Below are 71,557 nucleotides of genomic sequence, written 5' to 3' on the forward strand. Positions count from 1 at the left end.
TTCTTAGGCTCTTAACTATAACATAAAACGAGAACCTGTCCGGCTTAACCTGCACGCTTTAAGGAGGCACAGCATTAGCACTTCTTAAACCTTGGTCTGACAAAGAAATTCTTCATTTATGTCATCTGGAAAACAGGACCTGGAGAAGAGATCCTAAAATGGTAAGGAGAGTCACAATTTGAAAAGAGAAATCTGTTAGGAAAGAAAAAAAACACAAACCCTTCTTCACAGGACCTGACTCATTTGAAATGAGAGGAAAAACTGATAGAATGGTTTAAAAGGAAATGTTTGAGTCGGGCTTGCATGCTGTACCCATAGCTACCTGCCCACGAACTGTGGCTCCCTGGAGACAGACGCACTCATTATAGAAAAGCAACTGAAGATGAATTATGTAAATCTACCAACTGAGGATCCTGCCGGGACAGTCTGAAATCTTGATTACCAAAATAAGACGAGGATTTTCGTACCCGGAAGAGCAGTCAAAAGATGAAGTACAATTTGCTATATAGTCGTAGAATGAGATATGGGTCAGTCAAAGTAACACTGACATCACTGTAAATTTTTTTGGAAGGTAAGGACCATTTTGTGAAGTTGACAGAAAATATCAAATGGCTTCTAGGCTTAAATTTAACATTTTTATTTGTAAAGAAAAATAAATATACACCAAATTCACATTCTTCATAGATCATCGTTGGTAAGTAAAATTAAAAAAAAAATCTGAGTGTTTTCTGCTTTATTTCAGTTTTCTTATTTTTTAGATGTCAACCTAGTTTAGAAATTTTATTAGGAAATAGGAAATAAGAAAAGATGAAAAAGACTTCTTAAAAAGCCAGGCTTAATGTGTGTGTTTGTAAAGATAGGCTGCTGAAGTCAGATCCCTTATTAAGGATGCATAACACAGTTCTTTACACATTGGAAAACTTGATAAACCCGATCTTGGTGAGGATGACGGCAGAAGCCAATGAAACTGGAATTTAGGATGTTTCTTGGAGAAGCATCATTCAACACGTAATTAGACATGCTGTACTTTAAAATGAAGCCTTTCCCCCCTTCTCAGACACGTTGGAAATGTAGCTACGCAGTACCCACTACCCATCCATCTCTCATGCAGAGACACAAACCACAACAGGAAGATCAGCTAGACACTGCTTGCTGTGTTTTGGGAAGGGTAAGGACCAGCCTTAGATGCAGCACCCTCGCAGGCGGTGCTACTTTTTCACGCCCTACCATCTGGGTTAGAAATGTCGGTGAAGCTGGCGGTGGTGGTGCACGCCTGTAATCCCAGCACTCTGGGAGGCAAAGGCAGGCGGATTTCTGAGTTCGAGGCCAGCCTGATCTACAGAGTGAGTTCCAGGACAGCCAGGGCTACACAGAGAAACCCTGTCTTGGGGAAAAAAAAAAAAAAAACAAGAAATAACTTCACTCTTCATCCTCAAGCACGTGTGCCAGCAGTCTAGCCCAGTGCAGGGAATGCGAAAGTTTTCCTCCAACTCTGCTCTCTCAGGATTTGTGACGTACTGATGCAAACAGATAAAGGACAGAGACAGTGTCCACACTTAGTCAGTGACACAGCACCAAGATCTATCTGCACGGTGCCTTATAAACATGAAGTAATTCAGAGCAACAACACTGCTTTGAGGTACTTAGTAAGTTGCAAAAATGAAAATCTACCCACAAGACAGCCAGGGCACTCAAACAGTGCGTGGTTAAAGCAGTGTGGCCTAAGGCTGCAGGACGCCCTTCTCTTTTCTTGCGCAGAGGTCTTTGGAGAAAGGTCATAACGTCGATTCCATGTCCAGGTAGGTGTATGTGTGGGTGGGTGTTGTTGCCTGCATGGAGATAGCTCAGAGGACCGGGATGGTTCTAGGTACTACATTGGCAAAGGGGGAGTTCTACTAACTCATATTAGAGGCTTCAAGGAGACAACCCTTTTAGAGGTGTCCCAGAGGATGCAAAATCAATACAGGGTTTAATTAATCGACTACAGACTGACTTCAAGCAGAGAAAACCTAGTAGGAAAGTGTCATGCTGGGAAACCAGACAGGGCACAGGTGAGACTTAGGAGAAGGTAAGGAGTCCAGGGATAATTATCAATCAGTCAATTGATTGATTGTTCTCCTAGGAGGCCAGGACATAGAGGAGGACACAGTGACCTTCCTGGTTCTGACTACACAGACTTCTTTGGCCCTTTCTTTAAAAGTGTTCTTAGCAGGGAGCAGTCAGTGAACTGAGTCCTGTAGCTTTTAGAGGAAGCAACAGAAGTCACTCAGAAGATGCAGCAATTAGCCGGTCGCTAGCTACCCAGTAAGCATCTGTTTAAGATACAATGTTCATATTTTCATACTTCAAATCCATCAACTTTTAGGGTTTCTTGATAGCAAAGAAATAACGTACTGGCCATGCTTGTCTGATGCTGGTTTTCACGAGGAATCAAAGCCCTGCTGTTAAAAGAAGATAGAATAGGGTGATGGGGATAGTTTCCTTCCATGCAAGCGCAAGAACCCGGTTCAATCCCCAGGGCATCGTCACCTATATTTGTAAACCCAGCACTGGGGCGACAGAGGCAGGCAGATCCCTGGGGCTAGCCAGCCAGCTTAGCCTAATAGGCTCCGGACAAACAGTGATCCCATCTCGAAGCACAAGGTGGATACCTCCATGAGAAAGACATCTGAGTTTTCCCTCCATCCTCAGCGTGCATCACACACATGAGCAGGTACACACAAACAAACACACCCACATCGAAATAAAATTAAACAAACTAAAAGGATTAAAAGGATTTAGATACACCGCTGTAAATGTAATTTACATTTTACAAGTTACTGCTGGAGTTGTAGCTCACTCCATATAGGGCTTGCCTAGCATGCACAGTGCTGTGTGTGCGTGTGTGTGTGTGTGTGTGTGTGTGTGTGTGTGAGAGAGAGAGAGAGAGAGAGACGCAGCTCAGTTGATAGCTCATGTCTTTATTAACAAGTATTGCCCTCAAATATCTCTGATCTTCAAAAGGTCGGAAAACACACTCACAAATATATCATTTTATGTTTGGAAATATATTTTAAGTACATTAGAAAACCTGGAATCGAAAATAAGAAAGAAGGAAAGAAGATATAAGAGTAGGCCTCAGGCTGGAGAGATGGCTCAGTGGTTAAGAGCACTGACTGCTCTTCCAAAGGGTCTTGAGTTCAATTCCTAGCAACCACACAGTGGCTCACAACCATCTGTAATGGGATCCAGTGCCCCCTTCTGGTGTGTCTGAAGACACGACAGTGTACTCACATACATTAAATAAATAAATACTAAAGAAAAAAAAAAAAGGCTAGGCCTCCTCTCTTTCTATCCTCTCCAGTATCTTCACATGTACCCCTGGGGTGCATGCAGACTACTTTGGAGATTGCTCTCTTAGAATGACTCTTGAAAGCTGGGTGTGGTGGCGCACACCTGTAATCCCAGCACTTGGGAGGCAGAGGCAGGTGGATTTCTGAGTTCGAGGCCAGCCTGGTCTACAGAGTGAATTCCAGGACAGCCATGACTACACAGAGAAACCCTGTCTCAAAAAACGAAAAAAAAAAAAAAAAAAAAAAAAAAAGAATGACTCTTGAAGAGGCCCAGACTCTATTTGCTGCACACTGTTGTGCGATTTGGTGATTGTAACTGAGTAACCACGGTCAGCGCCTGGGGAGCCTGCCCAGTAGGTTACGATGCTTGCTGACAAGCGCCAGCTCCAGGAGGAGGACCTGAGTGCCACCTCAGGGACCCACAGATCGACAGGAGAGAACTGAGGGAGGGGCTGAGGAAACAGGGACCAGAACCTGAGGAGAAAGGCATGCGTGAGGTTCAGGTAGGTCCATAGGGGGTCCCAGGGTGACAGGACTTTCTTCCTCCCCTCTTTCCTTCCATCTCTCCCTCCCTTCCTCATCCTCTGTACCTCTCTCGCCAGCTCCCTTTCCCTCTGCGGACAGGGTCCCGTTATATAAACCAGACAGACTGGCGCAGCCTCCCAAGCAGCTGGGATCACTAGCATGGACTTCCAAACCCAGCAGAACACAGACTTGTTGGGAGACGCTAGGATTTGAGAGTGGATGTGATGGTTGGCACTGACTGTCAACTTGGCAGGACTTAGAATCCATGGAGGACAAACTTCTGGGCATGTATGAGGAGGTTTCCAGGGGAGTTTAGCTGAGGAGGAAAGGAATCGCCCTGTGGGCTGGGGTCCTAGACTAAACTGGGGCCTCTTAGGCAGTTCTGTGGGTAAACATGCAAGCCCAATGGTCTGAGTTTAGTCCGTAGAACCCAGAAGACCAGAACTTATTCCTACAAAGTTGTTACACACACACACACACACAAACACACACACCACAGACACACACACAGATACACACACAGAAACAAAAGCACAAAAAAGTTCAACACAAGCACATAAACAACAACAGAAACCCAAATTAAAAACTGCTTTGGTCATCCTTGGAGACTTTGGAAACCCATACACAAAAGGAAATAGTCAAACTTTCTTCTTTTCCTGAAACAGGAACAACAATTAAATTTGATGGCAACCAATAGATGATAAGGAAGCATACCACGAAAAAGTGAATTCTAGCTAACCAATGAAGAGGGAACAGATGATGTTGCCATCGTTGGAAAATATCTGTCGGTTGGATCCTCAGCTCAGCTGTGGCTATTGAATCTGTAGTTGAAAACCAATGGGGGTTATTATTATTATTATTATTATTATTATTATTATTATTATTTTAGACAGGGTTTCTCTGTATATCCCTGGCTATCCCGGAACTTGTTATGCAGACCAGGCTGTCTTCAGACTCACAGAGATCTGCCTGCTTTGCCTCCAGGGATAAGGCATGCTCCGCCACTCCCTGGCTCCGATGGAATTTATAATGGACTCAGTCTGCCCATGCCTGAGCTCTCTGATCACTCTCAATAACACAAAACAGTGAGGCAGGAGCCACTGTGTGTCTTTTGCAACCATGAGAAAGTAAACACATTCAAGTTGAATGTTCTTGCTCTTCAAGTCACAGGTAATCTGAGCTTTTTTGTGGATTTGTTTGTGTGTGTGTGTGTGTGTGTGTGTGTGGTGTAACAACTTGGAAGGAATAAGTTAGGAATAAGTTCTGCTCTTCTATCACATGGGTTCTAGGGACTAAACAATGTTTCTTTTTCTTTTTTTCTTTTTCTTTTTTTCTTTTGTTTTTTTTGGATTTGGCTTTTTCGAGACAGGGTTTCTCTGTGTAGCCCTGGCTGTCCTGGAACTCACTCTGTAGACCAGGCTGGCCTCAAACTCAGAAATCTGCCTGCCTCTGCCTCCCAGAGTGCTGGAATTACAGGTGTGCGCCACTGCTGTCGGGCTCTAAACAATGTTTCTAATCTTTTTTGAAAACAGCATCTTAGAGATCCCAGGCTGGCACGGAAAGCATGTACCTGAGGATGACCTTGCGCGTCTGACCCTACTGCTTCCATGTTCCAGTTGCTGGGGTTATTAGCGTGGACCACCAAGTCTAGCATCTCCCATCCCAAGGATGGAGCCCAGAGCTCATGGGTGTTAGGCGAGCACTTGGCCAGCTGAGCTTGATGCAGTGGTTCCTGATACCACAAGGATGTGGCCTGTAGAGCCATCCGGACTCAGAATACAGGGCCTTCTACAGGACGGCAGCAACTCCTCCAGTAAAGGAAATGTAAGGAAAAGAAGGTGGGTCGGTAGATAATGACCCTTAAGGGACATGTGAGTAGTCAATGTGTGTGCTTGATTCAAACACACACACCACACAGACAAGTAGGGAAGTCTTCAAGAGACAGCTGGGACACTGAACTCTGAGAAGAAACGTGAAGATATTCCTGAGCCCTTATCAACCGTTCTGAGTATTATTGGCATTGTGCATGTGTTTCTGGAGATTTCTTGCACTCTAGATTTCACAGCGTACAGAGAAGCTAGTGTGGCCTGGCACTCTGGTTCTCCCAAGTGTTATCCATGAGGTGGCCTCTTTTCACAACAAAACCAGAAAGCCGTCTTGAGTACCCAGGCCCTTCTGACCTGTCAGAGAGTTTGTTCTGTTCGCCTGCAGAGACAGAGGCTCAGCCTTAGGCCTGCAGGAGCCAAGAAGATTCAGAATGGTTGGCTATTACGGTTGGTGCTAATTTCTGGGTATGTCATCTTCACGCGAAAGCATTCAGTTTTAATGGAAGAACAGAAAGGAAAAGGGAAGAGAGGGACAAAGAGACACAGGTACAGATGGGCTAGAGATAACACAGCCCCAGGCTATGTCTTCATGCCGGATTCGCAACCCCTAGTTAGACATAAAGTTATACTTGAGTTAAATCTATATATATATTTTTTTGCCAGTACAGCTGTTGAACACATTCGTCTTTGACAGTCGCTAGAACGTTCCAGTGCCTAGTCAAGGTGGCATGAAAAAAAAATTAGCACGCTTATCAACGTGACTGAGTAAGAACCGGTAGGAAATGCTCTACCAGGAAAAAAGCCGTCCCTTGGGGAGTCTGGCTGTGTTGATTTAGTGATAAGAATCTGTACACTAAGGTTGTCAGCCAGCACAGGAAATTTCTCCTGGTGGAGAGCAGGCTTCTCAGTCGGGACGGATGGCCTCTGGCCACATTGATTGGCTCCAAAGGGCGTCTCTTAGACGCAGGCAAAGGGCAGCATATCTAGACTTCTGGGTCACAGAGGGCCTTCCTGACTTCCGAACGGGAGCGCAGGGCAAGGACGAAAAGTAGAAGAAAGAGGCTGGAACCTGATGTCTTCATGCCTCTGAGTGGTTGGTTCTTGTTTCATTTAAGACAATTCTGGCCTGCAAGATGGCTCAGCAGGTAAGGGTGCTCGCTGTCAAGACTGAGAACCCAAATTAACTCTTAGCTCTACAAGGTGGAAGGAGAGAACTGTGATTCTAGCAAGACATCTCTACTTGTTACACATCAGGGGTTTAAAAACAAAAACTATAACAAAAAAACCCCCACAAAACAACAACAACAAAAGGAAAAGCAGGCCGGGTGGTGGTGACGCATGCCTGTAATCCCAGCACTCTGGAAGGCAAGTGGATTTCTGAGTTCAAGGCCAGCCTGGTTGGTCTACAGAATGAGTTCCAGGACAGCCAGGGCTATACAGAGAAACCCTGTCTCGGAAAAAACCAAATCCAAAAAAAACAAAAAACAAAACAAAAACAAAAACAAAAAGCCGGGCATGGTGGCACACACCTGCAATCCCAGCACTCTGGGAGGCAGAGGCAGTCAGATTTCTGAGTTCGAGGCCAGCCTGGTCTACAGAGTGAGTTCCAGGACAGCCGGGGCTATACAGAGAAACCCTGTCATGAAAACAAAACAAAAGAAAACAAAACAAAATCCAAAAAACCAAACAAAACAAAACAAATGTTTCCTTGGTACTCTGGGGGTCAAATCCAGGGCTTTGTACAAGTCAAGCAAATGTTCCATCGTCCTCAGCTGGGCACTAGCACATTTTCCAGGCCTATTCCCTGTTATTCCAATGGGTTAGTCAAGGGGTGGCCCAGAGTCTACCAGTCTGGCATAGTGACAGGGGGAGTTACATTCCGATCCAATCAGAGCCTCTTTGACGTTTAAACTTAGGGGCTCAGACAGAATTCAGGTCCGAAGATACCACATATAAATGAAGAACAGAAGGTTATGCTGGGCCACTCCAAGCCCGCAGACTTTCTGGTTCCAGTTACAAGTCTCTTTATGATCCCCCACCCTGAAGTGACTTTGACCAGATTATCTCATTACATTACATGAGGATCATGAGCGGAAATAGTCATACACTTTTTGTTTGTTTGCTTCTGAGACCCTTATGCGACAAGATTTCCTTTGGCAGTCTCGAGAGACGCCCCTGCCTTGAAAGTCATCTTAGCGTTCACAAGGTGGACATTGTCCTACATTTACATGTGAGAGGGTCCAACAAATAATACATTAACCAGCATTTCCAGCCTTCCGGTCTTCTACGTTGGACTTTCCTCTCTCCGGCTTCCTCCCTACCCCTCCCCCTCTTTATCCTTTCCCTCTTTACTCTTTGTGGATAAAATGAGCAATGGAGATTTTATTTGTAGGAAAGCCAACCTTCTCTGGGTAAAGTGGACAGTAACTGTTGCTGGGAGATGCCCGGGGAAGGGAAGCGAACAGCTGCCGAACTTTGTTGAAACACGTTTAGTCTTAACCCTTTGAGCAAGGTGTAGGACAGAGACAAAGTAACTGAAAAACCAATGGAAACATTCACGCAGGCTCTCCCAAGGGACTAACTGCGGAGTTACAGACAGATGTCCCTCGGAAAGCCGGCTCAGCAGACAGAGAATACAAAGAAGCAGATTCTCTTCCTGCAGGTTACTCTGTGTCTTAAATGAGAACCTCCCGGGAAATTCTGAGAGAAGACTCCAGGCAGGAACCTGTTTTGCCTGGAGGGGCAGCTGGCCTTTCTTCAGGACGTTCTTGATGAATCAAATAGCTTTCCCCACAAACGTGTGTCATAGAATTTCAAAAGCGAGGGCTGGGGAGATGGTTCAGTGGGTAATGTTCTTGTCGCAAAAGTCAGATTCCCCAGAGCACATGTGAAAAAGCTGGGCACCAAGGTGAGTGCTTGCAATCCCAGTACTAGGGAGACAGAGGCAGGAGGATTCCCGGATTTGCTAGCCAATCAATCAAGCTGACCAGCGAGGAACTCTGCTTCAAAAGTGAGGAGGACAGATCTGGTGTACACACCTCCAACCCCAGCACTAGGCAGTGCAAGAGGTGCAGCTCTGGGGACAGTTTGCCCCTACAAAAGTGTGGCAGCTCTGAGGAGAAATCCCCAATGGAAGTGTTACAGCTCTGAGGAGAGAGGTTTCCTGGCAGTCGAGCCAAGGGATACCACAGAGTCACAGCACACAACAAACCTCTCACACTAGAGATTTATTAAGAAAGACACAGAGAGGGGCTGCCTCTGTCTTGGGAGCTGAGGCAGACAAGGGCTGCCTCATATGTGAATGAGTTTCTTGGAGAGGAGTTTCTCTAGGGTGGAGATTTCCAGGGTGATTGGTAAGATTTTGAGCTGAGTCCAGGGATTGGCTGGTGGGTTTGGGGGCTCAGGGAATGTTGTGTTTTTGTGCTCAGGGATTGGTGGGTTTTGGTAGGTTTTTGAGCCTGGAAGTGGGTTTGGACCTTTTACCCTACAAGGAGGCAGAGAGAAGGGGACCTCCATGCATTGGAGGCTAGCCTGGTCTACATAGAGAGCTCTATCAGCAAGTTCTGGTGGTAGTAAGGCTGTCTGGAAAGCCAGCCAGCAAGCAAACAAACAAACCTTGGAGAGGTGATTGAGGAAGATATTTTGATATTGATTTCAGTCCCCTACTGGCTCCAGTCAGTCACACACACACACACACACACACACACACACACACACACACACCAAATCCCAGCTGATCCATGGCAGCTGCATACTTCTGGTATCCGGACACTGAGTGCAGCCATCTTTCTAGCATTTTCTGGAAGCAAGATGGCAGGCAAACTTGGAGAGGTGACGGCAGAGGAACTGGTCTCTCAGTGGACACCGAGCAGGTGTGGCACTGCTGGTGAGGTCACAGAGGCCTGTCGCTGGCCCTTTCTTTACTGTTTACTTTGGCTGGGTTTGATGTACGGATGGCCCTGGGTGAGGGTGTTGATCCAGTGCAGACGACTGTTTACAGCTGAGTAAATGTTAACACCTATTAGCAAGTTCTCCACATTCTCAGAACGATGGCAATGCTGTGTCTATTCTATTTTTGAACATGTTAGAGATTTAAATATTGAACACCGAATGCCTGTCCCTTGTCCCTCCAAGAGAGGGTGACGAAAGCAAAATGAGGAAGACATCATATAGAGCTTGATTTGACAGACTGATTTATTTTAAAAGTCAACAAAGTGGCTGGGGGATCTTCAGGGTATTAATTTCACACTTTTTATTACGTTTTAATCAGCCCATGTGGTTTCTTTAAAATCAGTATCACCTATGTAAAGAAGCCCTGTTCATTAGAAACCGGGCTTCTGATTTGAGTGCAGAGCTAACATTCAATTCCTACAAAGGCCATGTTGAGTGGGGGTAAAAATCCAGTGCAGCTAACTTCATGAGCAGAAGACCTCATTTCCCATGCATATTTCCCATACTGTCCATCAAGAACCGAGCACCCACCACTGCTAATAAAGGACGGAAAGACTGACAGACAAAATGACAGAGCTGTTAGTATCTTCCTCCATCAATTTTACACATATACTAGACACATATATTTTCAAGTAACTACTTTATTTGTACATTAATAAACATACAAGTTATTTATTTTAAAAGTATGCCTCACGCTAGGAAGATGGCTTAGTGGGTTAAGTGCTTGTTGAACAAGCATGAGGCTGAGTTCAACCCCCAGCATTATATACCCATGTTGGGACTTGTAATCTCACCACGGGAGAGCTGGAGACGGTGGGTCCCTTTGGGCTCCCTGGGCAGCCAGCCCAGGCTAGTCGGGTAATCAGGGCCCAGTGAGCGAGCTCATGGGCAGCTCCTGAAGAACCATGCTGAGGATGACCTCTGGCCTCCATGTGCATACGCTCCCACATGTGCCCACAAGAAAACATACACCCACATAGAAAGGAGAAGGGAGGAGGGAGAGAGAAAAATCGATTCCAGTAATTAGGTCACAAAGAGCAAGTCTAGTTGGCTGACTGAACCCTTTGGCCAGGCTCTCTGGGTCAGACTACGTCCTGGTTGCTGGCCAGCCCAGGGTTCAGGTCCCTTTTCCCCCGATCTTTTCAATGCCCATTCTTTACTTGGCGAGGAACCGTAGCCAGGCTGGCTTCCTCTAGAGGAGGAGCTGTGGGCATTCAGGGTGGTGTGCTCAGGGAAACAACACCCGCTAACTTTGTCAGGAGGAATTCTAAAATAGCAATTCTGAACATAGGCTATGGAAGTGTGTGCTGCCTACCCCGTCAGATTTTTAACCATTATAGTTTTCTTAATGTGTGTGTGTGTGTGTGTGAGAGAGAGAGAGAGAGAGAGAGAGAGAGAGAGAGAGAGAGAGAGAGAGAGATACACACATGTGTGCAGACACAGACGTCAGAGGAGGACAGCAGTGTTCTGCTGCATTACTGTCCAATCTTCTGAGACAGGGTCTTTCACTGGACCTGGAGGTGGCCAATGAGCCCAGGGACCCTCCTGTCCCCAGGCCCTAGCACTGGCTCTTCAAGGAGTCGAGTGGCTCCATGTAACTCTTTAGATGGTGTCAGACCCGAATTCAGCGCCGTGTGTGTGTAGAAAGCCACTCTGACCCACTGTGTTGTCTGTCCAGCCACTATACTTTTCTTGATTTTCTATTCAACATTTCACTTACCAAATATCATGAATAAGATATTCTGTTTTTTTTCCAAGTAAGAAAACATGTAGAAAATGAAGTTTTACCTTTCCCTTCCTCCTCCTCTCCCTATACCCTCCTATAGGGCATATACCCTCCCTATACTCTCCTATAGGGTATATACCCTCCTTATAACCTCCTATAGGGTATATACCCTCCTTATAACCTCCTATAGGGTATATACCCTCCTTATAACCTCCTATAGGGTATATACCCTCCCTATACCCTCCTACAGGGTATATACCCTCCCTATAACCTCCTTTCTATACTGGGAATCAAACCATGTCACGTATGCTAGGCAAAGACTCTAACTGCACCACAGCCCAAACGTTTCACTTTGGTAATCAAGTTGCATACGTAGTAGTTCAACCTTACAGTGTAGGTTGTCTTTGTTTGTTTGTTTGATGTTTTGAGACAGGGTCACTCTGTGTAGCCCTGACTGTCCTTGGATCTCACTCTGTAGACCAGGCTGGCTTTGAACCCAAATATCCACATGTATCTGTCTCCTGAGTGCTGGGATTAAAGGCGTGTACCACCCCTCTGGCCTGTTCTTTGTTTTACTATGGACTTGTTTAGAAGGAATACTATTTGGGGAAATATTCATATCTCTAGAATGCTTCTATTCCAAGGAAAGGTTGATGCAGCTTGAGGAAGGTGAGAAGACAGGGCAGCGGGGAGAATGACTACTCCGGGCCCTCTTCTTCTGTAACTGTCCAGTTCTGTGAACAAGTGCAGCAGATGCTAGTGAGGCAACTTCAGACAGAAGCACGGATGGACATAGAGACCATCCTTACCCTCAGGTAAGTCTGTCTCTGTGCCACAGCCTCCTCCATTAGACTTCAGGTGGAGAATGTCTCTGTTTTTTCCTCATTGCATATTTTATATTTTTATTATATTCCTTATTATATGTTCCTTCCCTTGGTGCTGAGTCTCTCAAGCTTGCTTAGAGGACAGGAAAAATATCTGAAGCAAACAGAATATGCAGATTCCTGCATCCTGACCTGGAGGCTCTAAAGATTCTGGTGCCCAAAGATTCTGATGGGGGTTCTTGGGAAAAAAATTTTCATTTTGAGAAATGTTGTTTTGGAAACTATATAGTTTTTTTTTCCCTACCCAGACAAAATTCTACTTTAAAACATCGGGTTTTAGCTGGGTGTGGTGCTGCACACCTGTGCTCTCAGCTATGCAGGAAGCTGAAGTCTTTAGGAGTTGAGTTCAGGAGTTTATGGGCAGCCCAGGCTACAAAGTGAGACTCTGTCTCAAAATATTTAAAAAGGGACTTCGGAGTTTGCTCAGTCAGTAAAGTACTTGCCTTGCAAGCAAAAACGGACTTGAGTCCTCCCTCCAGACTCCAGGTTGAAAAAAGCAGGATGTGCTGGCCTGGGCTGAAAATCCTAGCTCTGGAGAAGCCAGCGCAGGCCTTGAGGCTCACTGACTCAAAGCCACGGAGAAATCTGTTTCCGAAATTCAAGGTGGGTGGCTCCTGAGGTTGTCTCTAGCGCCTACATATGCACACACATGTAGACACACACATTTAAACATTGTCTGCAATGCATTGCCTCTCTCTTTCTCCTTCCTTCCACCTTCCTTTCTTCTTTCCTTCACTTTCTCCCTCTTTCTCTCTTCTTTCTCCTCCACCTCTCCTACCTATGTTATCCCAGCTGACCACAAATTTGTGGACTCAGCAAACCCCCACATCCCCCCAACACCGTCTTCCCCACCTTCTGAGTAGCTAGAATAAGGGGCATGCCCACTGTGCCACCTCTTTTAATTAGCCCACAGAGCTGATAGTTGTCTGTTTCCAGCCCCTCCCTTTTAAGTTCTTTTAGGATCTTCCAGAACACATCTAGAATCTCCAGTTTCCTTCTCTGCCACATTAGGAAGCACTGATTTGAGGGTATGTCCCTGAGAGACAGGTCGAGGAGTTGGTGTGGAGATATTTGGCCATCTGCCAAGGGTTGACAAAACCAGCATTCTATGAGTTAATTGGGACCTGGCTTGTTGCCTGTTAGGTTCTGACACCCGAATCTGTCAACAAACAAGACTGGATCTGGCCTGTGACCGGGTTCACATTAACCAAGCACCCTGAACACACAAGCCTCACACCACCGTTAGTTAGAGAAAAAGTTACACGTCATTGATGTGGAATCTCCCAGCACACCCGTGGTTTGGGAAGCCCCATTACAACGGAGGGCTGCTGTGTGGTCAAGAGGTTAGAAAAGGGAAGTTAAACACATACATTTCTTTCTGAGCAGATTGGGCCTGGTTCGTAAATTTCCAAAAGTGAGATCTGCTGACGGACCTAAGCCTTCTTCTGAGCAGTTCAATCATCTTGTGAATGTGTTAAGCCTACTGAGTAAAATTTCACTCAGAGAAGAAAATCATCTTTTTTCTTTAAAGTGATTTTACAGGGCCCAGGAGAGAGTGCCTGAGGACCAGAGTTCAAACCTTAGAACTCATAGAAAAAGGATGGGCGTGGTAACCTCAGTACTGAGAGGGAGAGAGAGGCAACTACTAGTCCCCTGGCCAGGCAGGCTAGCCTTCACAGCACGTTTCAGATACGTGTCACACACCACGATGTGGCACCTGAGGAACTACGCCAAGGTTGATCTCTTACCTGAGCGCTCGCTCTGGCGCACACATAGAAAAGTGACTTTCCCACCCCCTCCTTTCCTTTTCTCCTTCCCTCCCTTATTTCTCTCTTCTGCTTTGTCTCCCTTTTTTGCTGGTTTTACTGGTAGTTCTTAGAGATACATCTCTTTTAACGTATACCCTGTTACTAACAGCACAACACCACAGGCCGGATATGTCATAAAGAAAAGGGTTTTCAGTTGAACACAATGGTGCACACTTAACTCCAGCCCTCTGGAGCAGGAGGTAGGGAACTGCCGCAGATCTGAGACCAAGCTGGTCCCCATGGCAAATTCTAGACCAGAGGGAGGAGAAACAGAGGGGAGTGGACTTAGCTATTTTGGCTTTTAGTTCCAGTCAAGGGCATCTAGTTGGTCTTCATGATGGTCTTCATGATGGCTGTCATGGTTTGTATATGCTCAGCCCAGGGAGTGGCACTATTAGAAGGTGTGGCTCTGTTGGAGTGGGTGTGCCACTGTGGGTGGGGGCTTTAAGACCCTCATCCTAGCTGCCTGGAAGTCAGTATTCTGCTAGCAGCCTTCAGATGAAGATGAAGAACTCTCAGCAACTCCTGCACCATGCCTGCCTGGATGCTGCCATGCTCCTGCCTTGATGATAATGGACTGAACCTCTGAACCTGTAAGCCAGCCCCAATTAAATGTTGTCCTTTATAAGACTTGCCTTGGTCATGGTGTCTGTTCACAGCAGTGGAAGCCCTAACTAAGACAATGGCAGAGTTCTTTTTTTGTTGTTGTTTTTTTTGGATTTGGTTTTTTTTTTCGAGACAGGGTTTCTCTGTGTAGCCCTGGCTGTCCTGGAACTCACTCTGTAGACCAGGCTGGCCTCAAACTCAGACATCTGCCTGCCTCTGCCTCCCAGAGTGCTGGGATTACAGGCGTGAGCCACCACCGCCCGGCAATGGCAGAGTTCTTAGGCAACTCAGAAAACTACATGGGACGAGACAAGAGGACAAACATTTGTATCCCCTGGCTTCTCCCTCTCTTCTTTCGAAGCCATCAGTATTCACACACACGGAGGCCCCCCTCCCTAGTGACTTACAAAAGCCTGATCACCCCCACCCTCCAAAGGCCCCATAAACACTCTTAATACCTCACGATGGGTGAAAACACAACCAGGGCTTTTGGAGGACATTACAATACTCATTTTTCTAAGCTACTACGTGGAATAAGAGTTAGGAATAAGTTAGGAATAAGAGTTAGGCTGGAGAGATGGCTCAGCGGTTAAGAGCACTGACTGCTCTTCCAGAGGTACTGAGTTCAATTCCCAGCAACCACATGGTGGCTCACAACCATCTGTAAAGGGATCCAACGCCTTCTTCTGGTATGTCTGAAGACAGCTATACATATACTCATACATAAAATAAATAAATCTTTTTAAAAAATGTAAGCTCAAATAAAGAAAAAAACAAACACCACGCATGCCTTTAATCCCAGCACTCTGGGAGGCAGAGGCAGGTGGATTTCTGAGTTTGAGGCCAGCCTGGTCTACAAAGTGAGTTCCAGGACGGCCAGGGCTACACAGAGAAACCCTGTCTCAGAAAAAAGAAAGTGTGAAGAAAACAAACAAACAAACAAAATAGTTAGGAACATAGTGGTACTGGGTCAGTTAAGTGCACAGTTACCCCATAGCATTTCTGAAATACTCACTTTTCAAAGAAAACCCAAAGGAGACCAAACAAAGCACAACATCCTATTTCTTCTGCCTTTGGCCTAGTATATAAAATATTTCAGGATATTCATTTTTTTTAAAGGTTCTATTTTTTTAAATTTGTGTGCATATCTGTGTTTGTGTGTACACATGCATGCTGGTGACTGTGGAGGCCAGGAGAAGCCATCAGGGCCGGAGCTGCAGGCAGTTGTGGGCTACTCAGTATGGGTACTGAGCCGCAAACTTAGTCCTCTGCAAGCGTGCCAAGTGCTTTTAGCTGCGAGCTCTCTGGCTAGCCCTCACGCTTCTTCTTCTTCGTAAATGTAGGCATCTCCAAATCAACACCATCCAGTAGAGCTTCCTGAAATAACGGCATGTCCTTTGTGCTGGTCAGCAGAGCAAGCCACTTGCCCGTGTGTGGGTGTGTGGCACTAAATACTTGAAGTACGTGATGAAGAGACTTGATTTTTACTTTAATTCACTTCACTGTAAGCGGCTCTATCTGCTAATGGGGTTCTTCTGTGACCCCACGCAATCGGCACTGTTGGGAAGTAGCGCCACAGCAGGCTTGCTTGTCGAACACACTGGAGACCCTGCGCTTGGTCCAAAGTGCCCCTAGGGGAAGGAGCAAACAGAATTCCTTTGCAGTGTCATTACCCCTGTCTTCCAGGTCCTTCCCTGATCCTGGCCCCTTAGGACACCGCAGACTGCAGATAGCAGAAAGTCACTTGGATTCAGTGTGAGGTAGAGGAGCGCCCAAAGGCTGTGAACTCAGCTTGACTCCTGGATACATGGTATATGCACGCTTTATGAACACTGATTTTACCCGTTTCTCCCCAGAATCTGCCTCACTAGGTCACACAACTTGAGCACAACTCTGTGCCACTTTCCTGATCTGTAAAATGGGATCATAATAGCTATTACGTCATAGGATTGTCATGGCAATGAGATTTTTTACTAAATGTAGAGTGCTTAGGATAGAGCTAGCAAAAGTCAACAAACACTATATAGATGTCAATAATTATTATTTTTTTCAATGTACGGTTTCTTAAACTTTAAGTTGTAATGAAACTCAAAGATGCAGAATAAAAAACAACTGCAGCTACAAAGCATTTAATAAGATAAGCACTACAAGTGGCTCACACTTGTAATTCCAGTTCTGGGGTGTCAGAGACAGGAGGATTATTGCAAGGCCACCCTAATCTACATAGCAAGTCTCCTTCCAACCGAGGCACCACAGGGAGATACTGCCTTTCATTTTAATTTTTTTTAAATGAAAATCATTTTATTGCAAACAAACAAAAAAAAAGATGTGAATAAAATATCATGTTAGATTAACCTAGCTCTTCAAACAGGCACTCAACCCAGGATCTATACATCCCAGTGAACATCTATACAAGCAGAAAATAAATGCAAAAAAGGAACTCAAACAAGAAGTGCATTGTACAGAATAAGGGTACATCTCCCCATGGGCGATGCAACCCGAGTCCGACCCAGGAGTTTCAGCGTCTGCCTTTTTTGCCTGATCACCTAGTTGAATGCTCACCGAGAGGGCAGGGGTGAGAAGAAGCAGAGCGGGCCCTGATGTCAGTGAAGAGCATATGGTTCGAACTCCTGTTTTGCCACGGAGGAGTGATGAGGCTCAGTAGAAGACCTGACCTCTCCCTCACCTCTCCTCACTGAGTGGGCTCCATTACCTAGGGAGCAGCTCTCAACCTGCAGGTGGCATCTTATGATGAGGCACTGCCTAGGGCCCAGAAGGAGCCTCTCCCTTTTTCCGATAACACAAATCAAGGATTCCTGTTTGATTTATGGGGCTGGAGAGACACGAAGGTTGGTGAAGTGCTTTCCTTACAAACACAAAGACCTGAGTGTATCTACAGAACCCAACAAACAACAACCAGCGGTGTGGGGATGGGTGAGCCCCAGGCCAATGAAGAAACTCTGTTTCAATGAACAAGGTGACTTGCATCTGATGCTTCTACACAGACACACAGGCACACAGGCACACAGGCACACACACACACACACACACACACACACACACACATACACACATATACACACGCCTGCACAGGGCCACACACACCTTGCTGAGTTTCTTAATCGCTTTTGCAATTCCTATAATTGACAGATGTCTAATGTGACTGTGACCCTGGTTTTAGACTTATTTTTCCCCTCAATTTAAAAACTGGGGAGTTGGAGGCTGGAGAAATGGCTCAGTACTCAAGAGGGAGCACTGGCGGCTCTTTCTAGAGGACTGGGGTTTGATTCCTAGCACAAAGCTGCTTGCAACCATTTGTAAATCCAGTTCCAGGGATTGACCTAGTACCCTCTTCTGGCTTCCCCAGGCAGATACACATGCAGGCAAAACACTTATATGCATAAAATAATATTTAAAAAAAATGGACAGTAACATCTAATAAGACTTTTCACTCTTTGGCTACCCCTTCTTTGCTTTCTCCTCTTCCTATTCCAAAAGTTTAGTTAAAACCTGGAAAAACAAAATAAAAAGCACACTGTGGCACTATCCAGGGGAGGAGGTTAACTTCTCAATTGCTCCTTGTTTTTAAGGCGTGAAAGTAAGAACTGGGATCTTGTTAATCCAGTACTAACTTGGCAGGTAGGAGGGAGAGGCCAGGTGGGGAAGGAAGCCGGGCAGGGAGGGAGGGATTTCCTGGTGCTGAGGACTGCAGCCCTGCACCAAAGCGCAAGAGAACAGCAGGCAAGGAAAAGGATGGGAAGGGGAGGGCTGCAGGGAGCAGAGCAGATCCCCCTCCTCCCCCCTCTTTCTCTCCTCCCCTCCCCCCCTCCTCCTACCATCTTCCTCTTCCCCTCCCCCTCCCTCCTCCCCTCCCCCTCCTTCCTCATCTTCTCACCTCCCCTCCCCCACCTTCTCTAGGGAAGCTATCGACAAAAAGCTACTGGAAAACCAGACAGACAAGGCCTTGGCGGAGGACCTCCCAGGTATGCCCGGCTGCTAACAAGTCTTTCACGTGGGTTCTGCTGCCCTTGGGGAGTAAGGAAAGAGGAAGAGGATTCCAGGCCACCGCTGACTTCTGTAGTAGAACCAATATAAACTTGTCCCCGACTAGCTTACAAATAAACGAGACTCAGACTATGGTTATTTTATTTGGCTTTGACGATTACTGGTGGGTAACCCCTAATCTGCTCTTCTGACTGCTGGCCTGGCTGACTACCTCCCCACCGGTGTATCCCAGTTACTTGCTGTTTCTCCTGGCCACACGCTCACGGTCAATCTCCTGCCTCTCTCCTTTTCCAGGTGGTCTCTCCTCACTCCTCTCCACCCATAACCAGGTAACTCAAAACCCACCTACCTCTAATCCCTCCAGTAATTTTATTTAACCAATAGCTTTCACTCAAGGCACAAGGTTTGCACAACAGAAGTTCGTAAATGTGAGAATTCACTCACAGGGCTAGACCTGCTGCTACAGAGTTTAGCATTACAGTACATAGCAACACAGCAAACCTCAACAGGCTTCTCTCTGGAAAAGAGCAGAAGTTATATTTTTATATATACCTTCATGACTGTTTATTCTTGTTAACATTTACTTCTCTTCCCCCACCATTATAAACATAAAATAAGTTATAGCACACGTGTCCCTACCCTTTCTCTCCTCCTTATTCCTTGTAACTAATATTACCAGGTTTTAAAAGTGGTGGGAGACTGAGGGTGGAGGGAGTCATCAATAGTTAGGATAGACTGACAGATGGAAACCACAAACCTCTAGTTATCTGTCTCAGGGTACTCAAGAGCCCTCGGGATCTGGAGGAAGTGGTGCTCTGTAAATGACCTAAAAGGACCTTTTCTTCCTCTCTAGCTCACTTCCATTTGGGGGAGTACTTTTCTCTTATTTAATACTGTTTCTATCAGCCGGGGCGGTGGTGGTGCACGCCTGTAATCCCAGCACTTGGGAGGCAGAGGCAGGTGGATTTCTGAGTTTGAGGCCAGCCTGGATCTACAGAGTGAGTTCCAGGACAGCCAGGGCTATACAGAGAAACGCTGTCTCTAAAAAAACCAAATCCAAAAACAAACAAACAAACAAACAAACAAACAAAACCACCACCAACAAAAAAGAAGACAAAGGAAAGCGTTTGCCCCCAAACTATCGAACAAGTCAGGGTGAAAGCAGGGAGAAGGGCTGTCCTTGAGCTGCCCCGAGACTCTCCCAGCTCTGTGTTCCTCAGGACTTGAGTTCTGTGCTCAGGGTCAGACAAAACTTCCTTTGAGTCACTGGCTAGAGTTCTTGACTCCTGAAGTCAAAGAGTGAAATTCAGAGATTAAGTAGAGTGTGTTTTAAAAGTACTTTTTTTTTTTTTAAATCATAGAGAAAAACCTAAAGAAGAAAAAGGTGAGAAGCGGGGCAGAGCTCTGTTAGCAAGAGCAGCTCCAGCGAGGATGCGGGAAAGGTTAGCGAGATGAGCGCTGGAGGGGACGCAGGAAGATGTTCTGCTAAGGGCCTTTTTCTTCTTTTCTTTGAATTTAAGGTTCATGGCAGAGACCAAGACCAAGACAGAGAATTCCTATTCAGATTGGCTAATCCTCTGAGCATAATATATGCTGAGCCCCTGACTTAGCCTGGGAGATGACCACATATTTTTCATTCTATACCTTCAATTAGGGGTGTGGTCACAATTCGAAGGCCTCTTCTGCCCATCTCTGCCTTTGTTGGCAGTCGTTGTTAGTTCTAATTACTAGTCAGACACTGCAGGTGTTGTCAGTGCTGGACCCTGATGGGGTGCTAGCTGCTTAGTAGACTGTCCTCTTTCTCCTCTTCCTTACATGACTGGATTGCCTTTATCACGACCATTTCCCACTACAGTCTATGGACAGTTGACACCATAGTTACCAAGCCGTGGCCGGAGTTCTCAAGGGTTCCCTCACCTCTACTCCTTGTCTAACCGATGGCTTTTCCTAGACTAGGCAGATGCTTCTTGTTGGAAGTGGCGGGAGCCAGGCAGCCTGCTAACTCTTACTCGGAGCCCGGTCCCTTCCTGTTATCTGTCCTTCTCCAGCTGTAAGCCTCCAGTTTACTCCTCAGTCTTCCCAATCTCACCCTTGTAACCCCAACAGAATTTGCTTTCACTTTTGTTGATTCTAACGAAGGGATTTTAAGGTACCTAGTCCCAGTCCTTGCTAGTAACAGGAGAGGACCAAACACCAGCCCCGCCCGCTCCACCGTCTGGAATTCTTAAAATGCTGCCATGCTCTCACAGGTCTTGCTAAGTTCCCGCTGGCAGCGAGGAAGCTGTGGCCTCGTTGGAGTTGGAGTAGTTGCAGCCTTGTTTGAGGATGGGTGTCACTGGGAATGGGCTCTGATGGTCCAGAAGCCCACGTGGAGGACAGCATCAGTCTCTCTGCTGCCTCGGGATGTAAACTTCCAACTCTTTCTTCACCGCCTTGCCTGCCACCACGCTTCCTGCTGTGATGATACTGGACTAAGCCCCTGAAACTGTAAGCCAGCCAGATTAAATGCTCTAAGAGCTGTCTTGGCCGTGCCGTCTCTTCACTGCACTAGAACAGCAATGAAGACATTTTCCTTGGGAATTTTTCCACCTTATATTAGTTTTACTTTAGAACAGTTTTGCCTGCATGCATGTATGCCTGTCACATTTATGTTAGGTGCTTCAGGAGGCCAGATGCCCTGGAGTTACAGACCATTGTGAGCCACCATGTGGGTGCTAGGAATTAAACTTTCAACCCGTGCAAGGACAAGATGGTCCCCACGAGCCATCTCTTTGGCCTTCTACCTCACTTTTTGAGACAGGATCTCCTGTGGAGCCTGGAGTTATGGATCCTGTTAGGCTGGACGGCCAGTGAGCTTCGGGGATTTGCCTTTTTGGGCCCTCCTCGGAGCTGGGGTTAGTGGGCACCACTATGTCTGGGTTTTACTTAGGTCTTGGGGAAACTAAATGCAAGACCTCATGTCTGTATCATAGATGCTTTCTTTACAAGTGAACTCTCTCTGCAGCCCTCATGGTTTTTTCCTAAGACCTATATTTTCTGCGTCTGTTTTGATCTGTTTCTGGAATGAAGGACTATTGTCATTTGCTTTCAGTTCCTTTAATTTTTTTTTCTCTTGAGATGGCATCCTTTGTAGTCCAAGAGGGTGACTTTGAACTTCTGATCCTTTTGCTTCTACTTCCTAAATGCAGGAGTTACCTGTTTATGCAGTTCTAGGGTTTAACCCAAGGCTTGATGTGGGCCAGACAAGCAGTTTACCAACGAGGCTACATCCAAAGCCTTACTTTTACATTATACATTTTATTGATGATTCCGGAAACCCTGAAATAATCTTTTAAAGGTGCGGTTCAGAGAAAGCCTGCCCATTTGCAGCAGAGTTGTGCAGACTGACTTTGCTTAGTTGCATCCAACCTCTACCTTTAGGCTAAGAGCTGGGGAATTCAGGGGCAAAGTGAAATTTATTTTGTAATTGAAGAATAACGGTGAAAACATCCCCAAAGCTTGGTTTTGATTGACTCTAGCCACACAGCTGTGACTAGTGTCTCAACCGTTATACATAAAATCACAGACACAAAAGACCCTTTTTTCCAAAACAGGTTCCTGGAGAGGACAAAAGAACAGGAGGATAATGTATTTGATTTTTCTAAAAAAGACTATCTATTGTCCAATTCATTTTGTTTCTCAAGCCTTTGGCCATGCTAGCAAGTAATTACCTTTATGGCTGGTAAGATGACTACAAAATACTTACCATTAATTGCAGTTTCAGACTGGCTTAAGACACACTCCTCAGTTATCTTGGTTTCTAAATTTGTTTCTTCTGGTTAGACCCAGAGCCAGGTGCAAGGTGACCAGGTGCTTAGTCTCAGGACTGTCCTGGCTTTCCGCCTCGGCTTTCCAGTCAGGCTTCTGAATATTCTGGCGGTTAGACCGTCTATTCCCCCAGACTCGCAGATGCTGCTCTCCCTCCCCCCCCCACAGGCTCTGCACAGAACATCATTATCTTTGCTGAGCTTCTGTCTCTATGGCAATAACAGATGGGAAGTGCTGTGGAATTATTCATGTTCACACAGGCAGTCAAGAAGCGGCGAGTGGGAGGTGGGAGAGGGGCATGACCCGGGAGCACGGAGATGGGGGCCGACAGGAGCTGGGGCGGGGGCGGTGATGAGAGGTGACATTTGTTAGACCTATTGTGGGGGTAAGAAGGGACGAAAAATCTTCAAGCACAAAAGTACTCCCAACTGGGCAACTGCAAATGTGGACCCAAACATGAGTAACCCCGACGCGGTAAAATAAACTGGGCGAGAAGAGAAAAAAAAGGGTGGGGGTGGGGGTGGGGAGCGCCACCGTCGCCAAGCTTGAGTTCCCTAAGTCTGCGCAGTGCTACTCGCTGCGCTATTTCAGTTCCTGATCCTGCGGTGGGGTGGAGAAAAGGGGATTTCTTGTTGTTTCGAAATATGACGGGCTCGCTTCACCGAGTTGAATATTCGAGTTATCCTGGGTACGTTGGCTAGGAAGTCCCCTGATCCACCCCCGCCGGCGGTTCGAGGTGGCAGCCGAAAGTGGTTCTCTTCCTCCACCCCTTACCGTTTCTGGAAAATTAAAAAAGAAAGAAAGACAAACCCGAAAACCCCAGCCAAAGTGCTTAGTGAATTAGAATGGGTCACTTATGGGGGCTGAGAGCGGCCGGGGCAGCAAGGTCTGGCCTCCGGGACGATGGCGGCCGGGTGAGGCCACCCCGGCGCGGCCAGGCGGGGCTGATCGCCCGCAGCTGGCAGGGCAGCCGCGGCGGCGGGAGGCCCCACGGGGGCGAGAGGCCCTGCGACGTCTGCCGGCGGGCCGGGAGGGGGGGAGGGTGGCAACATGGGGGGGGGGGGAGAAGCGCTGGGGGAGCACGGGGGCAGGTGGTTGCGCTGCGGGGGGGGTGGCAGCGCGGAGGCGTCTGCAGGGCGAGCTCAGCCCGGGGGTCGCGGCGGGGAGCCACCCGCGGGCCACCTCCGGGGCGGGGCCGTGCGGCCAGCTGCGGCCGTGGGGTTGGGGGGCTGTTGGCCGAGCCTGACCTCGGGCGCGGCCAGCTGCCGGGGTCGCGCACAGTGCAGCCCGCCGCGCCCGGTCCCCTCCCCCGCTTCTCACCCCCGCCTTGCCGCGCGGCGGCTCAGCAGCCAGGGCGCCCCCAGGTCTGGCCCGTCCCCACACGGCGGCGGGCGTGGCGAGGGCGGCCCCAGACAGCCGGCTGGGCGACTCGAGGAAGGAAGGAGGGCGGCGGGGGTGGGGCCGAGGGAACATCCTGTCTGCGCCGGGCACCGCAGACAGCGCCGCGCGCCAGCCGCCCAGACGGCGCGCCGGGCCAGCAGCGCGGGGCACGCGCGGGGCGGGGGAGGGCGGGGAGCGGGAGACGGGCGCGCGCGCGTGCGCGGCCGAGGTCCCAGGCGCGCGCCCCGGCCGGCCGGGGCTGGAGACGCGCGCGCAGCCTGAGAGCGCGCGGCCCGCGAGGAGCCACAATAGGCCAGACGGCGCGCGCGCCCGAGGGGCTGGCTGGCGCGGGGGCCGCGCGGCGCCGCTGGCTGCGTTCCCTCCCCTCCCCCGCCCGCCCGCCGCCCTCGCTGTCCCCCGGGCGGCCGGAGACGGCGGCGGCGTCTGCGGGAAGCCGTGTCTCCGCAGTGACGTGGGCGGGCCGCGGGCCGGGTGACGTCAGAGGCTGTGTGTAGCGATGTGTGTGGGGTTCGGAGCGGCGCCGGCACAGCGAAGGCGGCGGGCGAGCGACGGCGACGGCGACGGCGGGCACAGGTGCGGCCGCAGGTCGCGAGGGGACGTGAGGGGCGCGCGGCCTCTGGGGGCTCTGAGGCGGCGGCGGCGGGGGTGATGGGGAGGGCACAGAGCCCGTGGGGCTGCCCGGGCGCGAAGGGCCTGAGTGGGGCGTCCGGGATGCGTGGGGGTCCCGGGCGGGGTCGTGGGCACAGGGCGCGCGGCGGGGGTCCCGCGGGTGTACCGGCCTCGCGGATTCTGGGACGGGTCGGATGGGAGGGGATGGCGGTGCACTTGACCCGAGCCGCCGGGACGCGGGAGACCTGGACACCGGTCATCGCCGCCATCCCCCGGCCGTCTGCGCTCGGCGGGGATGCCCCGGGCTGGCCCCAGCTCTAAGCGTCGGGCGACGCGGGCTTCCGGGCTTGGCGCCCAACCTGCCCGCGCCCCTCTGGGTGCCACGGCTCAGGGTGGGTCAAGTGGGGGGAGGCGCAGCCCTGGGGCGCCGAGGTAACCCCAGAGAACTTCCCGCGGACCGGGTGCGTGGGGTGTTTCCACCGGCGGCCCCCGCAGTGGGGCGACGTGGGGAGGGCACTTAGGGTGATCCCAGTCACAGAGGTGGGGGTTGGGAGGACTCCTACTTCCTCTGCCCCCTCTCACCTCAGCAGACGCCGGGAGTCCCCTGCCTCCCTGTCCTTTGGGTTGATGATGAGTGGGTGTCTGCGTGTGCGCAGGGCTGTGGGGCGCCCCCGGTCTAGGTCATGCCTCCTGCCCCTTCCCTTGGCTCGCCTTGGCTGAGGTGTCCCTGTAGTGGTGAAAGTCACAGTACGGTGGCTAGGTGGCTTTCGTCCGTAATTCTCTGGGTTTGTGTTAACATAAATTGCTGGGAGTTTAGAAGCAAAGCTTTTTATTTATCGGCTTTTTCTGGGTTTTCTCCAGGGAGGGAAGTGGATGAATACTCTTTTTCGCCACACTGCCTCCATTTGCATTCTTTGTGAGGTCTGTCTGCCTTGTGCTTTTTGTCCCGGATTAGTCTTGCTCAAGGATGGAGATTTTCAGGCATGGAGTCTTACAGCTTTTGGCTTCCATTAGGCAAATTCACTAACCTTTTAGAGGGAAAGTTTCTTTTTCATTTCAAAAAGCATATATTGACTAGGTGAATTATTCTACTTGAGACTTAGTTACATATGGTAGGCATATTAGCATGTAATCTTGGGGATGGGGTGCAGAAACTACTGGTTTTTGGCTTTTTTTGTTTTTTTTTCCCCCTAAGGAGAAAGGATTACTTTTTAAAATTTAGATGGCATGCATAGTTGAGAAAGCCTCTGACACTGAGTTTTGGTTATTTCTATTCTTAATTTATGTGCTCTTCCTCCTTTAGAGAGATATTACTTAATGCGCCTGTTACCCATCGTCTGGACTGCTTCCTATTTAGATGAAGTTTCTTTTAGATAACTGGTGTGAGGTTGGAAGGAACCACCCTAGTGTTACCTTTGGTAAAGAGAACTGAGTTTTAGATTAAAAAACTGGTTTTAAACTGACCCTTTGGCCTTTGGGGCTAATTCAAATGTAACTCTTCCCTACCCTTTTCTCTTTCAGATCAATTAAAAGAAGAATGAACTGTAATCCCTGAAGATAAAACTGGGCTGCTTTTTTTATTTAGCATATGTATATTTTTAATGATAAAAGTTCTGGTTGAGTCAGGCTCCTGGTGAGGAGAGATAGACAAGTTTTCAGTCAGCAAGCACAGAGCAGCAGACCACCATTTTCAGTGAAGATACCTGCCTCTACTTTTTTGTGTTCTGGCAGAAATTAAACCCATTGAATCATTGTAACTTGTTTGGGTGGAGTTTCAGGATACAGTCGCAGCATACACTTCCCATGAGCTTCGCTTAACAAACAAAACCAAACAAACTCAACCAGTACACCAAACTTTGGACTTCTTGAATTGAGGAATTAGCTTTATTTTAATACAAATACCTGAAGTACTCAAGAAAAACAAGAATTTTCTTAGAAGTGTGCTTATGATTGTATTCTTTGTTACTAGAAGCAAACTGAGAAGTTTTGTAGCATTTTTCAGTTATATCCTAAGGTACAGCTAAACCAAAACAGAGTTGTACAATCTATTGAGTAAGAAAATTCATCTTTGGAAACATTTCTAAGTGAGTCCTAAGTATTTGTATCCATTACCCTTTTTCTCTTCAAATTAGGAATTGAGAACAACATGCCAATTGCAGACTTAATCATTTAAAACACCAGTGTGGCCATGGAAAACCTCCAGTCTAGTTTCTCCTTAGTTCAGGGTTCAAATAAAAAGTTGAGCAGGATGGAGGATGATGGCAGTCCTCCTGTGAAAAAAATGATGACAGACATCCATGGGAAGACCCTGACCAAGGTGAAGAAGGAGCATTTGGATGACTACGGAGATGCGTCCGTGGAGCCTGACGGCGAGCGCACTAAGCAAAACTGTACTTCTCTACCTGAAACTTTAAACTTAAACCCCAGTCTGAAACACACACTGGCACAATTCCATTTGAGCAGCCAGAGCTCTTTGGGTGGACCAGCAGCGTTTTCCGCTCGATATTCCCAGGAAAGCATGTCCCCCACTGTATTCCTGCCTCTTCCGTCTCCTCAGGTTCTTCCCGGTCCTCTTCTCATCCCTTCTGATAGCTCCACAGAGCTCACTCAGACTGTTTTGGAAGGGGAGTCCATTTCTTGTTTCCAAGTTGGAGGAGAAAAGAGACTCTGTTTGCCCCAAGTCTTAAATTCTGTTCTCCGAGAATTTTCACTCCAGCAAATAAACACAGTATGTGATGAGCTGTACATCTATTGTTCAAGGTGTACTTCAGACCAACTTCATATCTTAAAGGTCTTAGGAATACTTCCGTTCAATGCCCCATCCTGTGGGCTGATCACCTTGACTGATGCACAAAGACTCTGTAACGCTTTACTGAGGCCACGAACTTTTCCTCACAATGGTAGCATACTTCCTGCTAAAAGCTCTTTGGCCCAGTTAAAGGAAACTGGCAGTGCCTTTGAAGTGGAGCATGAATGCTTGGGCAAATGTCAGGGTCTCTTTGCACCTCAGTTTTACGTTCAGCCCGATGCCCCCTGTATCCAGTGTCTGGAGTGCTGTGGAATGTTTGCTCCCCAGACGTTCGTCATGCACTCACACAGGTCCCCTGACAAGAGAACTTGCCACTGGGGCTTTGAGTCAGCCAAGTGGCACTGTTACCTTCATGTGAACCAAAAATACCTGGGGACACCCGAAGAAAAGAAACTGAAGATAATTTTAGAAGAAATGAAGGAGAAGTTTAGCATGAGAAACGGGAAGAGAATCCAATCAAAGGCAAGTTTCTTTTTGTTACTTAGTGAGTTTGAGTAGCATTGGTATCCTCATTCTGTGTCCGCAGCTTTGTGTTACGAAGCCAATACTTCGGCTTGTTCGTGTAACAAGAACCCATCACTGTCATGTTTGCTTTTAGCCATAATGTTTTCTGTATAGTTTTTCATCCGAGAGAAGTAGGATCATCCCCATTTTACAGGTAAGAGAATGAGCCCCCAGTCAAAAATGACACTTCTAAAACCGCAGGCATTGTGAATTCTTTTGGCCAATCTCTTTCACACATCCTGCTTCTTGACTAAATCTGTTGCCTGGGACTCCTTATAGTTCACACTTTGGTGTTGCAATATCTCCATTTGCAAATCGGGTCTGGTGGCGGGCTCAGAATTGCTTTTTGAAGCTATACCAATGGTTTTTGATGGTTTTGTGCTTGGATTGAGGATTGGTCAGGGTTCATATCAAATTAAGACATTTATTTGAGTCATTTGGTATCAGTACCCAAGATTTTGTTTCTAATACAAAAGAAAGGGATGCATTTGAAAAATTGTGATAATAGAGGCAGAATAAAGGTTATTTCAGTTTAATGAAATACTGCTATGATAAGCTATCTGCACAGAGATCTTAAAGCAGTACTCCTTCCACAGTGTCATCTGGTAGGCTAAGATAATGTCGTTATTCTAATGAAGATTTTGAATGCCAGGATGAAGACAAAGGTTTGAAGTATTAAACCTTGATGTGGTTATTTTATATGCTTTTCTACTTGATTTAAAATTAATATGTGGTGGTGCGCGCCTTTAATCCCAGCACTTGGGAGGCAGAGGCAGGCAGATTTCTGAGTTCGAGGCCAGCCTGGTCTACAGAGTGAGTTCCAGGACAGCCAGGGCTACACAGAGAAACCCTGTCTCCAAAAAGCCAAAAAAAAAAAAAAAAAAAAAAAAAACCACCATAAAATTATTATGTAATATACATAGCACTGTTTAAAATGTACTGGCCATTACTCTAGAGCTGTTCTTCATGTACATTTTGTGTAATTTTTAGAGCAGAAGATGGGCCACATTAAGAACTTAAAGTTTTCCATTACTAGTTTTCTTGCTTTTGAACTACCTCTTTCTGTTTAATGGAAGAGACTTCATTAAGTCATTCGGTTGTTTACAGCAGTTTTAGGTAGGCTTAAGTTATGATTTAATATTGGGTGTTCTGTGCTTAAGCTCTTGAGGGACTTTCAGTGTCTTCTAAGGCAGTAGTTTTCGGCTGAAGGGCAACATGGAGAGAACTAGACTTTTCCTTAGGATAGCCTGCTGTTTGCCGCTTTCCTAGGAGTTATCTCCACCATTCTGCGCCAGTGGTGACTAAGATAAGTTCTTCAGGTGCAAAGTGAACTGGTTTTAAAGCAGGATTGACTTGATGCCGTTACTTCAAAGTGGAAAACTCGCCTCTAGCTCTCCTTGTGCAGTGCTGGAGTCTTACTCAGAGATGATCTGTGTACTTCTGTCTCCCTCAGCTGATTAGAGTCACTGTCCTCACCTGTCTTCAGTACTCCAGACAACATTCTTAGAATCTCCTGTGCTGGGCTTGGGCGAAAACCCTTCTGAGAAATATGGCCCAGTTTGGTTTGAAAAGAAAAATGTACAGAGAGGGAATGGACGCTGTCCCTCTCTTGGGATGCAGTAATACAGATACACTTTTTATTTGATTTTTGGGAAGGAATGAGAGACCCCACCCCTTCTTTCTTTTGTTTTTCTCAGAGTTTGTTGGAGGTTTTGTGTTGTATTGTTTCCAATTTTATGTGAATTGAAGGAAGTTAGGGGAATTCAAGAAACTTTCCAGTCAAACCTTTAGAAGAAAATTGGGGTTTATTTAACACATACTTAAGCAGCCTTTTTAAAAAAGATTTATTTATTATATATAAGTACATTGTAACTGTCTTCAGACACACCGTGAGAGGGCATCAGATCTCATTACAGATGGTTGTGAGCCACCATGTGGTTGCTGGGACTTGAACTCAGGACCTCTGGAAGAGTCTTAGCCTGTGAACCATCTCTCCAGCACCACTTAAGCAGCTTTAAAGTGCTGTTACTGTACATTTTAGAATTTCCTCTAAACAGAGAGGTAGTTTTCAATGATCTGTGAGGGAAGTGACTTAGGCTATTTCCTCCAGTCAGTTGTGTCTGGTGTGTAACTGGCAGCTGGGAGAGTGAGTTGAAAGTAGGTCTTTTGACTTTAAGGCTAGAAATCTTCCCTGAATTAGCAGAAGCTGCATTTGAAGAATGTATTAGTGCTTAGTTGAACATAATGGCTCTTAGATTCTTTACTGACTGCACAGAACTGAAGCCCTTACCTGGAGAGCAGCTGAGCCATCTCACCAGCCACCCCCACCCCCACTCCCACCCCCACCCCTGTGGCAATTTGTTTTAGAGAACAGAAATTGTATCAGTAATGACCACCAAGCTATTTATTTGCATAGCTAACCTATTTAATTTGCATAGTTATCTCTGTTTAGATTCTGGGAATGCATGAGGTAAGGCTGAGTGTTCTTGGTGGGGAGCTCAACGTTTTCTTGGTAGAAACTACAGTGTTTTGGAGCCTTTCCTAGATCATCAGAAATATTCATGGGGGCCCTGGGAATGTTGCTCAGTTAGGAGAGAGCTTGTCTCCCCTGCAAAAGTCCTGGTTTGATCCCTAGCACTGGTAAACCATGGATAGTAGGTGTACCTGCAGTCCTGTATTTGAGAAATGGAAGTAGGAGGGTCATCCTTGGCTACAGAACTTTCAGATTTCTCTACTCTTCGTACAGTAGTATAGTTTTACTTTATACATTTAAGGGAATACTGATTTTAAGGGAGCTAGGATGCAGATGTCCCTAAGATAAACAGCTTAGAAATACTTTCTCCTAGTTGGAGCACTTAGCTCCACTGTGCTGTCCCTCGGGTGAGATTCAGTCCTTGCTTTCCCTCCCTCAAATTAGCCATTTCTCCCTTTAGTTGTGCATTTTTGTTTCTGCAGTGATCATTAGAACAATGGTACACATATTTTTCTTCTCTGGCAGGGGTACTATATTTATAGGAAGCATGCTTCATGTTATAATCCTAATGATATAAGCAAATACTTTTTAAATATATGGTATTTATTACTTTATTTTTTGAGTTCTGAGGTCAAATCCAAGGCCTTGCCCTTGTTAGGCATGTGTTGTATTCTAGGATTCTGTGTAGCCCTGGGTGTCCTGGAACTCACTCTGTAGACCAGGCTGGTGTCAGAGATCCACCTGCCTCTGCCTCCCAAGTGCTGGGGTTAAAGGTGTGCTACATAGCCCAGCAGGTTTCTTGTTTTCTGTTTTTAAATAATGGCTTAACCTTTTATATATATAGTTTATATATACAACTTAGTATAACTCGTCAGAGTGTGAGAGGGCACTTGGAAATTGGAAGTCTTTTTATGTAGAGATGTCAGATGGTATTGAATGATTATTGAAATATTAATGTACATGGGAATTCCTCCACCACTTATGTATGAGAGGTTTGTAATAAGAAACAGAAACATTTTAAAATTATTAGACTGCAACAGCCCAGACAGGTATGCCGACTGTCCCCTTGAGGTGCTGCCTGTTCCCACTCTGGTTGACATCACCTTGAGGTTTCCGATAATGGAGCCTGGCACAGACTTGTTTGGATTGGGTCCAAGTTCATTTGGTGCACAGTTTTCTTTGACAGTGGGTCTTAATATAGGAAGTTGATGGTGATGGAGTCATTAGAGCCCCCCCCCCCAAAAAAAAAAAAACCCAGGGTTTCTCTGTGTAGCCCTGGCTGACCTGGAACTCACTCTGTAGACCAGGCTGGCCTCGAACTCAGAAATCCGCCTGCCTCTGCCTCCCAGAGTGCTGTGATTAAAGGTGTGCGCCACCACCGCCCGGCGAGTTTTTTTTTTTTTTAATAGTAGAAGTTCCCTGGTTTAATTGTAAGGTTTTAGAATGCTTTAGGAATAGTATGTCTCAATTAATATAGGACATTAATTTTCTTAATCTAAAATGGAGTCGTTAGCATTTTAAGAAGACACCATAAAAAGTTAGATATCAGTTCTTTTTATCTTGAGTTCATTTTTAAGCTACAGCTTTTCATCTGTGCACTGTTTGTCCCGTGTGGGCTCCACGTGAGAAGTAACCTATGGAAGACGCTTGGGAAGACGCTTTGCCAGTTTCCCCAAGAACAGCACCACTTCACCCACTCCATCCAGCACCACTCCAGCCCACTACATCCAGTGTCTTGGCATTTTTAACTCTCTTCGTACCCAGGTTGAGACGGGTCAGAAGGAGCGAAGGCTCAGATCACACCATATTTTTAAGATGCGTGTGTTTCCAAATAAGATAGAAAAATAAACCCTTATATTTATTTTTTTTTTTTAAATTTTAAAAGAACAGGGGACACATGGAGTCCTAATAATAATCGGGTAGATGGTATGCAGTGGTATTAATAACAACAGCAAGTGCAAATGTTCTGAACACCCCTCCCACCCCCCCTAGTTAATGGCCAGATCATTTACCAGATTGGCTAGAAAAGCAGTTATATGCTGCCTATGAGAAAACTATTCCAGATACAGAGTCAAAAAAGTTAAAAGTTGAAGCATGGAAAAAGGCACCACCTCTAAAATCTTAAAAAAAAAAAGTGTGTGTGTGTGTGTGTGTGTGTGTGTGTGTGTATATATACACACACACACACAGTCTGGAGAGCTGCCTCATTGGTTAGGAACATTTACTGCTCTTTCAAAGGACCCTGGCTTGGTTCCCTGCAGATGTGATGTACAGCCAGCTCCATAGGACCTTTTTGCCCATCTGGTACACATCTGTATATACAGAAAGCCTTAGATTAAGCACATTATGTTACACGTTAAGCAGTTGACAGGTATTTCAGCGTTAATATGTTTATGGCATTGAGATTGCTACTTTTCTGCTTGGCTTCAGCTAGCAGGGTTATCTGAGGGAGTCTGAATTGGGGTTTTACTGCAATCAGATTGGCCTGTGGCAAGTCTTGGGGCATTTTCTTTATTGCTAATTGATGTGGGAGAGCCACCCCTGGGCAGATGTTCCTGGTTTGTAGAAGCAAGCAAGCAAACTAACCAAAGCAAACCAAACCAAACTGTGAGCCAGCTTTCGTCCATGGTTTCTGCTTCAGTTCCTGCCGGAGTTGCTAACCTGACTTCGCTCCCATGGTGGACTGTGATCTGGAAGTAAAAGTCACATAAGCCCTTTCTTTCCTCCCCAGGTTGTTTCTGGCCAGTGTTTTGTCACTGTGACTGAGAGCAAACTAGTGCACTGCTCAGTTGTGTAAGGCCATGGCTCTGGCTGTGACCGGTGCCTGGCTGTGCTGGCGCGGGGCTTTGATCCTGAGCACTCGGAGGAAGAAGCAGCACATTGGTGTTTGTAGTTCCTTACGGAAAGTTCGTAGTATGAAAGTTATTTTCCTCATTTCTTTAATGCCTTAACAAGACTTTTATCAGTTCTTCACATGAAGTTTAAGATAGCGATTGCTTGAGAAGCAGCCTTTGCTTCCCACCTTGGCCTTCTGAGGTATGTCTTTCAGTGTGAGCAGGGGGCTCTGATGTCACACCCAGTGATCCCTGGGATCAGCTTAGATATGGTAATGCAAGTGCTTAGATCATTGTGCTTCAGGTTTGCATTAGGTTAGTTAATTCTCCGTAAGTGTGACATAAACTTAAATCTGAAAAGCTCTTAAGTAGCTATTTGCTACCTCATAACACTATTTCATTTCAGTTGTTGACATAATCATTCACAATATGCTGGGCACGCTGAGGAAACCAGATACCATCTGAGGGATTGGGTTTCTTTTAGTGAAAGTTGTTGGCAGCTATTGAGTAGGAGGTGCTTTGTGTATTTCTGCAGTCATTACTGACCACTTGATGTCTGAGTGTTACCTATGCTAAAGAGACCCAGAGCCAGGGGCATCATCTCATACTAAAGGAAGTATTTCTTCAGCAATAATGTCTATGTTATCTAGTAGTGTCCTTGCTAAGGTTATTGACTTATGTTGAACCTATTATATAATAATGTACATTATATTTTAGTTCTCATGTAAGCATTCCATTAAGACTGTTAAACTTAACAACTGGCATACTGTCTTTGAACACAAAAATTTTAAAATGATTATTATTTGTAGCACTTTTAACTTTGAAGTGTATAGGCGTGTTTGTCTGAATTATGTCTGTACGTCACTTATGCCTGGTGCCTACAGAAAAATCATAGCAGAGGTTGTCATAGCTACTAAAATTAGAGTTTCAGATAGTTCCAGGTTACCATGTGGGTTTGGGTATCAAACTTGGGTCCTCTGCAAGAGACGACAGTCTCTTAACTGCAGAGCTACCCCCTATTTTTAGTATCTCTAAAATTTCTGCTTTTAAAAGATTTTTGGAGGGGCCAATGAGATGACATTGGGTAAGGGCATTCCCAGCAATCCTGAGGACCTGAAGTCAGGCCCTGGGGTATCTGGTGGGAAGAGAAAACTGTTTCACGTACACACACACACACATTCTCTCAACCACACACACACACACACACACACACACACACACACACACACATACAATTCATTTGAACCCATATTCACATTCTAAATGTAAAAACAGTTAAAATACTTTTAAAATGTCTTTAATTTTTATTGGGAATTTGGAAGATGCACCAGCATGTTAAGACATCTCAGTTTTTTAGTTAATAAGCATTTGTCACTACAAATTAAAGAACATAATATTAATTTGGTATTATAATTAAAAAATGAGCATGCCACTTAAAAAGCAATTTTATTCTTTAGTGCAACTCTGGCACTCATAAGAATGTCAGTGTAGACTGGAGTATTTGAATAGAAATAGCTTGGAGCAGGTGGACGTGCTTTTGTATTTAAAGTGTTAATCAAAAAGTCAAGTTCCCTAAACTGTGTCATTGTGAAACTGATTAGGATGTGTCACCCAAACCAATAGATACTTCTAAGGCCATCTGATTATGTAAGGGCTGAGTGCTCAGTACCAGAGTCAAGATGTAGACATGTAGGAAAACATTAACATTGTTTCCTAAGGGTTAGTTATTAAAAATAAACACTGTGCATTTTGGTATCCTTTACATTTTGTTTTCATGGGTGTTAATTTGATGTTTAGTAGGAAAGGAACCTTTGGATTGAAATAATGTGTCTGAAACTTTGTATGTGTGAAAGGGCCATCTGTTAATTTTGATGGTGGTGGGGCAGTCCAGCAGTAAGAACATTTAAGGTAGTAAGCCTCTGGCTTTGATTACTCAGTGATGTTCTTCTCTGAGTGAGAAGATACATATTGTTTCAATGTTTTGAGGACGCAGAGGGGTGAACTGTCCCACACCGAGTGTGACAAAGGCAAGAGATGCTCCTGTTTGTTCTGGTATCTAATTCGTATTTCTGATCAGGGGCATGAGCACTGCTGCCGAACCGTTTAATTATATTCTTTTTCCAAAAACCTAATTTGTATGTTGATACAAATGCAGGCTTAGAAGAGAAAATCTGGCATGACTGTTACTGTTTCATTTTGTGATACGTGCTTAATTGTTTTTACCATGTAAGTAGGCTCCTTTGTCAGGCGTGTGTTCTATGGCTTACCACAGCGTTTTAGACCAAGTGAACTTGCACTTCTTGATCACGGTTGGCCCTGTGCATTCCTTAGGATTTGCATTCATTTGGACTTCTTAGACAGTGCAGCCGTTTCCCTGGTGCTTCATGGAGGAGAGAGATCCAGATGTGAGAGTGTCTTGAGTTTCTTGGGCGCCAGGAACCTTGTACCAGTCTCTCCTGCCTCTTTTGTCTGTTCCTGTTCTCTTCGGTGGTGCAGCTGATTGAGCCCGCATATGCTAGGCTAATGCTCTGCCAGGGAACCTTTGCCACTCCTGGGCATTCAAAATCACCCAACAAATACTGCATGGTAGGCGTGGTGCTAGGGACTGAGAATACAAAATAAAATGCTCTTGACCTCAAGTTGCTGCTGAGAGGCCAGAAAGCCACTCACTGGTGCTGAACAGGGAGTACAGACTCTGGCTAGGGACGGGATTAGGTAATCGTTAAAGGGCGTGCTCCAGCTCGCCTCAGTCGTCTGCTTGGCACTGTCCGCAGTTGCCTGAGGAAACCTCAGTTGGGGCACTGCCTTGACCAGATTGGCATTTTTGATGGCTTATTGATGTAGAAGGCTTCACCCCATTGTAGGCCATTATCAGCCATTGGTATCTTGGGCTATATAAGAAAGCCAGCTGAGCAGAAGCCAGGAGCAAGGCTATAAACAACCTTACTCCATGGCTGTCTGCTTCAGTTTGCCCTAATGTGAGGCACGGAAGCCCTTTTCCCCATGCTGCTTTGGTCATGGTATTTATCGTAGCGACAGACAGCAAACTAGAACATGAGGTTTGCTCAGATCCTGTGGTCTGTGACTCTTAGCTGACATATGTAAGATTAGGAACTGAAGAGGATGAATACTTAAAAATAAATGCAGCTACTTTAGATGATGTTCCAAATTTAGAGAAATTGCTGAAGTAAATGCATAACCAGGCCTGGTGGTGCATGCCTGTAGTCCCAGCACTCAGGAGGCAGAGGCAGGTAGATTTTTTTTTTTTTTTTTTTTTTTTTTTGATTTGGTTTTTTTTCGAGACAGGGTTTCTCTGTATAGCCCTGGCTGTCCTGGAACTCACTCTGTACTCACTCTGTAGACCAGGCTGGCCTCGAACTCAGAAATCCGCCTGCCTCTGCCTCCCAGAGTGCTGGGATTACAGGCGTGCGCCACCACCGCCCGGCTTAGGAAAGCCTTTTAAATGTGGTTTGGTGTAGTGATTTTAACTTTAAAGTTTGAAATTATTTATTGGGCAATATATTTAGACTTGTCTAAGATATAAGACCAATTAAAGAGTTTAACCAAAACATTTCACTTAATTCAAGATAATCTTAGATTTCCCTGGATTATTAGAGTAATTTATTGATGTTTCTCAACATGCCTTCTTATCAAATGGAGTTAAGCTACCCTTGAGCATCAATATTTTAAACTTTTTTCTTTTCTTTTTTCTTTTTCTTTTTCTTTTTTTTTTTTTTTTTTTTTTTTTTTGGATTTGGTTTTTTCAAGACAGGGTTTCTCTGTATAGCCCTGGCTGTTCTGGAACTCACTCTGTAGACCAGGCTGGCCTTGAACTCATCCGCCTGCCTCTGCCTCCCAGGTGCTGGGATTACAGGTGTGCGCCACCACCGCCCGGCTAGCATCACAATTTTAAAGAAGTCAGGTTTTTAAAAAACAAAATATGCCATTTGTGTCTTTTTAAAATTTTTATATTTTTCTGTATATGAGTGTATTGCTTGCTTGGATATATGTATATCCAAGCAATTTATGTGGTTGGTACCCTTGGAGATCAAAAGAGGATGTTTGATCTCCTAGAACTGGAGTTATAGATGGTTATGAGCTTCCATGTGGGTGCTGGGAATTGAACCTGCATCCTCTGCAAAGCCAGCCTTCAGATCCCTCAAATTGTAAATATTTAAGGCGAGTTTAAATGTTTCAAATAAGTTTAGATCTAAATAGTATTCAGAATATAGCTTGATGATGTCATCCAGACTCAAGACTTAAGCACCAGTTACCATAGTAACTCAAAGTACTGGGTTAGTCATACACAGTTGAAATGTTGGAAAGGACTTGCTCTGGCCTGTGCTGACCTTCTCAGGTTGTCTTTTGCTATAGCAGTTTTTATGGTTGTATTCTGTAATTCCTCTTTCTCAGGTTATCAGTGATCTGTGAATATTTATCAGTTAGTGTTGGTTGCTAGAAGTCAGGTCTTTTTAGTCTGCTGTAGGCGGAGACCCATGAACAGCTGATTGCTTTACTTTTTAAGTGGTTGAGTTTGACCAGATTCTAAAGAGTACACCAGAAGCTGTGGTGCTTACTTGAATCTTAACAAGTATTTTATCAGCTTTGTGTTTTGTTTTGTTTTTCAGACAAATAGTTTACTCACTTAGAAGTCTTCAATGAATAACCCATCCTTTTTTTTTGTTTTGTTTTGTTTTGAGACAGAGTTTCTCCATGTAGCCCTGGGTATCCTGGAACTCATTCTGTAGACCAGACTGGCCTTGAGCTCAAAGAGATCCCCCTGCCTCTGTCTCCTGAGTGCTAGGACCAAATGGGTGTACTGTGCACTACTACTGCTGGTGCACTGTGCACTACTACTGCTGGTGCACTCTCGCTTACATTCTTGCTCCCTCTCCCTCTCCCTCCCTCCTTCCCTCCCTCCTGTTCTCACTTTTGATAATCAACTCTTAAACCATTTAAAACGCTCTTGTGGTGACTCAGTAGTTACTTGGTTGCTCGTCTTAGAGGACCTGGGTTTGATTTCCGCCACCCACAAGGCGTCTCACAACCATTTGTAACTCCAGTCCCAGGGGATCTTCTGCCTTCTTCTGGCTTCCTCGGGCACATGATCCACAGATACACATCCAGGAAAAAGCATGTATACATGTAAAATAAAAATAAAGATTAATTTATGAAAATATTCTTCTCCTATAATTTTGTAGTCTGATTTGTATTTCAAATTCCTCATCTAGTAATTCTTAGAAAAAATATATAGATCTCCCAGCAATACAAGTTACCATGTTTTCATTTTTTTTTACTTTTATAAGTATTAAAAATTACATTATTTATTGGAGGGTGCCACGACATGTATGTTGAGGTCAGAGGACAACTTACCAGAGTTAGTCCTTCTGCTGTGTGTCCTTCCGCTCCAGAGATTGAACTCCGGTTGTCCGGCTCCGAGGCAAGCGCCTAACGTATGAGCCAGCGTTGCTTTTCCGTTTCCTTTTTTAAACCTTTCCTGGCATTAAAGTCACATTTACATTGTGAAGCTGGTAGTTTACTCGAGGCGTTGTTCCTTGTGTTTTGTCTTTGTGTTGGTTGGTTGGTTGGTTGGTTGGTTGGTTGGTTGGTTTGAGGCACTGGGCTGCTTGTCTCATCTCCAGGATTTCTTCATTCACACTGGTTTTCTTCACTAGCAGCATGTCTTCCCCACACCAACCCGTGGGCCATTCGGAGTGGATTTTACTTTTAATAAGGACTGCATGTCATCCCTGCCTTCAAGTCCTTTCCTGACCTGAAGTATTGGGACATGTAAACCAGCTTCCCTAATTCTTAGTAATTGGTGACCATCCTGCGAGCGAGCGAGCGACTTATGCCAGGCGAGGAGTGCACTGGGCTACACCCACAGCTCTGTTCTCACTGTGAGCTTGTTGGTCTCCATCTGCCTCCTGATTGCAGGTGGGATTGGAGCCTCTCAGAGTCGAGTGAGGTGTCCTGTCAGGTGATCGTCCGTTAACCCACTCGGACCTGTGGACATGGTGTCTTCATCTGGCACCTCCGGCTCTTCCTCCACTTTCTGTCCAAGAGCCTTGCTCCCTATTTTCCCTCACGATAAGGGAGGGTGACTGTCGTGGACATATGTGAGGAAGGCAAGTTATAAACCAGGCCGAGGCCAGGAAGCTACTAGAACATGGTAGCTCATTCTTTTAGTGTTGTTCTGAGATAGGAGCAGAGACAATGACCACTGCCTAATGAAGGGCATTTATTAGAGTTAATCAGAGTGTAAAAATCTCAGCCAGCAATACTTACGAAATCACAGTTATCATTCCCCGTTCCTTTATAGGTGCATAAAAACAGCTCTTAATATTTATGAGGAATATGGTTTGCTAATTCTTATTAGCAAGCGCAGTAGTTTCACATTTAATTGGCCAGAGTACTTACTGCTGTAGAGTGGTACTTAGTCAAGATTTTAGTAAGTGCTGTGTCTGTGGGGTAGAGGGAGGCTGATTGTGTCACCAACAGGTTCTTAATGCTGTTCATTTTCGGGGCTGGGTTATTTTATTTGAAATTAGTTTCCAAAGTATGAAATTGTTTCTGGTAAGCCATGCCATTTGAATGTGCAGATTGAAAGCTGTGACCAGGAGTAGCAGTCTTTAAGTTGCAAAGAAGGAGACATGGCACTGTGGGAGAGCCCTTAGTAGAAGCTGAGCCTTAAACTGTGACACTTGTTCTGCAGCCCTGTCAAGTGAACAGAAGATTGGGTGGGGGTGGGCTATGAAGTCCAGTGGTTACAGTGTTTGCATACCATGGGCAAAGCCCTGGATTTAATCCCTGGCCTCTGTCCCTTGAACCACATTCAACAAAGAGAAATAATCTTTTTCCGTCGATTAATAACGTTCCTTTCTACGTACTCCTACAGACAGACACACCATCCGGAATGGAACTGCCATCGTGGTATCCTGTTATAAAACAGGAAGGTGACCAAGTTCCTCAGACGCATTCATTTTTACACCCCAGGTGAGTGAGCCTTCATTTGCTTGCTTGTCCAGTGGTTATTTGCTTGTTTGTTCCTTAGTTGGTTTGTTTATCTGTTTATTAATGGCTATCTTCCAGGTACAATCCAGGGAATTAAGAGACTTGAGTCACTTACCTTTAGGTTTTTCTTGTTAACTAATTACTTTTGAAGATTCAGAATTGTTTTAGGCAAGACCATTGGGATTGAACACACCTTTTGTGTGTGTATATGTAAAATTTCTATCTTGAAGTAGAAATTGAATCGACTTATTTAATTTACCTTTAAGAGGTAAATGGACTCTTTAAGAGTTGAATGTGATACTTTGCTTTTCGTTTTGTTTTGTTTTTTGTTTGAAACCAGTTCTCATTAGGTAACCCTGGCTGGCCTCTTTATGTAGCCCAGGTTGGCCTCAAACTCAAGAGTTCTACCTGCCTTTACCTCTTGAGTGCTGAGATTAAAGGTGTGTAACCCCCCTGCATAGTAATTTTAAAAACAATTGGTTTTGAAACTTGGGAGATTTTATAATAACTATGTCCTTCACAACCAAGAGCTTATATCTCAATACAAATCCTGGTTGTCAGTCTGAACTTTAATTCACACGTGCACACAATCACCACCATGCTGTGTTTTAACACGACTGCTGGGCGCTAGTAAATCCATGAAAGTTTGTTTAATTTTTAATTAGATCACCAAGTGTTCAGACCCAGAGATAAAGAATAGTAACATAGGTACCCTACAAAGAGAACGTGGGGCATCTGACTCTTCCGCCTGCACTTGGGACCCTTTTCCTTCTGCTGGGTCATCTTGTCCAGCCTGGATGTAGGGCTGGTCTTGTTATAACTTGTTATGCCATGTTCAGTGGATATCCTGGGAGGTCTGTTCCCCTGACTCCCTTTAAAGGACAATGGAGGAGAAGAACTAGAAAAAAGAAATTGAGATGTAAAAGGAGATGAAGGTGTAGGACAGTGTTAGATAAGGGCCATCTCTTTTTTCTGGAAGGATACTTAGCTTATAGATTATAGATCAAATTATGTTAAATACTCAAATTTGTTATGTAAGACTTGTAGATAACCCAGTAAGCTCAAAAGTTAGGTGACCTTTGAGAAAAGTGAGTTGTCCTAGTTTTAATCTTGTATAGTTTATTATGGCTACGTTATTAACACTTTGGAGAGACCATTCTGCAGTTTTGATGCAAGGGTTGTCTGGTGACTGGGCAATATTCCCAGAGCCTGTTCTATCTCTCAAGTGTGTAAGGTCCCTGAGACAGCCTCACCAACACCAACAGAGCTGCTCAGAAGCTCCAGAACTCTGTGGCTGCAGTTAGCTGTGTTTTGAGAAAGGGTCTTACTATAGCTCAGGGAAGCAGGCCTGTGATTCCCTCTATTGCCCAGGCTGACTTTGAACTCGTGGCTGTCCTCATGTTTAAGCATCCTAAGTCTTGGGCTTATAAATGTGAGGTATCATACCTGGTGTGTCATGCTTTTTAATTGTCAGCTGGGTTTGGGGAAAGGGGAAGAGACTCTCTTTTGTTTTCTAATATATCTATTTTAAAAGTGTTTGAAATTACTCTCAAATAACAAAAATCCCTCAGTTTTGCTGTCCTTAAGTATGGAAATCTTTCCCATGGCCTGTATTCTTTGTATTCTAGTAGCTGAGAACTGAGGTCTGAGAACGACATCACGCCCTAATTCATACTTTACATGTTATAACGTGTTTGTTTTCCTTTGTCCCAGCTACTACTTGTACATGTGTGACAAAGTGGTCGCACCGAATGTGTCGCTCACATCTGCTGCGTCCCAGTCTAAAGAGGTCACCAAGGCAGAGACAAGTAAGTCCATCTCCAAACAGTCAGAAAAGCCTCAGGATAGTAGTAAGCACCAAAAAACAGTGTCTTACCCAGACGTCTCACTTGAGGAGCAGGAGAAAATGGATTTAAAAACCAGTAGAGAATTATACAGTTTAGGTAAGTATTCAGAAGTTATATTTTTAAAATCAGCTAGTTAAGAAACACGTTTACTCGGTATTTTAAAAGCCTTTTATATTTAAGGTAATGTCCCCCCTGTATCGTCACAGCTTTTACTTTAAAACAGTCCTAACTTTGGAAATGCAGGGTGGTTTCTTTGCACCTCGGTTGTGAGCTTTCTAGAGTGGCGGCAGCCTATGGAGGGTGACGAGAGAACGGTGAAGAGCTTCACGCAGTGACGTCATTTCCCTTCCTCTGCTTGGTAGAATCTCTCATCTTTGCTATTTTTTTTCTGTGAACGGAGATTCCACTCACCTGATGTTAAGTATATTTAACACTGGACTCGTGGTTCAGGAGGTATAGAAGGGGACGGACAGACGACATTGGTGCAGGTGCTGGCTGGCACCGCAGGTTTCCCCTATGCCTTCTACAGTGCCGTTGACCATAGGAGGTGCGCATGAGGACGGCCCATGGCGCACGGCAGCAGAGCCTTGCTCAGTGCCGCAGTAGAAGTCATCTAGCATCCTCGTGGGGTCTGTCCATCTGTATAGCGTGACAGCTTCCTGTATTGGAGTTGTTATTGCTGCTGTGACTCGGTTTCCTCTGAATTGAACTGTGATAGTAATGATTCATGTATTATTACATACATATTTGCATTGTTTGGCTTCTAATGACTTTTTTTAATGGTTGAAATGTAAGGGATTGGAGAGATGGCCCAGTGATTAAGAGCACTTGCATCTCTTTGTGAGGGCCTGGGTTTGATTCCTAGCACCCACATGGTGTCTCACAACTTATCTGTAACTCTAGTTCCAGGGGACCTAATTTCTTCTGACCACTGCTGGTACCACCACATGTGTGTCACATGATACACAACATGCATGCGGGCAAAACACAACTAACAGAAACTAAATTTAAAAAACTAAGTGAGGTACATTTGACCTACCTTAGAACTTCAAAGCGTACAGTTTGTCTGTCTGTAGTGTAACCACCATGTGGAAAGTGTTACAGCTGTTCAATCCCAGAGCACTGTCATGGCCATCCCCCAGTGTCAGCCCATCTTCTTCCCCTTAGCTCCCTGACTGGGTGTGGTCTTCGTGGCGATGCCTATTCTGGACAGCTTAGATAAAAAGAAGGACAGTGTGTGGTTTTGAGGTCTGGCCTCTTTTACTAGGCATGTTTTCCCTACTGTGTTTCTGGTAGGAACACTTTTTTTTAAGGAAATAATTTAATGTTCTCCTGTGGCTATGTGTTTTGTTCAGCCCCTCTTCAGGCAGTAGATGTTTTGCATTGTGTCTCCTTTGTAGTTATTATGAAGAATACTGCCAGCTTGTATGCAAGTTTTAGTGTGGACATGCATTTCCAGTTGTTGTATATATATACTTAGTGGTAGAGTGTGTTGGGCTGTATAACTGCTAACCTTTAGAGACTGTTAGACTGTTCTGTAGTAGGTACACGGTTGTGAATTTCTCAGCAGTCCATGAAGTGTTTGCACGTCTGTGTCAACATTGCACCTGTCTGTCCTGAGTACAGTGCCTTGAGATTTGGACTTGTGGTTTCCAGTGACTGATGAAGTTGAGTATGTTTGTATGGTTTTCTGGACATTGGATATTTTATTTGAAGAAGAAGCCCATTTCACAACCAGTGCTTATTTTTAGGTGCGTGAGTCCCAGGAGCGCTCCTGTGGCTGATGCTCTTCAGACATAGGATGTGCCGGCCTCGCTTGCGCTCCCTCCCTCCGTCCTTCTGTTAGTGAGCTCGCCGTTTGAATGCAGTTTAGTTTGTCTGTTTAATTTGCTTTCTTACCTGTGAACACATTGTCTAGTCCAAGGCGAGAGAGATTTATACTTAATGGGTTTAGCTTTTACAGTTAATTCTTTGATCTTGTATTTAGGTCATTTTGAATTAACATTTATATTAACAGAAGGAGTTTTGTTTCTTTTTTTGTTTGTTTGTATGTTAGTATTGCTGTTCACCTGTTGAAAAGATTGTTCCTTCCTGATTGAATTGTTTTGGCACCATTAAAAGAGCAATTGAAAGTTTTTGAGACCAGATCCTGTTGGTAACCCAGGCTGGCCTTGAGTTTGACCTACGTCAGGCTTCTGTGTGTTGGGATCACAGGTGTGTGTCGCCTACCACGCCTGGCTTGGATTCTGAAATTTTTGTTAACTTTTTAAGTTAGCTTACACAGCAGTAGGTTTCGCTACTATATTTTCATGCACACACACACACACACACACACACACACGCACGCACACACATGCATACATTTTGTGGGGGTGCATGTGTAGCTTAGAGGACAACTGTGAGTGTTGCTCTCTACCTCCTGCTTTGAGACACAGTTTTTGTCTTTTAAGCTTCAGGGATTCAACTGAATCTGCATTTATTTTGCCTTAGGAAGGCTGGCATTACAAATGTGTGCCACTGCACATAGCTTTATAAGTGTTCTGGGAGTTCAAACTCAGGTCTCCACACTGAGTGGTAGACATGACCAGCCCTACATTGTGATTTCTGTAGCATGTAGGAAGATTTAAAGTTGGGGGTTATGGGTCTCCCCAACTTTATTACTTTTTTTCTAGGTTGTTTTAGGTATCTAGAATTTCTCAAATTTTCATTGAGAATCTTAGAATGAGCTAGTTAGTTTCTGCAAAAATAGGAGTGGGGTTTTGATGTGGATTACATTGAGTGGATTAAGTCTTTAGTCTATGAGCACGGAGTATCATTTCCTGTCTTCATGTGTTAGTTTCTTTTGTAGTTGTCATCTGGCACTACGTTTGTTAACTTTCTTCCCTAAGTATTTTATTGCTTTTGATTGATTTATAAATGGTATTTTTAAATAAGTTTTACTTGGGCTGGAGAGATGGCTCAGCGGTTAAGAGCACTGACTGCTCTTCCGAAGGTTGTGAGTTCAAATGCCAGCAACCACATGGTGCCTCACAACCATCCGTAATGAGATATTCTGGGGTGTCTGAAGACAGCTACAGTGTACTTACATATAATAAATAAATAAATAAATATTTTTTTAAAGAAGTTTTACTTATGGATTGTTCTAGTGACTTTTTACCAGTGGTATTAATGCTTTCCCCCCCTATTTCTTTCTAAAGATCCATCGATTTCAAATAATTCTACAAGTAAAAAGAAATCTGAGCCTGTAGCTTGCAGCTTAGTAAGAGACATAAGCAAGCATGACTCCGAGGCTTCCTCTCCACCTCTGGTCAGAGATGTTACCTGTGAAGATGACAAGGGAAAGATCATGGAAGATGTGATGAGAACCTACGTAAGGCAGCAGGAGAAGCTGAACTCGATTCTGCAGAAGAAGCAGCAGCTGCAGATGGTAAGCTGTCCTAAGCAGTAGCCATTGTTCTCTCTGTGCTTTCTCTGAGACAGGTTTCTCTGTGTAGCTCTGGCTGTCCTGGAACCTAGAGATCCCCCCGCCTTTGCCTCCTGAGTACTGGGAGTAAAGGTGTGCACCCACCACTGCCCGGTTAGAGATAGTGATTTTTTTTTAAAGATTTATTTATTTATTATATGTAAGTACACTGTAGCTGTCATCAGACACTCCAGAAGAGGGAGTCAGATCTTGTTATAGATGATTGTGAGCCTCCATGTGGTTGCTGGGATTTGAACTCAGGACCTTTGGAAGAGCAGTCAGTGCTCTTAACCACTGAGCCATCTCTCCAACCCCGAGATAGTTGTTGTTAAGACACCTTTTCATAGTAAGAAAGGCAGACTAGACACTGCAGATGGACTCAGAGCTGTTCGGTTTTATACTAAGAAGCAGTTGTTCATGAGGCAGTCACTTCTGTAGCCATGACAGCACAGCTGAACTTCAGATACCTGTGACTTAGTTTTCCTAATGGGCTTGAAGTAAAGAATTGTTACTTTATGTTTCAGGAAGTGGAGATGCTGAGCAGTTCAAAGGCCATGAAGGAGCTCACTGAAGAACAGCAGAACCTACAGAAGGAGCTTGAGTCTTTGCAGACTGAGCATGCTCAGAGGATGGAGGAATTCTACATTGAACAGAGAGACTTAGAGAAAAAGCTGGAGCAGGTGATGAAGCAGAAATGCACCTGTGACTCAAACCTGGAAAAAGACAAAGAGGCTGAGTACGCGGCCCAGGTGAGTGTGGTGTAGCGGGGTGGTGTAGCGTGGGCTGGACTGTCCTGTCAAGGAGCTGCTTTTGTCAGGTCAGGCTGGCTTCAGGCCGGGAATTGTTGTAAGCACAGCTTTTATTTATTCACAAGGGTAGTGTGTTCTTTGTCTCTTTCCCTCCTTCTTGCCCCCTCATTCTGTTTTCATGGTTAGGGTGTGGAGAGGATATCACTGTACGGTCGAAATCAGAGCTCTGACTGCCTCCCACGTGCTGGGATTAAACATGTGCCACCACACCTGGCTCCAATAAGATTGTTTAACCTTTATTATCTTTACTTTTAATTCTGTAATTTCGTTATCTAAATTACTAATGTCTAGTACTCTATATAAAATTTTGTATCTTTGTGGCTGGTGACATGGCTCAGGGGTTAAGAGCACTGACTGCTCTTCTGAAGGTCCTGAGTTCAAAGCCCAGCAACCACATGGTGGCTCACAATCATCCATAATGAGATCTGATGCCCTCTTCTGGTGTGTCTGAAGATAGCCACAGTGTACTTAGACATAATAAATAAATAAATCTTTTAAAAAAAATTTGTATCTTTTTGGGCTAGGGCATGTAGGGATTGTAAAGCATCTGTTTAACATGTATAGGGCCCTGCGTTGAATCTCTAGCACCATATAAATGAATAAACAAGCAGATAGCATCTAGTTTTTCATTATTTTGGTAGAGTAAGATGAAGTTTTGTTCCGAGTTAGCAGATATAAACTCTCGCCTACTATATTTGGAAGTGGAGGCAGACATGATGAGTGAGGCTGTTACTGTCATCACAAGGACGGGAAGAGGAGCACGTGGACACAGCCGCTGTGGAGCCTCTGTGAGAACACTGGCGTGCTCCTTCCTCTTGGTGCTCCCGGCCCTCCAGTCCACTGTCCTGTCAGAGTCACAAGTACGAGGTGTTCTAAGATACGCAGGACAACGGCGGCTTTGTAAAAAGCAATCGGCAGTTTGTTTCCTAACTTGGTAGGGTGACTAAATGGGAAAAAGTCGGAATAATGGAAAACTGACATCGTCTTTTCACTCCCACAGCTGGCAGAACTGAGGCAAAGACTAGACCATGCTGAGGCGGACAGGCAGGAGCTCCAGGACGAACTGAGGCAGGAGCGGGAGGCGAGGCAGAAGCTGGAGATGATGATAAAGGAGCTGAAGCTGCAGATCGGAAAGTCGTCCAAGACGTCCAAGGAGTAGGAGCCGGCGAGGAGACGCCTGCGTTCATGGACAGGGCTTCGTGTCTGCCGCTTGCTTGGAAAATTGAATCCTAACAGCTTATTTGCATGAAGGTAGCTAGGCATTCTGTTCATTTGTAGGGCAGCAACAGTGAAGATTATATATTAATACAAAATTTTCCATTTCCAAGTGAATGAAAATGTATGCTTCTTTGTAATTTTTCCAGTCGACTTGGTAATGATAACCTATGTGATCTGAACCTGTAGTCAGTCTACCTGTATTTCTCACAGTCACCTACTTTCCAAAGCTGCATTATGTGGTGGAAAGGACCTGTGTCAGTTTTGTTATGCATTATTTCAGGCTCAACTTTAGGTATAGAGGTAATGTTTATGATGTAAAGCTTTTCTGTATCCTTCTCATTACAGAATCTCGTGACTTTCACACACCGAGCCTGTTGTCGCTTTGTTCAGATTGTAGACTGAGTTTCTCCTGGTTTCCTCCTAGAGGAATTTCACTGATGAAATGATAGTGCCACCTCCCCAGCATACAGTGGGGGGCGGGGAGCACGCTTTGCTGTGCCCTGGTGCTGCACACAAGAAGCAGTTGTAATTTGTCTTTCTGTTTAAGAGTGGCTATATCTAGATTGTGTGTGAGAGACTTGAGAAAATTAAAATGATCTCTGAACTTATCCTGTTAATTAGTGGTGTGAAAGAACTCATTCATGGTCATGAGGAAAATGGATTCCACTGATCTATCTTGGTTCCTGTGTAACTCATAATCCTCTTGTACAGTTTTTATATGTAGTCTTACAAAGGTCTTATGAAATTTATATAATGGACTTTTTTCTTTTAAATTATAAAATACTAAATATCTTGAAGATTATTTTGGACTTTTGTATGTTTAAATGTTATCTTAAAACTTGCACGAATGGACCATTGTGACTCTTTAATCTTAAAATCAGGAATTTACAGTCAGCTAAGAATATGTGATAGGTTAATAATCCACAATTGATGTATCTGATACTATCAGTCATTTTAGATGACAAATGAATTCCGTGATTTGGGGAAGGGCAGCCTCTGCACTTTTCTTTGTTTTTGTTTTTTGCACATAAAGTCTGACATTTTTACCACCGAATTTCACATTAGTAGATGCTTGGCTTGAAATTTACTAGGGAAAATTCTCGGCGAGCTTTGTATTTTTTTTGGTTTTGTTCTGTTTGGCCCCCAGCTTGCAGGGTTCCTCTTGCACCTCCCCTCCATCCCCCACCCCCGAGTGTTGGGCTGACAGGCCTGAGCCCCCCACCGCTGGCCCTGTACAGGTTTCTTAGGGATGTTTCTGAAAGCAGCTCTGGCATTACCGTCTGTCTCGTGCCCCGTGCTGTCTCGTGGCACTGCATGCCCTTGAGATCTATGCTTAGGAATAACTCAGAGTTTGGGGTGTCACTGTCCTCGCTATGAGCCATCAGAGCTCTGGGTTAGCACACCTGCTTATGGTCATGTTTTGTTTTATGATGTTTGTTTAAAAGCAACTTTTCTACTTTCCAAAAAGGGAGTTTGTTTTCTAAATATATTGTGACCTAGCTGGATTTATTTTACTATGTTCTATAATTTAATGTATTGCCTTTTGTAACCTCCTTGGGAGAAACATGTTAAGTGGCGCAGGGACCATATATGTCATTTTATTTAGGTCTGGAGAAGGGAGACCACGGGCATTTGTGAACTAGCCTTAGCTGAGTTGTCAGCTCATCGTGTCTTCCCCCCTCTCCCTGCTCGGCTGGGTGGGAGGCAGACTCGAGGCCTGGCCCCGTCTAGTTCTCTGACAGACTCAGCAGTGCTCTGCCTCCGTGCCGCTTGCTTAGTAAGTGTGGTTTTCTAGTCCTCCTGGAACTTGCCTCATGGTGTTATCAGTGCAGTCTTCACTTTCCACAAGATGAAATCACGTGCCATCACTTCTGTCTAAACTTCCCTAAAAGTAATTTCTAATCAACTGTAAATATCATATCTACTACTGTTGAAAGTAACTTTAATTTACATTGCACCATACAGCTTGAAAACAAACTTTGAAATTCTGTACTACCCCATGCGTGACCTCTGCTAACATATGAGGCTTCCTCTGCGCATGCTCCTTCTGTGTGCTGGTTGCCACCTTAAGATTTGCTTTGGTGTTAGGTGTTGTGTGTTATGCCAAGTTCACTAGCAAGCAGATTTTCCTTCAGAGTGCACTCTCTGTTTAGGGAGAAATGAGACCATTTATTCTGAAAAGCTATGGTTAGGAGTGGAAGAAACACCGGGTTAGCATTTATACTGAGAAAAGCGTAATGTTTGCCGTGGGTGGTTTCTCTCTGTGGTCCAGACTCTGAGGAATTTGCACCACGTGTATAAAGGTACTTAAGTGCAGAAGGGCCCTGCCGCCGTCAAGGAGGCTTTGAAACAAACCACCTGTTAATCACAGCTGAGACTGAGCACGGAAAGATTCAACCTAGGTTTGGCCTGGGCTTTAACATTTTTGAAGTATAGTCTTTCGCTTGAATCGCCTGTGTTTTTGAAGATAAGAATGTTTTATGCTTCTTGAGCTAATTTTATAACATATTTAATATATAACCTGTTTATATGTAAAATCTTTTGTACAGGGGTGGGAGGAGTAATGAAAAACCTGCTTTGTACATAGTGAATTATAAAGCAGACCGAAGTCGGTGGACCAGTGATGAGCCGCGGGGTTTGCAGGCTCCCTGCGTCCTCCCAGAGTCCGTCAGAGCACCCAGTGTCCGTGTGTCTCTGGCTCCTGTCTGCAGAAGAGCAAAATGAAAAGGAAGCACAAGTGACAAGGAGTGTGCCCGAGGCATTTCCCTAGCAAGAGCTGCAAAGCCAGTCCTGAGGGTTCCATCGCTTCTGGAAGGTCTGCTCAACATGCAGTGCTCTGAGTGGGAAGGGAAGGGTGTCCGTTTTTCTGTGTCCGTTATGCATTTAGTCTTTAGGGCGGGACGTCACAAACTGACGACAAATTGTGTTCATGCTATACACCTGCTCCTGGACGTGGGGCTACTTGTTAGTGGTCTCATGGGAGCAGTCTGCAATATGCGATATGAACTGCTGTATTATATATTATACTTGTGGAACTGAGATATTTAAACAGAGCTTAACCTTTTTTTTTTTTTCAAATGTAAAATACTTAAGCATTTCCACTATTGGAAGAAAAACATATATGGGTATTTTGTATTGTATCTTGTTTAAAAGGACAGTCTTTTTTAATCTTCCCATTTAAATGGCTTTTAAAATACGTTAATACAATTTGAAGCTTGTTTAGAAATAGAATTAAATGTCTTATATAGTGCTACCATTTTGGAATTAGAAAGTGATCAAATATAAAACATTTTAAAATTAAGCCCAGAAAACAAAATAGTGTTTAAAGTTAGTTTAGTATAAAAGAAATTTATAAGATTTTTTCTTCAATATAAGATACCTCACTTGAAAATACAGAAAGCACAGCACATTTAAAGTTTTCTCATGAGACACCCCATCAGAATAGACGGATTGCTAAAGCTAGGACATCTGTTGAGTTGTTGGAGTGTGTGATAAACGTTGTCACCATTAGCTTTTCTTCTGGAAGTACTTACCTTGGTTATTTTAAGGCAGTGTAATAGTTCAGTTATTCTTCAGTTTCTAACCTGTGAAGGCAGTAAGTGAATGGTCCCTTCTGTAACTACTGAAACAAATTATCTACGTTGAGCATAATTCAATTGATAATTTTGCCAATGCATATAGTTTTATGATTAAAATTGCTGTGGTTGGTTGCATTACATGACACACAAAACTGTCCTCTACCTCACGTGAAATAAATATTTTATATGGTTTTACTAAAAAAAAAAATGACTCATCTATCTGGTTACTTAGTTTACAAATTTTGGATTCTATTTATTGAAACATGACATACTGTGCTCTTAGCTTATACCTCAATTGTATTTTGTGCTGTTTGCCATTTTCATGCCTTGTATATAACTTGTATAGATTGGATGATATTCCCAATAAAAACTTTTAATGCCAATGAAGTTTGCTTCGAGTTATCTTGGTATCAACTGCTGACTTTCTTTTCTTTCTTTCTTTTCTTTCTTTTTTTTTTTTTTTTTTGGTTTCTCTGTGTAGCCCTGGCTGTCCTGGAACTCACTCTGTAGGCCAGGCTGGCCTTGAACTTAGAAATACGCCTGCCTCTGCCTCCCAAGTGCTGGGATGAAAGGTGTGTGCCACTACTGCCCTGCTGACTGCCGACTTTCTTGGCCCCCTGTGATGGACATTTTCTTTTCATTTTAAACTGATGTATCTGTTCCTATGTGTGTGAATGCCTGCTTGCCTGTGTGTGTGTTCACCATGGGAATGGCTGCTGCCTGCAGAGGACAGAAGACATGGTTGTGAGGTGCCATGTGGATGCCGGGAACTGAACCAGCGTCTCCTGTGACATCAGGCAGTGTACTTAACTGCCCAACTCTCCAGCGCCCCCCCATACTTCATTATGCACATATTATTGACAAGGAATATTTATTATAAATTACAAACTTCTTCATAATTTTTCTGGTATTGAAAGTGCCAGGATTTTGTGGTTGTCCTGCTACTTGGACAGACCTTAGGGCAAACAGTGCCAGTATCTGAGGGTTGAGTGCACGATCGGTTGGCTGGGTGTTTTGGTTCTGGTGATGTCATTAGAGTTTGACTGGGCCAGAGGGCCTGCTTTGGTGAGCTCATGTGGGTGTTGACAGTCTTCAAGTGTGGAAGTGTAGTATCTGTTGATGGCGTGGCAGTGTGGAACCTGACTTAACCCAAACAAGTCACCCAGGAGAAAGCAACACTACTATTTCACTAGACCAAGATTCTAAGTGACTCACTCACTGAGCCTTTGTGGCTTAGAAATGGGTTGCTAGTCAGGTGTGGTGACACATGCCTTTGACCCCAGCACTCAGGAGGCAGCGCCAGGTGGATCTCTTGCGTTTTAGGCCATCCTTGTTTACAGAGTGAGTTCCAGGACAGCCAGGGCTGCACAGGAAAACCCTGTCAAAAAAATTTAAAAATTAAAAAAAAAAAAAAAAAAAAAAGGGTCACTGAGTCCAGCTCAATACTGGATTGAAAGGTTTTCATAAGGGCATAAATACTGAGAAACAACTGTTACTGGGGGTCTGAGAGTCACTGAGAATGTGGTTTTAATACTCTGCACAGTTTACTTTCTGTGACATAAATATCCACACATTTTGGCCATTTTAAGAGTATAATTCGGGGCTGCTGTGCACATTCAGTGTTTGCAATCATAATTATTTCCAGACTACTAGTGTTACCGAGCTGGGAATCCTGCTTTCCCTTTGTGTCTAATTTCATTCTTCTAGGTACTGACATGGAGTGAAAATATTTGTCCTTTGTGTCTGACTTCCTCCAGTTGGTACGTTTTCAGGGTCTGTCTGTGTCACAAGCATCCTTTACCACTGACTAATCCTTTATAGGTTTATGCCATAGTCTGCCACGGACCCTCCCAGCCGGGAACTAAATCCAAGGGGGAATTCTGGATATCAGGAGAGAAAACAGGTCCGGCTGGTGACAAACAGACACAACCACGCAGACAGTTTGAATCTGAATATATTTTTCTGGGTATCTCCTAGTCCAGTCAAGTTAACATCTCAAATTAAGCATCACATTCATGTTAAAGCTTCCGTTTTCTCGGGCAGTATAGGGTATTTACCCATAGTCCGGCCATAGTCCAGTTGGCCAATTGGTGCATGCGGTTAAACTGCTTCTTCATCTTGGCCCTGCTGTCCTGCTAGCCTGGGCCTAGCTTCCGGTGACGATGCCGAGCTTGGGAAGCTGCCTGGCTCGCGCTGTCTTCCAAGAGCACCTCCAAGTAGCAGCCTCTAGCCCCCAGCCGGGTGAACTAACTGGCTGCAGCCCTTAGGCCCAGCCCGGTGAACTAACTAACTACCCAGAGTGTCTGAGTAAAAAGTATCTACTGTCTCCTGAATCACACCTGGATAAGCTAAGAAGGTTGTTTTGCCCAAGGACTCCCTGGGTGGGGTCTGCAAAACAAAAACAGTTCCTTACAAGCTTCCATTGCTATCCTGGTAAGCCTGGGTAGAGATAGCCTGTCTGCATAACAAGCAAGGTCAAGAGTTAAAGGTGGAACAGGATTAACTTGTCTGCTTTGGATGTCCCTGAGGTATCCAATTCAGTTGCAAGAGAGAAAGCCTGGCCTCTGGATGGGGGAGGTAGCTTTGAGCTATGCACCAACTCAAATGTGAATTCTTACTGCCTTGCCCAGCACCCACTTGTACGGCAAGATTATTGTATAAGGTTCTTCAGATGTAAATATCCTTAGTCTGGGCCTATTGTTTCGAATCCATCTGCCTTGCAAGGATGACTAAAAACAAGAAAGAACCTGTGACTTGGAGTTCCTGGAAAATTCTACAGCCTGCTAAAAATGCTTTTTCTACCATATCTGGAGCCATACTACAATATATCCTGTTGGGAGGTAAATGTAATTACATAAATGATTGGAGCAAAGCCTTGCAGAACATTTTTGGCTACAAGATGGATTCTTTTACATCTTAATATGCTCAGTATTTCTTAGTTCTGGCCACTAGGAAGGAGAGTTTCAGAAGTATAGTAAATTGCCAAGTGAGATTTTCAGCTTCCGTACTTACAGGGTGTTCCACATTCCCAGGAGACATTTCCCGCCTCTGTAAAATTTTGTTTTACAGATATCACTGGGCCACCGTGGCAATACATAGTCTATCCCTTTGTCTTCTAATGGCTGTTTCTGCTTTATATAGCTCTTGTGAATACTGCCTTTATTGGAAGAAATCTTTTTTTTTTTAATATTTATTTATTTATTGTGTGTATGTGGGTACACTGTCACTGTCTTCAGACACACGAAAAGGGTGTTGGATCCCATTACAGATGGTTGTGAGCCACCATGTGGTTGCTGGGAATTGAACTCAGGACCTCTGGAAGAGCAGTCAGTGCTCTTACCCACTGAGCCATCTCTCCAGCCCCCGGAAGAAATCTTAAGTTCATATTTCAGCTGTTAATTTTATAGCTATTCGAGGAGCCTCTAAGTGCCCATAGAGATGTATGTACCTTATGTGTCTGCTGGAAAGACAGCACCCCCACATTCTTGTGAGAGCATAGCACTTGTCATTTTATCAGTAAGACTTATTCACACCATATGAAGTATGCTTTCGTTGTGCTTTGACCTGCATTTCTGTAGTGACCAATTATGCTGATCCTGCTTATGTGTGCTTATTAACCATTTGTATGTTTTTGAAGACATCTTCAAGCCCTTTGTTTTTTTTTTTTTTGTTTTGTTTTGTTTTAACTGGCTTCTGTTGTGTTTGGCTGCGTTGTATGAGTCCACCGTAGTCTAGGATTCTCTGTTGTGCCGAGCATCAAACCTCTTGCTACTGAGCAGCCATCGTTGTCCTGTATCTTGATTCTTTTTCAGAATATGACTTGCCCATATTTCTAGCATTCTGGTTTGTCTTTTTCACTGTAGTCTTACTTTGCTTACTGCCATGACAAAATAGACAAAAGAAACTTAAAGAAGGCAGGGCTTCTGGCTTCTTTCAGCTCACAGTTCAGAGGGGAGAGGCTGGCGACCAGACCAGCTCGCGGCCGGCTCCTTCGTATTACTATTGAGGTCTCAGCCCTTGGGCCAGCACTGTCTTAGCTCACTGTACTCCCTTTTAGATGAGTCCAGAAGTTTGTCTCCAGGGTCATCCTACATCTCAGGTTAACCCTTTGATGAGCAAGTTTAAAATCTAAGAGTCCGTTTTTTTTTGCTCTCTGCTCTCCCACACTCTCTTACCTCTCTGCCCCTTGGGCTCTTCCCCCCTCCACGTGGTCATGGCCGGCCTCCACTCTCTCTCTATTCTCTCTCTCTCTCTCTCTCTCTCTCTGTCTTTCCCTCTCTCTCTACCTCTCTCTACCAATAACTCCCATCCCCTACTCTGAATAAACTCTATTCTATACCCCCCCCCCCAAAAAAAAAATCTAAGAGTTCGGTTCATGTTACTTGGTTTTTGTTACCTGTGGGTTTGGTGTCCTAATTGTTGCCAAGTGCAGTGTCACTAATGTCTGTCCTTGATCAGTTCTCACTTAACTTTTGTAGCTGATGCAATACAGTCTCCTCTCTCTCCTTTAAATGTCGGCTTCCAGTTTTCCTAGCCTTCTTATTGAAAAAAAGTAAATCACAAAACCCAACCTCTGTCTTTCCTAACAAATGCTCTTTGTACCCTTATTTGAAAAAAAAAATCATGTAAGCATATTTCTGGGCTCTTTTATATCTGTCCTTACTTAGAAACACACTGTTTTGACATGGAGTAATTAAAGTGAGGACTTGTGGGTCTTCTAAATTTCTTTTTTAAAAAAACGGCCTCATTGTGTGGTCTGGCTGGCCTGGAACTCAGAAGTCTGCCTGCCCCTTCCCCTCCAGTGCTGGGGTTGTGTGTGCCACCACGCCGGGCCCCAGAATTTTCTATTCTTACTACTTTGAGAATTTGGTATCCGTTTGGGTTTGTTCTGCTTTCATAATTATTGTAATTTTGATAGGATTGCACTGAATATATGGAATGCTTTAGGTTTATTGCCTTTGCAACAAAATTAAATTTTAGGGAGAATGTCCTCGGTGTGTCTCTCCACTTAGGCCTTTGATTTCACCCAGGAGTTTGTGTAGTTTTTCAGTCCACAAATCATTCTCTTTCTTGGCTAAATTTATCCTTAAATAATTCTCATCGCTGCATAGAATAAATTAACTTCCATTTAACATTCTTTTGTTTTTAAGACTTAGGAGCGTAACTTGAGTTTTACATGTTTATTTTGTAGCCTGACACTTTGCAGAGTGGATTTATCAGATGGGGGGGAGGGAGGGGGAGAGAGAGACAGAGACAGAGATTGATTCTTGATTTTTTTTTTTGTTGTTGTTGTTTTGGATTTGTTTTGTTTTGTTTTGTTTTTTTGTTTTTTTGTTTTGTGAGACAGGGTTTCTCTGTGTAGCCCGTGCTGTCCTGGAACTCACTCTGTAGACCAGGCTGGCCTCAAACTCAGAAATCTGCCTGCCTCTGCCTCCCAGAGTGCTGGGATTACAGGCGTGCGCCACTACCTCCCGGCTCCTTGATCATTTTTGATGACAGTCTTGTCAGTCTTCTGGTTTAAAATTTTCTATTTAGTATTTCATCTTGGTGGATTAAATGTGCTCAATAATATACATGTTTTCTCTTGGTTAATTTATTTTATTACCATGTAATTATTACTCATAGTCTTGTGGTCCCATGTATTTCTGTTGTGCTGGTTAGAACAAATGCATTTTCCGTTTGATTCCTCTCTTTTTTTCCCCTCAGTCAGGTTTTGTTGATTTTTTTTTTCTCCCTTGAAAAAGGAACAATTTCCTTTGAGGGTGTCCAAACCTTTCGTGTTGTTTTTTTGGTGTCTTGTTTAACTCTCTCATCCTTTATTACTCTGTTTGTTCTACAGCCTTTGGGCTTCTCTTAGTCATCTTTGTGTAGATACGAGACATAATATGATTGAAAATATGTGTTAGCATGCATGTGTGCGTGTCAGGGTGCTCGCCCGGACTCAGAGGCTGAGCCTGTGGGATGGGTTCTCTCTCCTCATTTTCTTTCTGGGTTCCAAGGCTCAAACACAGGTCGTGTGGCTTGAGGCAAGCCCTCCTACCTGCTGAGCCATCTTGCTGCCCTCAGAGTCGTTTTGTTTTTTTTAATGTCAGCATTTATTACCATAAACTTGCCCTCTTAGCATCACTTTAGCTGCACACAGTGAGTCTTGGCATAGTGTGTTTCTGTATTCATTTGTCTCAAATGAAAAATATTTTAATTTTCCTTTTTTTTTTTTGATTCATTGGACATCTGTGTATTTAGCTTTCATTTTAGGAGCTATTATTTGGTTTCCACCAACTGGGAATAATTTCAACTTTCTCTTTTTATTGATTTATAATCTCACACTATTGTGATCAGAAAAGATTGTTCTTGTAGCTTAGCTTTCTTTTGCTTGGGACTTCATTCCCCCCCTCCTTCCTTCTTTCTCTCTGTCGTGCCTTATGCATTGAACCAGGTGTCATGCTCTGCACTGCTCTACTATTGAGCGACTCCCTAAGTCATCTTTAAATTTTTCTTTCTGTGTCTTTAAAGATGAAACAAGTAAACACCATCCATTGAGATGCCCTATAAAAGTGTGTGTGTGTGTGTGTGTGTGTGTGTGTGTGTGTGTGATATGTGAAAGTAGCCTCAGGGTCAGCCCCTAGACACCAAATTCTCAGCACAAAGTTGATTTTTTACCCTAGACGGACAAGCAGGTGTGTTCGTGCGTGCTGCCTCTGTATCAGACAGACAGCAAGTGTGTGTGTCTGCGGGTGTGGGTTTTAGGGAGAATGGGGGGAGGGGCGGGATTCTGTGCTAGGATGATGATTGGACAGGTTAGCCAGTGTAGCCAGATAATGAATTTTGATTGCTGGACCTTGGCGTTTTGATAGTTGGACCTTGAAGTTTTAGTCAAGCACAAGCACAAGGAAGCAGCCAAATAAGGGAATAGGCCTTGGTGGCTAGCTTTAGGAATGTAATCTGATGGTTTAGCAAGGGAGACGGAAGAGGGGTGGGACAGGTCTGCTGACACCATGTTCGCCATGCTTGAGCTGGTTAGAGCTGTCAGTGTGTATTCAAGAGTACAGGCATCAGAGGACGCCAGAGGGGCTGGATCTCCTGGAACTAGAAGCACAGGAAGTTTGAGCCACCCAAGGTATGTGCTGGCAACTGAGTGAGCTCCGACCCTCTGCAAGGGCAGCAAGTGTTGATGGGGGCTGGAGAGATGACTCCTGCTGTTCTTGCAGAGGACCAGGGTTCAATTCCCAGCACCTACATAGCATCTCACAACCATCTGTAACTCTGGTTCCCAGGATTCTGACATTCCCAAGCATCGAGTGCTATAGACAGGCAGGAAAAATACTCATACACATGAACTTTTTTTTGTTTTTGTTTTTAAAAAGAGGCGCAGCATTCTTTACCAGAGCCAGCTCTCCAGCGTCCTGTGTGCCCTTATTGGAGAACTAAACTCGTTTACATTCATGCTGTATTGGTAGGGAGGCTTCACCACTGCCGTTGGCTTATTTTCTGGTTCTTTTACACACCCCGTGTTCCCTTCTTGTTGCGTTTCTTTGTAATTAGATAATTCTTTTGATGTGCAACTTCTGATTTCTTTCTTTCTTTCTTTCTTTCTTTCTTCCTTCCTTCCTTCCTTCCTTCCTTCCTTCCTTCCTTCCTTCCTTCCTTCCTTCCTTTCTTTCTTTCTTTCTTTCTTTCTTTCTTTCTTTCTTTCTTTCTTTCTTTCTTTCTTTCTTTCTTTCTTTCGGAACAGGATCTCACTGTGTAACTCAGAATGGTCTAAATGATACTTTGATGTGTGTGTGTCCCAATGATACTTTCAAGTCTGTGTGTATGTCCCAGTGAGTTTCACTAGGGATGGTCGCATGGATGTGGGTGATAGTTTACAGCAGCATGGACACTTTAGCCAGTGAAAAAAATCTCTCTCTGCTATCAACCATTAACTGTGTAAGTCCTGGGGCTGAAGAGATGGCTCAGTGGTTAAGAGCGCTTGCTGCTTCTGTAGAGGACCTGGGTTCAAGTCCCAGAACTGACATGGTGCCTCACAACCATTCATAACTCCAGTTCTAGAGGACCTAACATCCTCTCTTTTACATCGTCGGGCACCAGGAGCTTCTGTGGTGCACATGCAGATAGATATTGTACTATCTGGTTTTGTGTCAACTTGATGCAGGCGGGAGTTATCACAGAGAAAGGAGCTTCAGGTGAGGAAATGCCTCCATGAGATCCAACTGTGGGGCATTGTCTCAACTAGTGATCAAGGGTGGAGGTCTCCTTGTGTGTGGTGCCATCCCTGGGCTGGTAGTCCTGGGTTCTATAAAAGAGCAAGCTAAGCAAGCCAGGGGAAGCAATGAGCTTCTGCATCAGCTCCTGCTTCCTGACCTGCTTGAGTTCCACTCCTGACTTCTTTGGTGATGAACAGCAGTGTGGAAGTGTAAGCAGAATAAACCCTTTCCTCCCCAACTTGCTTCTTGGTCATGTTTGTGCAGGAATAGAAACCCTGACTAAGACATAGATATACAGGCAAAACACTCATACACATAAAAATAAACAAAAAAACGAACAAACCTGTGAGCCTTGTTTATTATGTAAGTAATCATAGCTACTGTAAATCCAAGACTGCCACAGCAAAGACTTGCCTGGAAGTCAGAATTCTACACCGCTCTCCAACCCTTCCATCCTTTCTTCTTTCTCTCTATTTCTTTCTTCTTCCCCCCATCCATCCTCTTTCTATTTCTTCTCTCATCATGCTCATTGAGCCTTAGAGGATATCATAACCAATATGGATGTCCCATATGACTGGGGTCAACAGTTACTTATTATCGATACTTTGACCACTTCTGAGTCTCTCTAGTCACCATTTTGAAAACAAACAAGCAAACAAAGAAGACCCCAAAAGTTTCTCTGACCAAGCCCAAAACTGCTGTTCATAGTCTGTGAGCACAAACATACCTATTTAAAAGGCAGTTTGACAGCTACGCCTCGTTCAATTAGCAAAACATCAGTAGCTTCCCCACTAGGGCATATTCCCTCCCCAGCCACTGTGTCTTGGTTGGCTTACAGTACCAGATGTGAATTTCCCACATTCACAGATGTGAATTTGTGCAGTGGACAAAAAAATCCAATCATCCAAGAGACTGGTTATCTCCATGTCAGTCTGGCCACTTAAGCACCAGTGGGCCCTTCTTTATAGTAGATCAGAATTGCTGCACACAGGGTCCACAGCCGAATAAGACTTGGATGACAGTTCTCTTCTAGCTGTCTGCATAGCATATTCCGGCACCATGAGGGCTAACCAGTAGAGAGGAACTTTCTAGACCAGTTCTAGCTTGATTTCCATCTGTCTAGAAATGAAAGTATGTGGTGTCCTTAACAATAAGGTCTTACTCCCCAGTTCTGCTGGACAACCAATAGCAGTGACAATTCCCTGCATTATTATTTTGGGATTTTCTGGGTCTCCCTAGCCAACAACTCCTCACCTCTGCCTCTGGAGTTTTTGTTTAATAACCTATGAGTATTGAGTGCCGTTTAACCACCACATAGTGTATCTTTGTGAAACTCTTACAAATTAATTTTTTTTTTTTGTTTTTGGTTTTTTGAGACAGGGTTTCTCTGTGTAACCCTGGCTGTCCTGAAACTCACTCTGTAGACCAGGCTGGACTCGAACTCAGAAATCTGCCTGTCTCTGCCTCCCAAGTGCTGGGATTAAAGGTGTGCACCACCACTGCCCGGCACAAATTAATTTTTGATTATGTTATATAAGCTATCACACATTTAATTTTTTTGATAATACACTTTGCCCTTTTTACATTGCATATCTCTCAACAAGTCATTGCAGTTTTTTTTATTTTCAATAGTTTTGTGCCTTTAATCAACAATGAAGGGATGATTTATTTGCATGCCACCATTGCAGTACTTGAGTATGTTGAATTTGATAGTGTCCTTCCTTTTTCTAGTGAGTTTTATATCTTCGTCTATATAAAACATCGCTGCCTTCTTTCCATTTGAAGAATGCCCATGCCCATTAGCTTTTTTTTTTTTCTTGCCAAGTCTGGTGGTGATAAATGCCATTAGGTTTCTGTTTGGGCAGGTTTTCTTTCCTCCTTCATTTCTAGGGGACAGATTTGCACGCTACCCCCTCTGGACTTTGAATATAATCATCCCTCTCTGGCCTGGACAGAACAGTAAGCGCCCACAGCCTGTGCTAACAGGATCGGAATCCAATTATGCCGTTTGCTTCTCTTCTATGTGCGACACAGTAGTCTTATTTGGTTGAAAAATTTTGGTCACCTTGTATTCAAATATCTATATCTTCCCGCCATTGTTTCTTCCAGTAAGCTTCCTTTCTTTCCCTTTATTCTCTCCCGCATACAATGACTCACACACTCGGTCTTTGACTCTGCCCTTAAGTCATATAAATTATCTTGTTGTTTTGAGATAGGATCTTGAACAGCCTTGAACTTGCTATTAGCTGAGGACGTTTTGAGCTCTTTGTCAGCAGGTTCAATGTCCTAAACGTGTGTGGACCGGATATAGTGGCAGAGGCAGTGGTGGCATGTATGAGGTCAGTAAGTCCCTACTTTGAACTCTTAGTGCAAAACATCTCATTCTGTGCCCTATGTGAACTTTGGGGACATTCTTTTAGACATTTCCTCCTAGTGTTTCATTTTCTGGATTCAGATATATTTCTCTAAAATTAACATCCAGCTAAATATTTAAAGGGGGTTGCTATGGATTACCTAAATTGTCTTTCTGACAAGATTTCTCTGCTGTGATTCTGTCCTTGAATTCTGGCTACCTTGACCCACTCAGACTACCAATTCTCTCCAACTCTCTGTCCAAGCAGATCAGTCAAGTTCCCGTTTGATTTGCCCTCTATTCTGTGACTCGACTCTTCCCTAGCCGGGCGAACACAACTCACCTCATTCATTTCCTTGCTCAGAACTCGTTTGCCTGTTTAGCCTGCTTTCTATTGCAGAATATATACATACATATACGTATACGTATACATACACATACACATATACACATACACATACACACATACATCCTACATTTCTAGTTATTTAAGATAGAAAGTTGAACTCAATCTAAGTTACAAGGGTCTGTAAAATACTTACAATGTACCTTATTTAAAATGATTTAACTTAACAATTTTCAACTCCAACACAGAGCAAAAAAGATATACATCTACCAAAATCCTGAATTTGAAATTTGAATTTTGGGGTTTGGTCCTTTTTAAAACTAGCACTAACCAATATATCCCATTTTCACAAGGACTCACTCAGTCACAGGGCTGTGGAGAGAAACAGCCTGTTCTCTCTGCACTGGACTGTGTTTCAGAGCTATAGTTCTGGCCATTTGGGTATATGGACTTTAGTTTTGATTTTTTAAGTTTACAATGGATATATTAAGAAATAACCCCACTGTGGGTCAAGGAGCATCTGTACTTAAGATCAATTAGAAAGGACTACAGAAATATCTCTTCTGACCAAATATCTTAAGTATTACTTACTACCTCAGATCAATAATATTTTACATTTATAATTTTTCCTCATGGGAGTGTTACTTAAAATAAAAATAATATTGGGTGAATGCTCTACAAGCAGTGAGTAGATATACGGGGCCTTGGAGTCATGTAAACTTATATCCCAATCCTGATTTTATTTATTCCAGTGACATACTCTATCTTCTTAATACGAGTAGCCGTCCCTTCTTTGAGTGTAAAATGGAAGCTTAAGTCTCCACGGCTATTGTGAGATACACATCCTTCGTTCCCCTGGACATAAGGAACATCTATCCCACAGTTCATGTAAGAGGATAGCTCAAGAACTGCAGGTGTGGTCTTACCATGGTGTCAAGTAAGTTCCATGATGCCCTGCCTTCTCCTCCAAACAGCAGGCGACTTACTGCACTGTGTGGTGGTTTGAGTGAGGACGGTCCCCATAAGCTAAGTGTTTGGGAACCATTAAAAGGTGCGGCCTTGTTGGAGGAGGTGTGTCATTGGGCTGTGGATTTTGAGATTTATAAACCCATGTCATTCCAGCCCCCATCAATCTCTTGCTCCCTCCCTCTCTCCTTCTCCCTCTTCCCCCTTTCCCTCTTTTCTCCTCTCCCTCCATCTCTCTCCCTGGTTCTGTCTCTCTGTCTCTGTCTCTCTCTCTCTCTGCTTTGTGATTGTCTCAACACATAAGCTCTTATTTTTTTGTTTTGTTTCTGTTTTTTGTTTTTGTTTTTTCAAGACAGGGTTTCCCTGTGTGGTCCTGGCTGACCTGGAACTCACTCTGTAGACCAGGCTGGTCTCGAACTCAGAAATCCGCCTGCCTCTGCCTCCCAAGTGCGCCACCACTGCCCGGCGACACACAAGGTTTTAGTTATTGCTCCAGCACCATGTCTGCCTGTCCCCATGTTGCTCCCTCCTTCCTCCTTCCCTCCCCATCTCCTTTCTTCCATGTTCCTTCATGTTCAAAAGCATTTCTCCATTCCTTTGTTTCTGATCATTTCAAGGGTCCCATCTACAAGTCTAGTTTCTTCTGTGTGCTCAAGTCAATGCTTTAACTTTGTTGTACTTTGAATAACTTTGTTGTACTTTGAATATATGATGTAGCCCATAGACTCATGTGCCTGGACGCTTGGTCCGCCATTGCTGGCTCTGGTTTGGAAGGCTGTGGAGCCTTTAAGATGTGGATCTTTGGTGGAGGAAAGGGATCACCAGGGGGTGGCCTTTATAAAGCAACCCCATTGTCTGCTCTCTGACTGGAGACAGTGTGCCCAGCCAACTCCGGTTCCCAGTGCCATTATCTCTCCACATGATAAACTATCTTTCCTTGAACTTTAAGCCCAAATACCACCCCTTAAATTGTTTCTGTCAGATACTTTGGTCATGGGAATGAAAAAAAAAATGGAAGCGGGTGATTCTGCTATCTGTGCTTCACCAGAGATGTTCCTTTTTTTTTTCATTATTATTTTTATTAAACTAATAAAATTTATTTTAAAATATACAACTCAGTATTGACATTTTTAATCATCAAATAATTTATAATAGTTAAATGCTTCTTAAGTATACATGATATCTTCTGAAGCTAACAGTAATATGCACTCAACCAGTTTATTTTATTTTATTTATATTTCAAGTGTTATCTACCCCTCACCTGGTTTCCCCCTCTCCTATCCCCCTCCCCCTGCTTCTATGACGGTGTTCCTACACCACCCACCCACCCACCCACCTTCCCACTCTGGATTCCCCTACCCTGGGGCATCTATCAAACCTTCAAAGGACCAAGGACTTCTCCCATTGATGCCTGACAATGTGCATCTCTGCTACACGTGCAGCCGGAGCCATGTGTACTCCTGGGTTGGTGGCTAGTGTCTGGGAGCTCTGGGGGTTCTTCAAGCAGTTTTTAAAATCTATTTGGAACATTAAACATGATAGAAGTCAGCCGGGTGGTGGTGGCGGCACATGCCTGCAATCCCAGCACTCTGGGAGGCAGAGGCAGGCAGATTTCTGAGTTCGAGGCCAGCCTGGTCTACAGAGTGAGCTCCAGGACAGCCAGGGCTACACAGAGAACGCTGTTTCGGAAAAAAAACAAATAAAAAAAATGATAGAAGTTGAAAAAAATCTCTTTTAAAAAGATTTATTTATTTATTATATGTAAGTACACTGTAGCTGTCTTTAGACACACCAGAAGAGGACATCAGATCTCTGATGGATGGTTGTGAGCCACCACGTGGTTGCTGGGATTTGAACTCAGGACCTTCAGAAGACTGGTCAGTGCTCTTACTCACTGAGCCATCTCACCAGCCTGAAAATAACCTCTTATGAAGTCCTCTATGGAAGGAAATTGTGACAGGTTCCTGATTAGACAGAAACTGTTCCATCTCCAAGGGAGAATACAGTGTAACTGTGGCTTCATAGAATGAATTGGGTAGTGTTCCTTCTGTTTCTATTTTGTGGAATCATTTGAAGAGTATTGGTGTTAGGTCTTCTTTGAAGGTCTGATAGAATTTTGCACTGAAGCCATCTGGTCCTGGGCTTGTTTTGGTTGGGAGACTTTTAATGACTGCTTCTATTTCCTTAGAGGTTATGGGACTGTTTAGATGGCTTATCTGATCCTGATTTACTTAGGTATTGGTATCTGTCTAGAAAACTGTCCATGTCAGCCAGATTTTTCCAGTTTTGTTGAGTATAGGCTTTTGCAGTAGGATCTGATTTTTTAAATTTCCCCAGATTCTGTTGTTATAATCTCCCTTTTCATTTCTGATTTTGTTAATTTGGATACTGTCTTTGTGACTCCTGGTTAGTCTGGTTAAGGGTTCATCTACCTTGTTGATTTTCTCAAAGAACCAGCTCCTGGTTTTGTTGATTCTTTGTATAAATCTTTTTGTTTCTACCTGGTTGCTTTCAGACCTGAGTTTGATTATTTCCTGCCATCTTCTCCTCTTGGGTGTATTTGCTTCTTTTTGTTCCAGGGCTTTCAGGTGTGCTGTTAAGCTGCTACTGTATGCTCTCTCCAGTTTCTTTTTGGAGGCACTCAGAGCTGAATTTTCCTCTTAGCACTGCTTTCATTGTGTCCCATAAGTTTGGGTATGTTGTACCTTCATTTTCATTAAATTCTAAAAAAGTCTCTAATTTCTTTATTTCTTCCTTGACCAAGGTATCATTGAGTAGAGCATTGTTCAGCTTCCATGCGTATGTGGGCTTTCTGTTGGTTTTGTTGCAATTGAAGACCAGCCTTAGTCCCTGGTGATCTGATAGGAGGCATGGAATTATTTCAGTCTGCAGGGATGTCCCTAAACTATATTTCCGGTGACCACTTCTTAGGAGACAGGGTCTCACTGGGTAGTCCTGGTGGCCTCATAGAGATCTGCCTGCTTCTGCTTCCGGAGGGCTGGGATTAAAGGTATGCACAGTTATGCCCAGAAGATGGTTGCTCTTTTCAATGGGTAATGTTTCTGTTTCTTTGTATCTCTTAATGCATTTTGTTTCCTACTAGGTATGTGAAAAAATTATAATTTAGTAACTCTGAAAATCCTTGAGACTTATTGGCTTCATTATTATTATTTTTTTAGTTGGTAAATGCTACACTGGCCTGTTTGTTCTGAGACTTCCCTAGACTACTTTTACTACTTTTACTTCAGAGAGTCTGTTCATTTTGTCCATGTTTAACTGATACTTTGAGTTTTCTTGAAGAGCAGGAGCTAAACCTACAAAGAAGGAAACAAACAAAACTCCAAAAATCCCAAAAAAGAAATACAGAAAGGCACAATGGGTTTAGAGATGCCTAACAGTGTGCCCCCCCCATCCTCCCCACCCCCATCCGATCCCTGGTCTTTGCAGCTGGATGCCTGAGCACACCTTCACCTCTCCATAAGGCTCATAAGATCCTAAAGGTCAACTTGTGGTTGCTCTTGCTTTAGGATCAGTCTAAGATGAAAGATGGAGGCTTTCCCTAGGCTTTCCTGGATATGTGCATTGCTTTCCAAGCTCCTTTCCAAACACGATTCCTTTGGATGTCCTGTTCACCAAGAGAATTTTGCTCCAACCTCTGCAGTCCTTAGGTAGTCTGTCTCTCCCCCTCCTTCCCTCTCCCTTAAACAGGGCCTCATGTACCCCAGGCTTACCTTGAGCTTACTACATAGCCAAGAGTGACCTTGAACTTGTGATCCTCCCACCTCTACCTCCAGGGTGCTATAATTGCAGGCATGAGTCACCATGCCCAGTATATGTGGTCCTGGGATTGAACCTAGGGCTTTGTGTACGCCAGGCAAACGCCCTTCCAACCAGGCTGCCCCTCTAGCCCCAAGGCCGTCAGCTAAGTGTTTTCATCACCACCATTTCTGTCGAGACATCTATGAGCATGTAGTCTTCCTCGTGTCCTTTGTATGTAGTATCCATCAAATATCCACCCCAGGGGGGTTATTTCCATATTACAGCAAAAACCCCAGCTCTGGGAGACCCAGAGATAAGGTTCGGACACTTAGGCAAACACACCTATTAAATCAATGATAGAAAGAAAAAAAAATGGAGGCGTGCATGTGTATGTGTGTGTGTGTGTGTGTGTGTGTGTGTGTGTGTGTGTACCTATTTATGGCTGTGTGCTCGTGTCCCTGAAGGCCACAGGTCAAGGTTGGGTGTCTTCCTTCCTCAATCACCGTTTACCTTTGGAGATAAGGATCCAGCAGCTGGCCACCGAGCCCGAGTTCCTCCTGTCTCCGTGCCCTCAGTGTTGAGGTTACAGACAGGAACGACCAAGCCTGGCTTCCACAGGCTGCCGGAGAGCTGAATTCAGGTTCTCCTGCACGCACAGCAGGCTTTCACAGACTGAGCCATCGCCCCAGCCCCTGCAGAAAGGAGATTTAATGGCTGTGGCCACATTGGGACATAGAAATAAAGAGGCGAGTGACTTCTCCAGTCCGTCTTTGGGACTTTGATGTGAGTGTTAGGTTCATATAGGGAAGAATTGGGTCTAGGGCAAGAGGCCTGCATAGCTAAATGGGTGTGGCCAAGGTGTGGTCGACTTGGTCAGTATCTCAGCTCCAGTTTCACAGGGTGCTTGAAGGAAGAAACCCTTGGTGCTTGAGGGGATAAGCTACAAGATGGCGGGTTTGGGTTGGAGATGATCTCACTGTGGGGAGATCTGTCCTCAGGCTAGGCTATTCCTGAAATGTCAGGTGACAGAAGTTCAGGACAGTGACTGGAAAGCTTTGGGCATCTTTTAGGGGTCTGGAGCAGCACGTTGTAAAAGCTGCTGACTCAGCTCTTTTTATCTCTTGCAGGGCGATGAGATGGGCAAGGCTGCAGGCTTTCAGACAGACACACCCTAGTGAGTCACACGCCGACGAAGAGTCAAGCAGATGACTGTCCCAAAGCTGCAAGAAGCAAGCGGTCAGAGATGCCAGGCCTTGGGACACTTTTAGTTATGCCCATGAACAGAGACTTACTTTCTAAGTGTCCGGTGTAAGATTGGAACGGCCGTACTCAGTCTATTTCAAATAAGGTCTGATCCTGCTTTGGTTTGAAAGGGGGAACGGGCCTCTGGCTGCCATTCCGGGATGGGGGATGGGCCCACCAGAACAATTCTTCAGGACTTCCCTGTCCTTGGGAAGGTGGTGGTTCCCACCCCAGCTGCGTAATTGTGTATGTTCAGCTGCTGCAGAGTTTTCCCTGTTTCACGGAGCACCGAAAATGCTGGCCTGGACAAGTGTCTGTTTCCTCGTTCCTGTGAGGGAACGTGGCTCCAGCTTCCTACTCCACTGTTTGGACCCCGGCTGTCCTGTTTAACCAAGCCTTGGTAACCTTGTCTCTCAAGCGATATGTGCTCATTTTAGTATCATGCTGTTGGTAACACTAACTCTGGGATGATGAGAGAAAGCGACACACGGGACTGAAAGCTGAGAGGCAGAGCTGTTGCTTACCATGGCAAAGAACCCTGCAGTCTCCCCCTGAAACGATCATGGCTGATCTTACACATTTCTGTTGGAGACACGTAAAGGCCTGGATTTAATTCAGACAACAAGGATTGCTTTGTTCTGGTCTGACATGCACACAGTGACTTATAGAGAGCGATGAGTCAGACAGGCCTCTCTGTCTTTCAGGAACTCCCAGACACCTGAACATAGCCCAGTCAGTGAACTCAGCAGCAGAGGTCTGCACAGGACCGCAGACACAGGGCTGTGTCAGCACAGGCTGGGAAGCCTGTCCTTCAAGAGGGATTGAGTTTCCAAGGATGGGAGAGTCAGTAAGATTCAATAAGCGTGGTCACTACACCCCCATCCTCCAAGATGGGGAAGGGGAAAAACCTGGGCTTGTGGGCCACATAGAGCATTACACAATGAAAACATCTCATGATGCCCAACATGGAACTAAAACCATTGTGTGTGTGTGTGTGTACATATGTAGTGTATGTTTGCTCATATTTGTATATGTTGAGGCGAGAGGCAGATGCTGGCTGTCTCTCTCTTTCTGTCTCTCTGTCTCTCTGTCTCCTCTGTCTCTGTCTTTCTCTTTCTCCTTCATGTTTGATATAAGATCTGTTTCTCACAGAACCTGAGCTTGCTGTTTAGACTAGACTGGCTGGCCCTCAATGCCCCAGAGTCTGTTACCTTTTTCATGGGTGCTAGGATCCGGACACAGGTGGACGGACTCACTCTGTAGACCAGGCTGGCCTCGAACTCAGAAATCCGCCTGCTTCTGCCTCCCAAGTGCTGGGATTACAGGCGTGCACCACCACTTGGCTAGGACTCAAGCTTGGATGGCAAATGTTTCACCCACTGAGCCCTCCCCCAGCCTGGAAGGCATGTTATGGTAGGTAGGAGAATTTACAAGGCTGTATGGGGACATTTTGGAACTCACTGGCAAGAAGCAGGAAGGCCATTTTGTAGAAGAGTCTTGGGTGGAAGTAACAGGAGAAAAGCCATTTCAGCACAGTGGAGAGCTAGGGATGCAGTGCAGTGGCAGCCTTGGGGAGGAGTGACACGGGAGATATTGGCTGGGCGTTGGCTGGGAGAGGAGTCTGCCCAACTGGGTTGTTTGCAAGGTCGTATCCTGAAAGCCTTCTGGGAATTTTGTATCGTTAGGGGTTGTTTTGTTTTCTTTTGAGACAAGATCTTATTGGATAGCTTTGGCTGGCTTCAAACTCACCCTCCTTCAGAGCGCTGGGATTAAAGGTATGTGCCACCACACTCTGTATACCCTTAGTATTATTTTTTAAAGGTCGATTTTACTTTTAATTGCGCGTTTCTTTGTGTGACCATATGTGAGTCTGTGCACTCTATTTCCAGTGTCCTTTATTTTATTTTATTTTATTTTATCTTATTTTATTTTATTTTATTTTTTGAGACAAGGTTTCTCTGAGTTCCTGGCTGTCCTGGAACTCACTCTGTAGACCAGGCTGGCCTCGAACTCAGAAATCCGCCTGCCTCTGCCTCCCAAGTGCTGGGATTACAGGCGTGTGCCCCCACTACCTGGCTAGGGTTTAGTTCCTTGCTTTCAGGTCTGGAGGCTACAGAGTCCTGCAGCTCTAGTTCCAGAGCTCTGGTGCTCTCTTCTGGCTTCCCTGGGCACCTGCACACATCTACGCATACATGAACAGAGACACATATACACATAAAACAAAAATAAAAGGGGCTGGAGACATGGCTCAGCGGTAAAGAGCACTGACTGTTCTTCCAGAGGTCCTGAGTTCCATTCCCAGCAACCACATGGTGGCTTACAACCATGTGTCATGGAATCAGATGCCCTCTTCTGGTGTGTCTGAAGACAGCTACAGTGTACTCATCATATATGTGTATATATGTATATGTATATATATATGACAAATGAAATTTTTTAAAAAAAGAGGATGTTTTACAGCGTATCTAGTTCTTAATTGATTCTTTATTGAGATGTAAATCATAAAACCCATTAATTGAATTTTTTACAAATTTCTTAGATAAAGTTATAGAAGCTGGGTGAAAATTTATGTGTATCTTAAATCTTTTGTCTCTATCTTGTCAAATTACTCTGGAGAAGAGTACGCCAGGAAGCTGTTGGTATTTTGTTAACACTTCTTTGCAAGTTATTTTTAAGTCTTCTTTGTCTAGTAGCAATGGGAGTCCACGAGAGCCATCTAGTGGCCAACCTAAGCTTTACAACTATTTTCTTCTGTGGAATTAAACTTGACCTGTAAAATCCTCACAGAGAGCTAGCTGTCTTGGCTGTTTAAAGGTCTTTTTTTCTCAGCCAGGCTTGGTGGTGCATGCTTTTAATGTAAACACTTGCGAAGCAGAGGGAGGTGGATCTCTGATTTTGTGGCCAGCTTGGTCTATAGAACGAGTTCCAGGACAGTCAAGGCTACACAAAGAAACCCTGTGTCCAAAAATCAAAGTGAAGACCTTTGCTCATAGTTGGAGCAATAAGATGCCGCCTGCTTTCATTTCAAACTATTATTTTGTAGTGGGTGATGCAATATTTGAATTTTGCTGTTGTGTCACATAAAAAAGTACCCATGCTTAGTAACAGATTTATAACCAATTAATTAACTTTTTGTTAAACTAATGCTTATTGATCACCTACTATGGTTTTACATATTATCTACTTTAAGTCCACACACAGAGAGATACACACACAGATACACACACACACACACATGCACATACATACACACGGACACACATATTAATACACACAGAAACACATGCACGCACGCGCACACACACACACACACACATACATACATACATACATACACACACACCATGGCAGATGTGTTGTGATGAGAGGACAGTGGTTGGCCCTCTCCTTTTTTTTTTTTTTTTTTTTTTTTTTTTTTGGTTGTTGTTGTTATTCAAGACAGGGTTTCTCTGTGTATCATTCTCTGTGTATCACTGGCTGTCCTGGAACTCACTCTGTAGACCAGGCTGGCCTCAGAAATCTGCCTGCCTCTGCCTCCCAAGTGCTGGGATTAAAGGTGTGTGCCACCACCGCCCGGCGGGCTGGCTCCTTCTATTTTATGGGTCCCAGTATCAAACTCGAGTCATCAGGTTTGGCAGCATGTGTCCTTACCTACAGT

General features: G+C 44.6%; 1 protein-coding gene across 2 annotated transcripts; it reads left to right on the forward strand.

The window, feature by feature from the left end:
- Positions 1-24,262: 24,262 nt before the first annotated feature.
- On the forward strand, positions 24,263-51,412 carry Skil (SKI like proto-oncogene). 2 transcript variants are annotated; one of them, XM_052180705.1, is made up of 7 exons: positions 24,263-24,444; positions 26,002-27,755; positions 40,003-40,096; positions 41,828-42,057; positions 45,159-45,388; positions 45,949-46,173; positions 47,234-51,412. In XM_052180705.1, exons 2-7 carry the CDS (start codon positions 26,669-26,671, stop codon positions 47,390-47,392), a joined length of 2,025 nt encoding a protein of 674 aa, XP_052036665.1. In that variant the 5' UTR covers positions 24,263-24,444; positions 26,002-26,668; the 3' UTR covers positions 47,393-51,412. The 2 variants fall into 2 exon arrangements, with proteins under 2 accessions (XP_052036665.1, XP_052036666.1); XM_052180706.1 differs by having other exon boundaries at positions 24,265-24,444; positions 41,828-41,922.
- The last annotated feature ends 20,145 nt before the right edge of the window (positions 51,413-71,557 follow it).

This window comes from Apodemus sylvaticus, chromosome 4 (genome assembly GCF_947179515.1).
Source record: "Apodemus sylvaticus chromosome 4, mApoSyl1.1, whole genome shotgun sequence".
Lineage (NCBI taxonomy): Eukaryota > Metazoa > Chordata > Mammalia > Rodentia > Muridae > Apodemus > Apodemus sylvaticus.

Bases quoted from the DNA above. Each gene is read 5' to 3' on its own strand.
- Skil (XM_052180705.1), top strand. From the start codon at position 26,669: ATGGAAAACCTCCAGTCTAGTTTCTCCTTAGTTCAGGGTTCAAATAAA. The intron at 40,097-41,827 runs GTGAGTGAGCCT...CCTTTGTCCCAG, and splicing joins CATTCATTTTTACACCCCAG to CTACTACTTGTACATGTGTG. The intron at 45,389-45,948 runs GTAAGCTGTCCT...TTTATGTTTCAG, and splicing joins AGAAGCAGCAGCTGCAGATG to GAAGTGGAGATGCTGAGCAG.